The 69270-nt window shown below is 52.1% G+C and overlaps 3 protein-coding genes across 4 annotated transcripts in view; 2 read left to right on the plus strand and 1 right to left on the minus strand.

Annotated features, from left to right (window-relative positions):
• The first annotated feature begins 8208 nt into the window (after positions 1-8208).
• Positions 8209-13467, plus strand: NDUFB8 (NADH:ubiquinone oxidoreductase subunit B8). Of its 2 annotated transcripts, none has more exons than XM_065407901.1 (5): positions 8209-8305; positions 9038-9164; positions 10181-10280; positions 12237-12392; positions 12830-13467. In XM_065407901.1, exons 1-5 carry the CDS (start codon positions 8209-8211, stop codon positions 12920-12922), a joined length of 573 nt encoding a protein of 190 aa, XP_065263973.1. In that variant the 3' UTR covers positions 12923-13467. The 2 variants fall into 2 exon arrangements, with proteins under 2 accessions (XP_065263973.1, XP_065263974.1); XM_065407902.1 differs by lacking the exon at positions 8209-8305 and adding an exon at positions 8515-8561 and having other exon boundaries at positions 12237-12404.
• Positions 13468-16862: 3395 nt separating this feature from the next.
• Positions 16863-57090, plus strand: SEC31B (SEC31 homolog B, COPII coat complex component). The gene is made up of 27 exons (XM_065408721.1): positions 16863-16904; positions 21080-21166; positions 22939-23027; positions 24845-24968; positions 25990-26185; positions 27289-27384; positions 28747-28887; positions 30701-30843; positions 31086-31185; positions 32109-32270; positions 34528-34680; positions 35990-36220; positions 38094-38168; positions 39399-39488; positions 40046-40154; positions 40511-40689; positions 42717-42843; positions 43698-43843; positions 44966-45139; positions 46152-46340; positions 47342-47549; positions 47943-48242; positions 52224-52279; positions 53537-53683; positions 54057-54173; positions 54899-54970; positions 55557-57090. Exons 3-27 carry the CDS (start codon positions 22949-22951, stop codon positions 55734-55736), a joined length of 3594 nt encoding a protein of 1197 aa, XP_065264793.1. The 5' UTR covers positions 16863-16904; positions 21080-21166; positions 22939-22948; the 3' UTR covers positions 55737-57090.
• A 9656-nt stretch (positions 57091-66746) lies between these two features.
• Positions 66747-69270, minus strand: part of WNT8B (Wnt family member 8B) — a 12373-nt gene continuing 9849 nt past the window's right edge. The window contains exons 4-5 of the mRNA XM_065407714.1: positions 69102-69244; positions 66747-67304 (exon numbers count right to left, since the gene is read on the minus strand). Coding sequence (XP_065263786.1) covers positions 66747-67304; positions 69102-69244 — 701 coding nt within the window. The remainder of the gene's footprint in view (positions 67305-69101; positions 69245-69270) is intronic.

Here is a 69270-nt window from a genome sequence, read left to right on the forward strand (position 1 = left end):
GGCTAGTGCATCGGAGTTGAAAGTGCTGTCCAGAGCAGTCACATTGGAGCACTCTGGGATAGCTCCCGGAGGCCAATAACGTTGATTTGCATCCACACTACCCCAAAATCGACCCAGCAAGGTCGATTTTAGCGCTATTCCCCTAGCCAGGGAGGAGTACAGAAATCGATTTTAAGAGCTCTTTAGGTCGACGGACCGGGGTTGCTTGTGTAGACGCATTCATTATAAAATCAACCTAACGCGGCTAAATTCGACCTAACCCTGTAGTGTAGACCAGGGCTTAGTAACTTCACTGCATGTTTGTTTGTTAACTACAAAGCACTTGGCAGGGCTCAGCTACCAACATCTAAACAAGACAAGACATTTTGAAAAAAATGTACATAGGTTCAAATTCCAACCTCCCCACCCCCATCCACACACTTGCACTGTATTTCAGATACATCTACGCAGTTTATCACTGTCTTCATTAAATTAGTAGGTTTATAATTAATGTTGTTATTAGAACAAATGAGTTTAATGACAAATTATCTGTGATAAGTTTTGATCTGCAAAGGTTTATAATGTAGATCGTTATAGAGACATTTACCCATTATGGCTGATGTGAATAACTGAAGGAAAATGAGTTCAACTACCACCGAGTTTACATAATGAAGTAAACTGTAGAATCCGTTAATGTTAATATCGATCTTATCTACAATATTATATGGCCTACATTTGAAAAATAACATCAGTAAATTAACATACTGTTTCAGCTGTTCATATTTTCCTGGCTCTACCAAGATAAGACAATTACATTCCTGTATTAACTTTAATAATATTGATACTGATACAGAAAAGGCAATTTGCATAATGGAGCCAACTGCAGAATTGATCTTATTTAGTATTGATCCTATTTTTTCATAAGATGCTGCCCTCTATTCGAAAGATAATATCTGTAATAAATTCTCATTAACACATTTCAGATGATGACATCCAGAGAGAAATATCACATCCATGCCCTTTTCATGTATTAGCTTTTAAGTCAATATTATAATAACAATAGTTGATTAAATAATATTTTTAGTTGTGAGATTTTGCTTCTTGAGAGTAGGTTTTTGATGGGTAGGCACAAGCTGAAAAAGAAATTCTCTCAAGTTGCAAGAGTGTGTATGTTGCGTCCTTGAGTGACAGAATGTGCAGGTTTCCCCTGAGAAACAAAAGGGTTGACACCTAATTTCTTTCCCTTTGCTATACTTGTCAAATGAGAATCTAAGGCCAGGTTTATACTAGTCACTTTGCCAGCATTGCAATGTCAGTTAGATGTGTGATTTTTGTGTGTGTAATATTTCTATGCAGCAAAAGCCCTAGTGTATGTGCACTTATATAGGCATAAAAGGGCTCTTGCTGGGGCAGCTTATTTCACTCACCAAATCGATATGAGATATTCCAGCAAAACTTTGTAGCGTAGACTAGGGTCTAAGGCATTTCTATCCATTTGTGAGATTCACTATTAAAGGAAAGCAATTTTGGCATAAACTGATAACACTGATACAGACAACTATGAACTTTTGGGAGAAGCTCATGAACAAATCAAAACAAAAAAACAGTGTTGCCCAAACCCATTTCAGACTAAGGCCTGGTCTACACTAGGCGTTTATGTCGAATTTAGTGCCGTTACATCGAATTAACCCTGCACCCATCCACACCACGAGGCTATTTAGTTCGACATAGAGGTCTCTTAAATTCGACTTCTGTACTCCTCCCCAACGAGGGGAGTAGCGCTAAATTCGACATGGCCATATCGAATTAGGCTTGGTGTGGATGGAAATCGACGGTAATAGCTCCGGGAGCTATCCCACAGTGCACCACTCTGTTGACGCTCTGGACAGCAGTCCGAGCTCGGATGCTCTGACCAGCCACACAGGAAAAGCCCCGGGAAAATTTGAATTCCTTTTCCTGTCTGGGCAGTTTGAATCTCATTTCCTGTTTGGACATCGTGGCGAGCTCAGCAGCACTGGCAACGATGCAGAGCTCTCCAGCAGAGATGGCCGTGCAATCCCAAAATAGAAAGAGGGCCCCAGCATGGACTGATCGGGAAGTCTTGGATCTCATCGCTGTGTGGGGCGATGAGTCCGTGCTTTCCGAGCTGCGCTCCAAAAGACGGAATGCAAAGATCTATGAGAAGATCTCTAAAGCCATGGCAGAGAGAGGATACAGCCGGGATGCAACGCAGTGCCGCGTGAAAATCAAGGAGCTGAGACAAGGCTACCAGAAGACCAAAGAGGCAAACGGACGATCCGGATCCCAGCCCCACACATCCCGTTTCTACAAGGCACTGCATTCCATCCTAGGTGCGGCCGCCACCACTACCCCACCACTGACCGTGGACTCTGAGGATGGGATATTGTCCACGGCCGGTTCCTCGGACATGTTAGCGGACGGGGAAGATGAGGAAGGAGATGAGGACGAGGCAGTCGACAGCGCTTACCAAGCTGATTTCCCCGACAGCCAGGATCTCTTCATCACCCTTACAGAGATCCCCTACCAACCGTCCCCAGCATTTAACCCGGACACAGATTCAGGGGAAGGATCAAGCAGTAAGTGTTTTAAACATCTAAACATTTATTTTTAACAGAACTGGAATATTAACAATAAGAACAATGTGTTTTTCATGATTTGTTTGCCCTAGGCGCTTAACTATTCAGTCCCAACTATTTAAAAAAAATCTAACAGTGTCCGGTTGTGCATGATTCTGCTGCCCAAGCCGCTCCACTCTTTAGTCCCTGCCAGTGCAGCTATATTAAAATGCGGTCTATATGTCCGGGGATAGAGCTGAAATCCTCCAGGGACATCTCGAGGAAGCTCTCCTGGAGGTAATTGGAAAGCCTGTTCATCAGGTTCCTGGGGAGAGCGGCCTTATTGGGTCCTCCGAAGTAGGAGACGTTTCCGCGCCAGGAGATCCTCAAGTACTCCAGGATCATAGCCTTGCACAGCATGGCGGCATACGGCCCTGGTCTTTGCAGGCTTTCCCGAAGCATCCTTTCTTTATCGCTGTCTGAGATCCTCATGATTGTGATGTCGCTCATGATGACCTGCTTTGAATTAGGTAGGGGACTGTTAGTATTGGGACTGCTTGCCCGTTCCTTTACAGAACTGTAACCGCCGGTTTACAGCCACGCGGTGGAGGCGGGAGGGGGGCAGCATACAGGGATCTTTCCCTGGGACAGCCGCGAGGGGGTGGGACAGGGGCAGAGTTCATGCTTGGCCGATTGCTGGCAGCAGAGACTGGCATTGCTTTCAATGTGAAAGGAGGCCAGTGCTACTATTAAAGTTTTAAGCAGCCACAAGTCTACGGCTTACCATGTCTGCCTGCTACAGAAATTCCGGTGTCCTGCCCCGCTTCCCAGATCGGCAGTGCAAGACCCCAGGCACTGAAGGCGAGGTCCGAAAATTCGACCTTGTCCTGAGTGCGCATGTGATAGGTGCAGTGCATGGTCTTGTTCACAGAGAAAGACTATGTTCTTTGTTCACAACTATATTTATCTTTCGGAGGAATTCACTACCTTTTTCTCTTTCCCACAGCCACATCTGCGACTGTCTCCCAACCCAGCCTGGCATCACACTCCCAGAGGCTAGCGCACATTAGGCGGAGGAAGAAGAAGACGCGAGAGGACATGTTCTCAGAACTAATGGGCTGCTCCCGAGCCCAGGCAGCACAGCAGAACCAGTGGAGGGAGAATTTGTCCCAAATGCACCGGACACACATGGAACGTGAGGAGAGGTGGCGGCTGGAAGACCAGCAGGCGACTCAAACGCTGCTTGGACTTATGAGGGAGCAAACGGACACGCTCCGGCGCCTTGTTGATGTTCTGCAGGAACGGAAGCAGGAGGACAGAGCCCCGCTGCAGTCTTATCAGTAACCGCCCTCCCCCGCCACCAAGTCCCATACCCCCCTCGCCCAAAGTCCAAAGAAGGAGGGGCGGCAGAGTCCGTGAAAACTCTCACTCCACCCCTGCAGACTGCTCAAGCACCAGAAGGCTGTCATTCCTCAAAATTTGAAAAGTCCTTTCCTTCCCGCCTCACCCAAGCCTCTGTCCAAGTTTCACCCCCCAGTTTCATGTGTGGTTGTTAATAAAAAATACGTTTCTGTTCATTACTGTTTCAGTCAGGCTCTTTTGAGGGAGAGTCTGTCTGAAGGGGGGGAAGAGGCTTGGTAATTGGACAGGACAGTCACCTTTAGCAGGGTACAGAGGCGGGGGCAGGTCCAGCAGGAGGGCACATACACAGTGCAGTGACTAGTTACCCTGGTCATTCTGGGAGGTGGTTTTCATGTTATGGGGGAGGGGGGGGTTGCTCTGTGACTTTGTGGCGGGGGAGGGCAGTTACAGATCTTATGCAGCGGTCCTTTTCCTGGATCACAGAGCCACGCAGCAGGGGATCTGTAACCCTCCTCCCCCTGCCATAAAGTCACATAGCCCCCACATACACGCAGTCCCGCTCAGGAGGGCTGGCAGGCTCCGTTGAAACAACCAGTCCACCACTGCGAATCCTGTCATTCCTGGAGTTTAGAAGCATCATTTGCATCAGTACACTACACCCGCTCTCCACCACAGTCTGAGTCCCAGGTTTAAAACATTCCCGCGAAAACAGTAATAAAGACAACGGTGTTCATTAAGAAAATAAAACTGATTTTATTTTTTTGGAAGGGGGTGAAGGGGGTATGTAACTGGAGAGGATAGTCAACATTAACTGGGTAAAGAAACAGGGGCAGGTTCAGCTTCTCTGTACACAAACTGAAAAGTCACTGGTTACCCTGCTCACTGTGGAACCTGGCTTTCAAAGCCTCCCGGATGCACAGCGCGTCCCGCTGGGCTCTTCTAATCGCCCGGCTGTCTGGCTGGGCGTAATCAGAAGCCAGGCTATTTGCCTCAACCTCCCACCCCGCCATAAAGGTCTCCCCCTTGCTCTCACAGAGATTGTGGAGCACACAGCAAGCTGCTATAACAATGGGGATATTGGTTTCGCTGAAATCACAGCGAGTCAGTAAGCTTCTCCATCTCCCCTTGAGACGGCCAAAAGCACACTCCACCACCATTCTGCACTTGCTCAGCCGGTAGTTGAACAGTTCTTTTTCAGAGTCCAGGGCGACAGTATAGGGCTTCATGAGCCAGGGCATTAGCGGGTAGGCTGGGTCCCCAAGGATCACTGTAGGCATCTCCACATCCCCAAGAGTTATTTTGTGGTCCGGGAAGTAAATACCTTCCTGCAGCCGTCTAAACAGACCAGAGTTCCTGAAGACGCGAGCGTCATGAACCTTGCCCGGCCATCCGACGTTGATGTTGGTAAAACGTCCCCTGTGGTCCACCAGTGCTTGCAGCACCATTGAAAAGTAGCCCTTTCGGTTGATGTACTGGCTGGCCTGGTGCTCCGGTCCCAGGATAGGGATGTGAGTTCCATCTATAGCCCCACCGCAGTTTGAGACTCCCATCGCGGCGAAGCCATCTATGATGACCTCCACGTTTCCCAGGGTCACTACCTTTGAGAGCAGTACCTTAACGATTGCGTTGGCTACTTGCATCACAACAACCCCCACGGTAGATTTGCCCACGCCAAAGTGGTTCGCGACTGACCGGTAGCTGTCTGGCGTTGCAAGCTTCCAGAGGGCTATGGCCACTCGCTTCTGGACAGTCAGGGCTGCTCGCATCCGGGTGTCATTGCGCTTCAGGGCAGGGGACAGCAACTCACAAAGTTCAAGGAAAGTCCCCTTCCGCATGCGAAAGTTTCGCAGCCACTGGGATTCATCCCAGACCTGCAGCACTATGCGGTCCCACCAGTCCGTGCTTGTTTCCCGTGCCCAGAATCGCCGTTCCACAACATCCACATGACCCATTGTCACCGTGATGTCCTCGGCGCTGGGTCCCGTGCTTTCTGACAGGCCTGTGCTACTCTCAGACTTCAGGCCCTCACCGCGGTGCCGTAGCCTCCTCGCCTGGTTTATCTGCATCTGCCTCTGGTAAAGGTGGATGATAAGCTGCGAGGCATTGACAACGGCCACAACTGCAGCGATGGTCGCAGCGGGATCCATGCTCGCAGTGCTGTGGCGTCCGCGCTGTCACTGACCAGAAAAGTGCGCGAACTGATTTCCTGCCGGCGCTTTCAGGGAGGGAGGGAGGGCGGTAGTGACGGACGGATGACGACAATTACCCAAAAGCACCCTCGACACATTTTTTTTACCCAGAAGGCATTGGCGGCTCGACCCAGAATTCCAATGGGCAGCGGGGACTGCGGGAACTGTGGGATAGCTGCCCACACTGCACCGCTTCCAATGTCGACGCTTTCCCCGTTAGTGTGGACTCACAAAGTCGAATTACTGTCCTTAGTGTGGACACACACGTTCGACTTTGCAATATCGATTCCACATATTCGATTTAAGTGAAATCGAACTACCCTCGTAGTGTAGACATACCCTAAGGCTCTGATCCCACAAAGACTTACACATGTGAACCATTCCACTGAACCAGAAGCCTGGTCTAACCAGCAGCAGCATGTGAGCAGACTCAGTGGGTGCTGACCAATGCACAATTCATTGTGGATTGAAGCCTAAGCTCTTATCAGTACCACAGGCCCAATCCATGGCTGCATTGTACCTGACATAGTCACCTCTGGGCAAAGCGAGTGTGGAGTGCTACCAAATCAGACTGATAACATTACTATGTTTTTGTCTAGGTACTTGGCTTCCCTTCCCTAACAAGATAATGGTAGGTGAACTCTTGTAATGACCGGTTGCAGCTCTGAGCCAAGGGGATGGAAGAAAGAGAAAGCAGGGGAAGTCCTGTAAAGTAGCTGGATAAGTATGAGCTGGAGAGCATGGCAAAGGGGAAATGGGAAAACAGGAAAGCTCCTGTAATGCTATGGTGGGGAGCTGGTGCAACTAGAGGAATGAGAAAGCATCTTATAATACTGCAACATGGATGTGAGACAGGGAATGAGAACACAGAAGAGAGGTAAGAAAGCATGGCCGCTCCTGTAATGCTGCAGGACAGGGCTGTACCAGGAAAGCAGGGAAGGTTTTTGCAGTTTGCATTGTGGAAGAGCTATCCCAAAACTGGCAGTAATCCAGGTAACCACACTGGTTAGGGCTGGTCTAGTTTTCCATATTACCTGCCTGGAAACAAGTGCCTTTCATTGGTACGATTCTCTCTCTGGCTCTGTAGAGCTGCCAATAAAATAGCCCGTCCCCTATACTACACAGGATTAGGTTTGTAGAGTGCCGTTTGGGAGAGCAACTGGACAATGAAGTGCTCCAGCCCCTGGAGAAGGGCAAAAGGAGAGGGAGAGGCATCACTACCAGGCTAGGGGGACAGAGCTGCAAGATGCCTGCCAACCAGGAACAGCCCAGGGCAGGAAAGGGCTGCAGTGCAGCCAGCACCCCAAGAGCCATCAGTTCATCCAGGCCGCTTTAATCCCCTCTCTGAGGCCCCCACCTCTTTAACCCCTCACCTAAATCCCCATCTCGCCTCAAATCACCTGAGTTTCCTGCCCCACCCCACCACCTCTCTAACCTAACCCATCCCTTCCATTGGGCCCCTGACCTCCCACATGCCTAACCCATCCTGTCCCCCAAACCCCACTAGCCCCACCATCCTAACGCTGCTAACCCGCCACCTCTCCAAACCCCTCCAACTTCCCTCCCCAAACCTCTCTGAGCCCCCCATCTTCCCAAACCGATCTAACTCCTCCACCTCTCCAAACCCATCACCTACCTCTTATCCCCCACCTCCCCAAACCCCTCTAACCTCCCTGAGCCCCCCACCTCTCCAAACCCCTCAACCCCCACCTCCCAAACCCCTAACCTCCCTGAACCCCCCCACCTCTCCAACCCCACCTCTCCAAACCCCTCAACCCCCACCTCCCAAACCCCTAACCTCCCTGAACCCCCCCACCTCTCCAACCCCACCTCCCCAAACCCCTAACCTCCCTGAGCCCCCCACCTCCCTGAGCCTTGTAAACCCCTCTAACTCTCCCACCTCTCCAAATGCCTCTCACCCCCCTAAGCCCCCCTTCCCAACCCCCTCTACTCCCCCCCCCCCCCCCCCGGCCCGTCCTGTCTTGTAACTCCGAGTCCGCCCCTCCGCTCTATTGACTCTGCCCGGCCGCCGTCCTTTTAGCGCCTGCGCAGTGTGGCCGCCGTCCTTTTAGCGCCTGCGCAGTGTGGGCGGAGGGGAGCTGATGGCGGTGGTGGGGGTGCGCGGTGCCCGCTGGCTGCGGGCGGCGACCCTGCTACGCGCGGCGGGGGGGCGGGCAGCCCCGCTGGGGGCCCGAGCAGGTCAGCGAGCGTGCGGCGTCCTGCGCCGCGGATGACGGGGCAGCGCAGCCCCGGGGCGGGGCAGGCCTGGGGGGACCGTGTCCTTGGGTGTCTGCGGCGCCGGCCTCAGTGGAGCGGGGGCGGCTTGGGGCTCTTGGGTGCCCTTGGGGGAGGGGGTTGGGGGGTAATTGGGGGAGGGGGCTGGGCGCCCTTTAGTGGGGGAAGTCTCCTGTGTATCCCTGGATCCTTGGCGGTGATTCAGTAATTGCCTAATCAGGTGAGGAGGAGCTGCCTTCCCTCGCCCCCCCCCCCCCCCCCCCCGACCTGGATTCTTGTGTCTGATGCCCCCAATGCAAGTAATTTTCCCCCTAACCTGGGGGTGGGGGGATCCTGTGAAGCAGTCCCTCCTTTCACTGTCTACTATGTTTTGGGGTGCAACCATCATCGGCTGCTACTGGCTGTGCCTCTGCCCTGAACATAAGAACGGCCACACTGGGTCAGACCAAAGGTCCATCTAGCCCAGTATCCTGTCTTCCAACAGTGGCCAATGCCAGGTGCCCCAGAGGGAATGAATAGAACAGGTAATCACCAAGTGATCCATCCCCTGTCACCCGTTCCCAACTTCTGGCAAACAGGCTAGGGACACCATCCCTGCCAGTCCTGGCTAATAGCCATTGATGGACCTATCCTCCATGAACTTACCTGTTATGATGAGACTCCCAAAGAGCTCTGACTTGTGTTTTCTGCCTTCAGCTTCAGGCTTGCCCAAGCACTTGATGCCTGGACCTTACCCCAAGACCCCAGAGGAAAGGGCAGCTGCTGCTAAGAAATACAACATGAGGGTGGAGGACTATGAGCCATATGCGGATGATGGCATGGGGTGAGCTATATTAAAGCACTGAGATCATTAGATCCTTGAAGAAAGGCAAGATCAGGTATCAGCTGGTACCAGGCTTCAGGGAAGATCTATTTAATAGTATATAAAACACTTACAACTGAAGTGCTTGAGGTACCCTGCTGCAATATTAAAACACTAATGTACCCCTCAACACTCCAAAAAGGCAGTGTTCTCTAAAAGGTTAAATAAAAACAAGTCACTGGAGCAACGCATTATGGAGGGTGGAGAAAGTAATGTTGGGATGGTTGTATAGGCACTGGACTGGGACGCAGAAGATCTGGGTTCAATTCCAGGCTTTGCCACAGACTGTATGACCTTGAGCAAGACCGACTGTATGACCTTGAGCAAGTCATTCTCCATGCCTTAGTTCCCTGTCTGTGAAATGGGGATAATATGTCCCTTCTTCACAGGGGTCTTGTGTGGCTAAATTAACATTTGTGAGGTGCTCAGTTTCTATGACAATGGGGACACAAATACCTGGAATATGGTGTTAATGGTGATCCAACTGCAAAATACCTTTCAAGTTAAATGCTTTAAATGTGGGGAGGGATGGCTTGAGATAGTCACAAGGAGAGAGGAGGAGAAGCTGTGCATATTCCAGTAGCACTTGCAATTTGTATAAAGACAAAATAAATAAACCAGGGGAAGAGGATACACCATATAAGCAAGGTTTCAGAGTAGCAGCCGTGTTAGTCTGTATCCGCAAAAAGAACAGGAGTACTTGTGGCACCTTAGAGACTAACAAATTTATTTGAGCATAAGCTACAGCCCACTTCTTCTTAGTAAGCAAAGTCATCAGTATGAAGGCAAGCAATGCCACGTTAGTTAACGTGTTTTTAAAATGTATTTACAAAATACTGTAGGTTCAAGAGCTACTATAGCTAATAATTTTCTTGCTCTGCTATTCCATTTTAATAGATTTTCCTAATGAGCTGTACCATACAATGGATATAAATCATTTCTTTTTTATTTGTATTTTATTTATATGTTTCCAATAGGTATGGTGATTATCCCAAACTTCCTGACCGATCTTATCAGGAGAGAGACCCCTGGTATCAGTGGGACTACCCCAGTCTGAGACAAAACTGGGGAGAGCCGGTAGGGATGGTGGATCTTTTTGCCTCTAACTTGCTAAATTAGTGCAGTTTCTACTGAGCATTAATGTTCAACTAGAATAATATTTATGTAATACTTTAGCATCTCACACCAATGTTTGGAAAGGAAATTTTAGGCTAAGAAAGTCAGGGTAAATCCCTATTCTGCCCTCCCTCCTCCCCCCCCCCCCCATCAATCCCAAAAAAGGTCAAAGGATTTTCAGTGTCCATGCAGATGAGACAGGGCCTCTGTATCTTAGTAAGGTGAAGGGCTGAGTCAACCATACTGGGATTTGAACATGTATCAAAGAGTCTTAACTGCTTCAGATCTGATGTCTGCATCACTAAACCATCCTTTCTGCTAGATCACAGAAGTTCATGCCCTTTCAGCCCAGTGGGTCCTGCCACTTCTACTGGTTCTGGGGTTGCTTTTCAATGGATTAGGTGCTGGGTGGCCTTTTCCCTAGAAACTTCCTTTCTGACACTAGAAAAGGAGACTTAAGAAGAGCCCACTCCCAATGATTAGTAACTCTTGCTGGTAAGGGAATGTGGGGTTTCTGTAGGTGGTTGAAACTGAACCATAATTATTTCACTTGGTTGATGACATGAGCTGTCCCTAAGCAATAGAACTAGAGGGAAAACAAGCTTTTGTGTGTGTACTGGGGATTCCAAAGTGCTTGGTTGAAAAAATTGATTATAGTGGAGGGATGACTAAAAGTAACTCAAGGCAATGTTTTTGCCCTGTAGCAATGCTGCGACTTGAATTTACGTTGAGTAGTTATCTAATCTCTCTCAGTACATTCTCTCATGTAGTGAGGATCATAGGTGCAGTATGGAAAGGCTTGGGAATTGTCAGCTTGGATATTGAGCTTTTAAAAGCAATGGTGCATGAGAAGTGTTGCAGTGATTCAAGATACCTATGTGCTTTGGCTCTCTCTAATGCTGAGAAGGCTTTGTATTGATATTTGCTGTCCCTGGGGCGATTTGGGATTGTAGTAATTTCCCATTGCACATACTGTCTCTTGGTCACAGTGGAGCACAAGTGCTTTCAGTGAGAAGTGTTGGAAATAGTAAAAACTGCCCTCTTACTTGTAAGAGATGGTTTTGTTTGTAATGGTGAGAGTCTGGCTCCCCTGGTGTTAGATCAGACAACTATGCAGTCAAGCCCACCATCAGCCACCATCTGAAGTAATGAACTAGGAAAGTGAAGACAGTATGTGATCAGAAACATTGAGTTGTCTGCATTCTGGTTGTGTTCTGCTTAGCCGCTCATGTTTAAGATGCTTGACTTTTAGCTTCTAGGGTGAAAGTCCCTCTTGAATGAGAAGCTTAAATGTGCATCTGTTCAAGCAATTGTATTCAACCTGTGGAGGTCATAGGATAACTCCCATCCCATCCTTAATCTGTTAGAGCTAAATAATGGTGCCTGGTGCATTATAGACAAGTATGTAGATAAGGAACCTGTTCTAAAGTAGCAGGAAATCACTTGTGATTTTTTTGCTGTTCTAACTCCACTCAGCAATATACATCTGTGGGGTCCTCAAATGCCAGGAACTCCCCACAAACTATTGTACCAATTCCTGCTGTGCCTTTTTGTGAAGTACCATGAGAACAAAAGAGGTTCTGAGCCACAGTTGAAGTGGTTGTGGGTGGATAAATGTGGGTTCATGATATTTTTTTGAAAACTGAAGTAATAGTGTCTAATTGTTTGAGCAGAAAGCTGGAACTCAGGGTTCCTGAGTTCTGTCCTTGACCACCATCAACTCACCCTGACCTTGGACAAGTCACTTAGTTTCTCTGTGACTGTATCCCCATCTGTAAAATGAGGGTAAAATTTTCCTTCTGGTAGCGTTGTGATTTCTAATGTCTGTAAACTGCATTATGTTTCTCGGATGAAGAGCCAGAGACTTGTAGAGTACTATTGGAATAATATAACCGAGCCTCTCCCTGTATTGTTTAGATGCACTGGCACTTTGACATGTTTCTCCGGACCCGTGTTGACACGTCCCCCACTGTGGTACCCTGGCACACCATGCGCAATCACTTCCTCCTCTTTATTGGCTTCATGCTGTTTATATTCTGGGTTGGAGAAATGTACCCATCCTACATGCCTGTGGTGAGTAATGAGGTGAGACAGGGGGAAGAGGTCTCCTAAGAACCGTTGCTGCATGCCACTGCCAGATGCCCAGAGCAGTGTCCTATTGAGGTTGAATATCTTGGGGATACGAAGGCCCCGCTGCACCAGCGGTGTGGCTTTGGACAAGTCACTTAGGCCCAAGTCCTCAGAGGTACTTAGGCATGTAACTCCTGTAGAAGTCAATAGGAATTAGATGCTAAAATACCTTTCAGGCTGTTGGCCTTAGTGTCTCAGTGCCCCACTGTCCCCATCTGTAATAGTGAGAGAACATTTGCTTCAGAGTGGTGCTGTGAGGGTTGCACGATGCATCAAAGAGACGAAACACTCTGTGAGCATGAAGTATTTGCCCGCAGGTTTTCTAAGTTGCCTGTTTGAATGTGCTGAGTTTGCTGCTTCACAGCTATGTTCCTCTGCAGGGACCGAAGCAGTATCCTTACAATAACCTGTACCTGGAGCGAGGAGGCGATCCAAGCAAAGAGCCCCCAGAGGTGAAGAACTATGAAATCTGAAAGATGCATGGAAATGTAGCTCTTCTCCTGGGATATTTACATGGGGGTCCTCCAGAGTGTTCACTGCAGGATGCACTAACCAATTGTTCTCTTAGACATTTACTCTTAATGAAATATATTGTGAAAACTCTTGTGGTGGATTTCTTTTCTTTGAAGAGGTTATAAAGTGGGCAGTGAAGTTACAGTGACTCCACCATTGTCTCGGAGCAGGGGTAGAATTCCCTTGTGTACAGGATGGTGCTTCAGGAAGAAGTCCAGAGGTATTGATCCTTATGAATCTGTGTGTAAGATGGACACTGGAATTCTTTAGATAAGTCTGCTTCCAGTGCCAGCTACCAAGGTCGTCCTTGCAGCTGTTGGAAGGAGAAGAAAGTAAAACAGAATTCAATTAAATGTTCAAAGATGGACACAACTCCTTTGGATTATTCAACTCTGCCATGATGCCAGTTATACTATGAATAATTGTACTTCCTCATTGGGTTGGCTCTTTTCTCTCGGCCCTCCTCAGGCAGCAACCGCAATAAAAGTTTGAGTTGCCTTATGTACTGGTGGATTAGGATCACAGAAGAACCTAGCCTTTGAAGCGATACACCTCACTAGATAAACCTTCCATCCCTCACACAGGGCAAAATCTCCCTCTAATCTTATACCCATTTTGAGCAGTACTGCTGCTTACCACAGTCTGCCACTTTAGTGTAGGAGTGACCTATTGCTGTGTCTTATGACCTTGGCTGTTGAGGGCATGGTTGGTCTTCTGAACTCAGTTATTCCCCAATGTTTTAGAGAGTTTAAGGAGTGTATGTAGTAGCATTGTATTTTATTTTCCTTAAATAATTTCAGTGTGTTGCCTTTTGCCTGGAAGTAAACAAAAGCATTTTCTAAAGTTCTTAGACCTCCAAGCTGTGGTAAATGTTCAGCGGGTGTTTGAAACTATAGTAAAGAACAGAACTATTAGACACAGATTAATACAATATGTGTGGGAATAGTCAACATAGCATTTGTAAAGGGAAATCATGCCTCACTAATCTATTAGAATTCTTTAAGGATGTCTACAAGCACATAGACAAGGGTGATCCAGTTGATTTAGAGTACTTGGACTTTTAGAAAGCTTTTGACAAGGTCCCACACCAAAGGCTGTTAAGCAAACTAAGCAGTCATGGGATAAGAGGGAAGGTCCTGTCCTGGATCAGTAACTGGTTTAAAAAATAGGGAACAAAGGGAAGAATAAATGGTCAGTTTTCACAGTGGAGAGAGGTAAATAGAGGAGTCCTCCCAAGGATCTGTACGGGGATCTGTGCTGATCAACATATTCATAGATGATCTGGAAAAGGGGTGAAACAGTGAGGTGGCAAAGTTTGTAGACAATACATAATTACTCAAAATAGTTAAGTCCAAAGCAGACTGCAAAGACGGGGATCTCCCTAAATTAGGTAACAAAATGGCAGATGAAATTGAACGTTGATAAATGCAAAGTAATGCACACTGGAAAACACAATCCCAATTATACACACAAAATAATGGAGTTTAAATTAGCTGTTACCACTCAAGAAAGAGATCTTGGAGTCATTGTGAATAGGTTTCTGAAAACATCTGTTCAAGGTGCAGTAGCAGTCAAAAAAGGCTAACAGAAAGTTAGGATCCATTAGGAAAGGGAAAGATAAGACAGAAAATATAGTGCTATTATATAAATTCATGGTATACTTACACCTTCAATACTGCATACAGTTCTGGTCACCCCATCTCAAGAAAGATATATTGGAATTGGAAAACATACAGAGAAGGACAACAAAAATGGTTAGGGGTATGGAACAGCTTCCATATGAAGAGAGATTAAAAAGACTGGGACTGTTCATCTTAGAAGAGAGATGACAGAGGGATATGACAGAGGTCTGTGAAATGATGACTGGTGGGGAGAAAGTGAATAAGGAAGTGTTTTTACCCCTCTGCATAACACAAGAACCAGGACTCACCCAATAAAGTTAATAGGCAGCAGGTTTAAAACAAATATAAGGAAGTACTTCTTCATTTAACATACAATCAACCTGTGGAACTTGTTGCCAGGGGATGTTATGAAGGCCAAAACTATATCTAAGTTCAAAAAAGAAGTAGATAAGTTCATAGAGGATAGATAGTCAATGGCTATTGGCCAAGATGGTCAGGATCACATTCTCATGTTCCAGGTGTCCATAAACCTCTGAGCACTAGAAGCTGGGAGTGGGTGACGGAATTGATCGCTCAATAATTGTCCTGCTCTGTTCATTCACTCTAAAGCATCTGGCACTGGCACTGTTGGAAGACAGGATACTGGGCTGGATCAGTGGTTCTCAACCTATTTATGCAGCCTACATTGTGTTATGTGGGCCACATCCAAAACTATATGGCCCAGAGGATGTCACAGGGGCCGCAGCTGTGTGCTGACTGGGCCGCAGGTTGAGAATCACTGTGCTAGTATGGACATTCTTATGTGCGGGGTTTGTAAGAAATGGAGGAGGTATGTCCAAAGATACGTTGCTTCACTCAATACTGATATGCAGCCAGGTCTTGGGTGGAACATTACACCTATTCTGTGCTAATGATGCAACAGAACATTTTAAGAGAGAAAGTGGCAAATAAAATGGTAGGAGCTGTTGAGGCAAAATTATAGGAACTAAAAGTGAAATTGCCAGAAAAGGGGGTAATATCTCTACTCTTATAGTTACAAGATTTGCACTGAATGTAAGTGAAGGTGGTCTGGGCTTTGCATCTCAGCCAAAAGACTGCAAAGCTCTAAGCATTGTGTTCCATCGCCTCATGGTTTTGGCACTGGGTCTTAGGCTGCGGTCTCTGTTACTGAATCACCAAAACCACTTTTCCCAGGCTGCATTTTCAGGAGAGGTTTCTCATCCCTGTATTTTCAAGGGACACTTCTGCTTGGGTGATGAGTTTTTACATGATCATGGACTCCAGCTGCAATATCACAAAACACTTTATTTTAATAGATTAAGAACAAATACAAATAGGTTTTTACGGGCAGTGATAAAGACTGAACAGAATGACAAAATTTGCCTGCTCTGTGGATCACAGCTATGTCCTGTTCTGTAATGGATACAGTGGAATGACACTGAAAAGCTCTGTTTGCTCTAATGCAGGAAAAGGGGCAGTGAAAATAACAAAACTCAGCAGTTTCTGGGCTTGGGTTCCAAGGTGCCTCCTAAACCACCGTCATACATTACCTAAAGTATTACCTAGCTATTTGAAAAACAAAATTAAAAACCCCAAAAGTTAATTCCATGATCTTAGATAGGGCTCGCCAGGCCTGAGTCCAGCCTGACTTGACTAAATGGTGCTGGGATATCAGCTCTTCTGTGCTGTTAGATGCTGTCAGATGTAACTGATCACCAGAGTAGTCCCATTGGGATCAATGTTACTATATGGGTTAATTTTGCTAGTGTGAGCAAAGGTGTTGCATTCTGGGCCCTAATAACAACATGACAGTAGTGCTCACAGGCCCCAGAGGGGATCTGAGTCCTCATGGTGCTAGGTGCTTTACAAACAGGAAGAACATCCCTTCTTGAAGTGCTTACAACCTCTATGGAGATTATAGTTCAAATAAAATAGGGCTGGATTCTCTGTTAAAGTTAAGGGTGCGGTGCGGTGCTGGAGGGAGCAAGTGGGGGCGGGGCCTCAGGGAAGGGGCGGGGTAGGGGTGTTCCCTTTTGTACAATTAGAAAGTTGGAAACCGTAGGCCCTGGGGGTTGATGCTCCAGGGCAGGGGTCTTGACTTTGGCCCTACGTGGTAGATACGGGGGCGAGGGGTTTGATGCCTCTGTTCGGGGCGGGGTTAGTGTGTGTCTGAGGGGAGGAGTCACACATACACTGATAGGCAGGAGACGCTTGGCGGGCGGAGCTCTTCGGGCTGTTGGCGGCCACCATAGTGCAGGCTCCGCTAGCTGTCTGAGCAGGGAGTCTCGGCCGGGCTGGGTCAGGAGTCGCGGTAGGGAAGGTACCGAAGCCGGTAAGGGCCGCTCCGCCGGCCCCTCCTACCCCCAGCTCTGACCCCGGCGCAGGCCCTTCCCACCCAGGCCCGGCCCCCGCCCGCCGATCCCCCCACGCAGGTGCGGGCCTGGCCCTGGCGCGACCACTGACAGGGAGCCCGCCCCGAGCGCTCCAGTCCCGTGCCCCCGACTCCCCCCCGCAGCGCTCCGCTCCCGGCTCAAGTGGAGAGGCTGCCACGAGATTGCCAGGGGGTCTGAGTTCTGCCGCCCCACGGACGGGTTGGAGATCTGTGGCGTGGGCGCTCTGGGCCCCTACCTGCGGGCTGGTTTCACGCGTGGGTCGTCGCACAGTTGTCTGCTGGTGGCGATTTCTGCGGCCCTCTTAGCCCCTCCGGCTTGAGAGTTTCAGTAGTTCTCTGTATTACAGTAGCACCCAGAGGCCCAGCCGCGCTCGGTGCTGTACGGACATAGTTGACATAGTGAGAGACAGTCCCTGCACCACGGAGCTTAGTGTCGCCAGGCGACACAGGTAAAGGGTGGAGGAATAGGAGTGTGGTTTTTCTTTGTGAGATTGTGTAAGGGTACGTGGGAAGTGAGTGGCAGAGCTGGGATTGTGATCCAGTTTCCTGTGTCCCAGGAGCCGTCCATTGTGTGTACAGTATTAGCTCTGTATTCTTGAGGGAAGGTAGGAAGTCCCTTTGTAGGTTGCAGTGTGTTCTACTGTGTCCTGCCTTCCAAAAAACCCCTCATTGCAAGCGGCAGTGGCTTTGCAACTGGGATTAGAGCCGTCCCAGTGTCTCCCCTCTGGGTTCCTACTGCCTGATGACAGGTTTCAGAGTAGCAGCCGTGTTAGTCTGTATCCGCAAAAAGAACAGGAGTACTTGTGGCACCTTAGAGACTAACAAATTTATTAGAGCATAAGCTTTCGTGGGCTACAACCCACTTCTTCGGATGCAGTGGGTTGTAGCCCACGAAAGCTTTTGCTCTAATAAATTTGTTAGTCTCTAAGGTGCCACAAGTACTCCTGTTCTTTTTACTGCCTGATGTTTACTTTTATTTATTAGAATAGGCTCAGTCTAGGGCAGTGAGAATCAGGGGAGAGGGAGATCAGGGAATCTGAATGGAGGAGCATGTAGTATAGCTAGGGCTTCTGATTTTCAGTGTTAACTGATAAGCGCCAATAAAACACGATTAAAAAAAAATCTGTGTTTATCCAGTCAGCACTGGAAATGATTACTCAATTCATTTCCAATGCAGTTTCCCAGTGCAGCTTGTTTATACAAGCGATGCTCCCTGGTTTGTAGCTAAGCACTTGTCTACACAGAGCTGTAATGTGGACTGCAAGGGTGTGATTTCTGAAGTGCAATAATTGCACATTAATAGGTCCGTGTAGACCCTACTGGTGCACACTAAAGGTTCCCTAGTGCACTGTGCAGTGCAGTTTGAAACAGTATTATGTGTATGTACAAAGAGAGAGCTCCAGAAAACCCTGATTTTTTGACATCTATCTGGAAGTCAAAAATTGCTAAAAATAAATTCTGAAACATGAAATTAATAAGCCCAGAAAAACAGAAGCCCTAAGTATAACCTAGTGCGTGTGGCACTGGACTAGCACTCAGGAGACCTGGGCTTAATTTCCAGTTCTGCCGTTGGCTTCCCTCTCTGTGCCTCCTTTTCCCTTCCGTAACATTGAGCTAAGGGTACTGACCTCTGTAGTAAAGCGCTTAGAGATCTAAAGACAAAAAGTACTATATAAGAGCTAGATATTGTTTATTCCCTGAGGAAGTTTTGAGATTTGGGTTGGGTGGGGAGGTCTGTAGGAAGGGATTTCAGGTTGGGATTGTAAAAGAGGGAGTTGAGCTTATTAAAGGGGGATTGGGAATGCTGTTATCAGGCCAATTGTGGGGTTCTTGTTGCTGTTACTACAGTATCAGTTGTAGCTATTTATAATGCCTCCATCACTACAGTAGCTGGGCACCTGTGTTTCCTGTGTAGATGACCGATTGCTGCCTCCTTCAGTAGTGTCTGTATGATCCATCAACCGTCGAGAAGATGAGAATGTTTTAATTTTGACAGCTGGGTATCTCAATACAATACCTTCTCTTCCCTCATGTCCCTGGTGGAAGGGACTTGTCTGACCTGCTAGACCTAGCTTCCCCCATTGCCAGAGTACTGTTTCCTTCCTTAAGGACACTTGGCAACAGATCGTGGCTAAGAGAGGCTTCTGGGAGTGCTGAGACTCTGTCAATAGTGGCTGAGACTTGGCACTACCTGGGATCTGTCAACTGCTCCCCTCCTGCAGATAGTGTAGGAATTGGTATGACTAATGAAAGAGCTCTTGAGAGAAGCCTGAACTTTCTCAATGACCTGAGATGTTACTTCTAGAATCTAGATAGAACGCCAGATGATGCACTCTCCTTGTGAATCCTGATGATTTAATCACTTCACAGCTCTCTGGCTCTTCTTACAGCAGCCAGAAGAGGTTGCTAGAAGACTGTTTCCTTACTTTGAGGGTCATTAATCCTGTCCTGGACAGAGAGAGAAACAATGTGCAGAAACACCATGAAATTCTGAAGGCTCTTGGTTACTGACTATCCTTGATCTTGTCCATCAGTGTAGGGCTCAGAGCTGCAGTTTTGCCTTCAAGGCTGAGACAGTAGATTGGCGTCCTGAAAACCCCTCCTATTGCGGAGTGAGACACTATTGTCCTCAAAAGGCCCCCAGTGCCAGTTCAATTGAATTGAATCGATCTCTCAGCCAAAGTAAATGGAAGGTGCCTGGAAGGCCTGTGAGATTGTAACCTCTTGACTGGATCACTCTAATCCACTTTATTTGGGCCTTCCTTTGTTCTGCTGACACCAAATGTGGTAGCATAACTACTCCACTGGCCTAAGAACCAGGGATGCCCATGCTCTGAATTGGCAGCCTCTTCAACAATGCGGTCCAGGGTCTCTCTCTTAGTATTGCTAATATCTGGCTAGTCCAAGTGACACACTCTCCGTTATTATTACTTATGTTACCGTAGCATCTAGGAGTCCAGATGTGGACTTCATTTTGCAATCTATATAAACACAGAACGGTCCTTGCCCCAAGGAGTTGATATCCAAGTATAACACAAGAGCTAACAGGTGGATACAGACAGATGGGGGAGTACAAGTAAACCGTGAGAACACTGACCAGCATCTTGGGTCAAGTGTTTTGTAGGCATCATGGCAAAGGAGCGTTCTGAGGAGGGATCTGAAGTTGGATTATGCATTGGTTTTGTGGCTGTTTATGCAGCGAACCTCCCAAGCATGGGGGCAGCGGGAGAGAAAGCACAAAGGTTTTTTGAAAATGTAACAAGTGGGCAGTGGATACTGGCATCAGGGACCGATCGAAGGCGAACACCGACAACTCGGTAGCGAATGAGAGCTGATAGGCAGGGTAGGGATTGACGGTGAAGGGCCTTGAAAGTGAATGTCAGCAGCTTACGTTTGCTGCCCTGCAGAAGGGGGAGCCACTGGAGGATTCACAGAGAGGAATGACATAGGATAATGATCTTTGCAGCAGCATTGCCAATATAGAGTTAGGCTAACCAATGCACTCTTCGGTGTGCTGTGTCCTGCTGAGGTAGCTGAGATCAGCAGGGTTGGGACTAGCGACTGTCCTAGGTATTGGGTGCAGTCTCTAGGGAACTTGGATGCAAGACCTTCCCATGACATGCTCTGGGGTACATGTGATGTCCACCCTGGCCAGGCTCAAGACAATAGATTCTTTTATAGTTTATTTGCACTTCATTGCTCTAATTTAGATTGTAAGCCCCTCCTAGCAGGGGCTTTCTTTGTTTTTTGCCTGTTAAATTCCAGGCAACAGCAATCAACACGGGGCAGGGAAGACCTTGAAAAATGTTATCCAAGTGCCACTCACCCCAGCTGCTTCCCTGATGGTGGCCCACAGCCCTTTTCTTCTCTCGCCTGATGATTGCTGTTCCCTTCCCCGTATTCCAGTGATTTGGAGGGAAGAGGCCTCCTGGCTGCTTTGGGGTGGTTTTTCTTGGTCACTAAAGGGGCTGTTGCTCCTTTACTAGGCAAGAGACAGGGAGCGCATCCGAAGAAGTGGGTTGTAGCCCACGAAAGCTTATGCTCTAATAAATTTGTTAGTCTCTAAGGTGCCACAAGTACTCCTGTTATTTTTGCGGATACAGACTAACACGGCTGCTACTCTGAAACCAGGTGTACAGTTTGCTCCTGTGTTGATTGCACTGAGGAAGCAGGAGACAGCAGGGAGCCAGGTAAGGAAGCTTCAAAGAAGCCCGCAGCTGCTGTCCCAATCTCTAACATCAGTGTGGTCCACAAGTGCTCAGCGTACTGGGGGCGTTGGCAACTCTACCTGCCTCCAGCAAGTGCCTGCTGCTTCCCTCTCCCTCATGTGCCAGAAGTAGGCAAAACTGATCTGTCAGTTTCACTCCCCCTGACTAGTATGGGGAGCTGACCATGAGGGTTTTTCTGAAGCTGTGCTAGAGATAGGTGCCTGACAGAGAGTCTGATAAAGCCCACAAGGGAAGGGAGCAGAGCATGCACTTCAGGGCATGAGAACAAACATATAGCTCTCCGTCTTCCATGAGCCGCTTTGCCTGCTGCTGCTGAAGGAGAATCTTTCCACCCCAGAGTCCTAGGATGCCTAGGGAAATGATCATGTGATCTGTGCTATATAGCCTCTGTTCAGATCCCCCTGGGCCTCTGATAAATTAGGGTGAGCTTAGCATGAGAATGGCAGCAGGTAACATGAGCTTCAGTAGATTCCACAACAGATTAACACTAACAGCATTAAAGAAATTCTGATCAAGCGGCCTGCCCTGTAATGAGAGGGGAAGGCCTTTGGTGGGGGAGAGGGACAAGAAGGGTGTCAGACCTACCGCTTGCTAGCTCCAGGTACACTGGGAATGCCTACCAGACTCCCCCTCTGCACACACTTCAGCTAATCAGTGGCCCTGGTTACATGTAGGCCAAATTAAGGCTGGAAGCGGTTTCAAATCTGATGTCTAATACACTTTGACTGGCCTTTGGGGTTGGCCCCCTGAAATCAGAGAACGCATCCATGTCAGAGAACTGTGCTAGGAATAACCATTCCAATTCCTGCATAGAAAGGGCAAACTATCAAATGCAGATACTCCCTATGTCTGGCCTATGCTAATGAGTGTTACTGTGTCTATTAAATAGAAACTTGTAACGCAGATCAGATTCTAGAAGCCTAAAGCTCAGTCCTAACTGTGTTCCAATAGCCAGTGGACTACGGGTGAGTTTGGAATATTACTGTGTTATGCGTATTGCAATAGTGTCTAATCCCATTTCCCAGGAATTAGGGAAGCTCTTTTCCCATTTTGCAAGCAGGGGCAACTCCTGTACTGAAACACTGCGTGAATTGCCTGGGGTCGCTGAGGGAGTCATTGTCAGAATGGGAATAGAACTCAGCACTTCATGATTTTGAACCACTAGACCACTTATTTCACTGTTCACAAACTGAAGCAGAATTCCAAGTAAATTTCCTTTTGGGCCTTTGAATGATATGGGAGTGAGAATAACGTGCATTAGCTAAATCAGATAATGTAGCAGTTTCCCTTGTTCTGTGTTACCACATCTCTTTTGAGTTTTGACTTTTCCCTGCTCATTTTCTCTGTGTATGTACTGGCATCAGTATGTTCAGTGAGCTTACAACCCTGTGAGTAGCTTAGCTTGAATGCCCTTCTGTAGCTAAATGAAACCAAACCCAGACTGAAGACTTAAATATGTAATTTAGACCCCTTTCCTGTAACTGAGGGTCCTCTATAATGAGAGTATGGGAAGAGCTCAAGCCACAAAGTAGAGTCACATACTGGAACCTGGGTTAAGTTGGGGTTTTTAATGAATTCCCAAACACCCCAACTCAGCCCTGCTAAATGCTATTCACCCATCAGGATTTATTTTATCATTTTACAGGTAGGCAAGTAGATTTTTGTGGCAGGGTTGGTGAATTTCCATACTGACATTGCAAGACTGTGCTAACCCCGGTATAAATCTCTTCTAGAGTCCAGAAAATGAAGCTAAAGGAAATTGAGCGAACAGCTGTTCAGGTGTGGAGTCCAGCAAGCAATCACCCCATCTACCTAGCAACAGGTACAGCTCCCCCTAGCCAGGGGATTCACGTGAGAATGAAACTGTGAACCACACAGGTGGTGTAACCATCCATTATGTGCATTGCACAGAGACAGGACCATCTTATATTCCGTCAAGAACCACTTGAATTCTTTCTGGAGCTGATTAAAGTGATACTGGCAAGATAAATATCAGGACCTATTTTTTTTTTTAAAAGTGATTAGTGACTTTTGGATGCCCAGCTTGAGACCTTGAAGGAGACTGCTTTTCAGAGGGTAAATTCTCAGACCTTTCTAATCTAACGTCTAAACAAGCCCGTGTAAAGCGTAAAGGCACCTGGCATTGGTCACTGTCAGAAGACAGAATACTGGGCTAGATGGTCCATTAGTCTGACCCAGTATGGCCGTTCTTATGTATAAATTTGGACAACTGATCACTTTTTAAAAATTTAGTGCCACATATTTTAAAATGACTCTGCGCTTTATTTGACTATATAAACACCTCCAATTATTCAACATGATAGGACCTTACAAATCAGGCGCTTGCTTTTCACCATGTATTTCTTCTCACTTCACTCAGTTTGAACTCTGGACCACAGACTAATGTTCTCTTTCAGTATGGTCAGTTTCACTTCCTGGTCTTCAGACGCTATTGCTTTTGGGTTCCCAACACTGCAGAGTGAACAATCAATATGAAGTTATTAGCAATGGAATTCCAAGCTGTTTCTATTTGCATTGTTCAGTCCCCAAACTTTAGGTTTTATTTAAACACTTAGCAATGTCCCTTTCATATCGGATTTGCAGAGTTTGCAAATTCCTTGGATTGGCAGCGGTACAGGCTGGTGTAAATGAGGAGCTGATGACCTGACATTACTACAGTGTGACAACAAGCAAGCTGTGTCTCCTGTCTAGGGCAGTTCTGGGCTCCCATCTTGTCTTACTTTTTGCCTATTCACTCTCACAAACTTTCTTCAGTTCTGGCTATCAGGGCCTCTTTACACTACAGACACAAGCATGTCCGGGCAACTAGCTAAAGTGCAGTTGATTATAAGTATGGTTCCAATTTGCAATCTAGACTGATCCTTAATTGTGTTTTGTAACCAGGCTACATCCATAGTCAGCCCAGAAGCACTGGCTGCAGTCCCTCTAGATCAGGAGCTGCACAATTTCAAAGTTTGGATCACTTTTTGATAGGGTATGTCTCCTGGGCACCTCCTTTCCCATCGGCAATCGAATAACATCCCTGTGGTAACTACAACACTTGCTTGCATGGGAAAGCTACTTTAGGAAATTACTCAATGTCTCTTTAGCTGCTTTTATTTTAATGTAGCAGCCAGAAACAAGGAAGAGAACCAGCACCACATTAGCAGCCAACTCTCCATGGACCATCAGCAAATGCTTGAGAAGCCCCAGTTAAAGAACCTCTGATGTGAATTAGATCTGGAAGGTCTGACCAAGACTTTATGAACACAATTAAGGTTCAGTCTACAATACAAATTGGAACCATAATTGTAACCAGGGTCACTGAAATAGCTGCATTAGTATTGAAGACAGGGCCTTTGTGGGGCGAGGGTGGAAGTATTGAGGGAGAGGGCACGGGGACTTTATTTCTGTTGTTCAAAGGGAAAGGGACATTTAATTAAAATTCTCAGGATCAGAATTTCTTGAGGAAGATCTGATCTCTTTTTAAAGCCTGTGTCTTAACATGTGGCTCTCTGAGCTGTACATGCAGGCAGAACGCTCACACAGGGCCATGGTACTACTGACCGTGTTTAAAGAATTGGCTTATTTTGCTGTGCAAAAGCCTCATCTGTCCCCTCTCCATGTACCTTTGCCTAGGAACATCTGCTCAGCAGCTGGATGCCTCCTTCAGTACAAATGCCACCCTGGAAATCTTTGAGATTGACTTCAGGGACCCTTCCCTGGACATGAAGTGCAGAGGAATCCTTCCTGCTTCCAACAGGTACTGGCGCTTCCTGCTAACATGTTGGTACAATGGCTGGATCTGAGTAATGACCAATGCAGGGTGAGATGGGGGAAGGGAGGGTAGAGGGGAGTGAGTTCAAATCTTCAGGGTTAAGCTGATCACATGTCAGGGCCTGGAAAGAATCCTGCCCAGGACCCGTCCTCCAATGCGTGCGCATTGCACAGCTTGGCAAGGTGGAAAGAGTTGGGCAACTCGTCTGTTCAGATGGAGGACCTTGGTACATCCACATTGAACAGTGGGGAAATCTGAAGGTGCCATAGGGTAGTAAGGGGTGGGTGAATGGTGACTATTGGCCCACATCCCATGTAATATCTTGATGAGGATATGAAATTAAAAGGCCATGAGATGGAGTAGTGAAACTGGGCATGGAGGGGCTCATGGTGAACCTATTCACCAGGCAATTTATTAATAGGAGGTAGAGTCCTCGGGTTCAGGGATATTTACACCACAGAGCTACAGCAGTGCAGACGCTCAGTGTAGATGCACTCCACTGGTATAAAGCAGAGTTTGCAATGGTGCAACATACCCTGGTTTCCACCCAGGATGTGTGTCACCATTTTCACAGATTTCAAGGCCACAAGGAGCAATTATGACCCTCTAATCTGACCTCCTGTATAACACAGGCCAGAGAATTTCACCTTCTGATTCCCACATCCAGGCAGGGCAGTGTATTTAAACTGGGTGTTTAGATCAGTGCAAAACTCCCTAATGTAGCTGTGCTCATACTGGGCTGACCTTTGCAATTCTCCACCTTCGAAGGTGTTGGGGGGAGGCACAGCTCTTGGGTGATGAGGACCCATTGCCCTCTGAGAAAGGGAGTTGCCCTTTGAGATGGAGAGAGATGGGATGTTTGATGGGTGTGAGCCGGGAGCAACGTCCCCTGGTGCTGGGATTCTTAGCAAAGGTGTCTGTGCGTGAGTTAGCGTGAACTGACTCGTGTCAGGTGCTGTTGCTGTGCCCTGACTTTACTCTGGCCAGGTTTCTTTTCTCTCCTTAGGTTTCACAAGCTGATCTGGGGCAGCTTTGGAAATGGGTCGTCTGATTCCTCCGGGGTGATTGCTGGTGGAGGGGATAATGGAGTGCTAACGCTGTTCAGTGCAACCCAGATTCTGACGTCCGGGACAGAGTCTGTGATCGGACGGCGGGAGAAGCACACTGGCCCCGTTCGAGCTCTTGACTTTAATCCTTTCCAGGTGCACAGCCAGTGAAATGTTACAGCTGTCTTCTACCATGACCTTGCACAGCCATCCTGGCTTCCACACTGACTAGCTCCCATGTTCAGAGGGATTAAGTCTTGAGTGGACAGCCTGTAAACTGGAGCAAAGAAGGGGCACTCAGTTGGGACTCAGGAGATCTAGGTTCAGTGCTACGGAGTCCCTGTCATCTCTGTGATGAAGTACTAATACTCCCTTTGTCTTGTCTAGCTACAGTTAGTTCTTTGGGGCAGGGACACTCTTAGTATGTGTTTTACAGTGCCTAGCACAGTGAGGCTTTGGTCATAGTTGGAGAATCTAGGCACTATTGTAAGACAAAAATATCATCGTTGTCTGAATGCTGGGGCGTCTGATGGTCACAGAGCCCTAGATGCCAATTCAGGGCTTGCCGCAGCCCTTGTGGAGGCTCTGCACAGAGCTTGGAATGCCTTCGGCTCTCGGCCGTTGAGCTGTGTTTAGTGGGACTGGGAAGCTGTGGCATTCTGCCCCTTGGCAGGGTGTGCCGGGGGAGTCAGGCTGTACACGTGTTCTGAACATGCAGCTTACTAGGCAAAAAAAAGCAGATGTGATCCACAACCATGACTAGTCATAACCTGGATAATTCCTCTCTGCTCCCCAACACTCCCCCTGCAGACCCAGTGGAGTACAGGCGTCATTTCTAACCCCAACCTGTTGTCACTGTGCACTATTAAATAGCTGCCTTTTCCCGCCTTATAGATGGCTGCATTTCAGAGATCCCTGTTTGTGGTCAATCTGCCCAATCTGCTCAGTATTTTAGGATCCATTGGGGTAGCAGGTGCCAGAGATATAAAATAATTGCAGTGCTCTTCTCCTCCCTCACCCCAGTCCTTGAGGTCCACTTGGGGTTCCGTCTCCCTTCCCCTTTGTACTGTGGGCACGTTCTCTGGTGAGGGCCCACCGCCCCAGCAGGGGTGCATTCTGTGCTGGGCCGTACCTGTGATGTATTCCACGTAGCTCACACCTCCTATTGTTTTGTTGTTTTCTTTGATTGTGGTTAGTCTAAGGAAGTCCGTTCTCTTCCCCCGAGCGGAGAGATAACCGTGCTTTTGCTTTTCCTGCAGTGTAACCTCCTGGCCTCTGGGGCCAATGATTCTGAAATTTACATCTGGGACTTGAATAACTTCAGCGTGCCAATGACGCCAGGGGCTAAATCTCAGGTAAAGGGGCTTCTCTGTGGTCTGGGTCCTTGCTCACTAGAAGTGCTGCATCCCTGGACAGATACTTGGGACTGGAGGGAGGGGGGGAGTGATCCACTCCAGTAACAGCCTGGGATCCATCTGATAGATGGGGCATGGAACTGACCCAATCAGTTGCTGGGGAAATAGATCAGAACCTAAGAGCGGGCCTCTTTTCCGGGAGATGGCAGAGGTGGTCCATGTGGCGGGGGGAGGTTGTGCAGTGTTGGCGGGTGCGCTGCTGGGCTGGGATGGAGACTTTGCACTAGGTGGATTTGAACAAGATAACCAACCAGTGTGTTACATTCTCTAGCTGAGTGGGTCAGGCTCTCTGTAATACCCTTATCAGGCCTTTCTGGGGAAATAAGGGATCTGCTAGCGATCTTGTGAGATACCAGAGGCTTCAATTAACGTAATACCACAGCGCAGCCAATGAGTGATCGGAAGGGGGGGGTGGGGCGGCTAGTCTGTCACTCCTGGATGAAAAAATAACAGGAGTACTTGTGGCACCTTAGAGACTAACAAATTTATTAGAGCATAAGCTTTCGTGGGCTACAACCCACGAAAGCTTATGCTCTAATAAATTTGTTAGTCTCTAAGGTGCCACAAGTACTCCTGTTATTTTTGCGGATACAGACTAACACGGCTGCTACTCTGACTCCTGGATGGTGTCCCTTGGCTTTAAAGGGGAAGCAGCCCTTTCCAATAGTGATTTACGAGTGAGCTCCCCCCTTGTGAGCAACACAATCAGCTGTCGTTCACTCAGTGAAAAGACTGCTGAGCCTCTCCTGGGACAGAACACCCTCCTTGCCTGCCTCCTGCATTATGATAGGGCGAGGGGAGTTAGCCCTTGATTCTGTGCATTCCTGAGATGCTGCAACACGTCCTCTTCCCATGTGTGTTCTCTCACTGAGGTCTCTAGTCTGCAGCCTAATCTCCATATATCCCAGGCTGCTGAGCCGTTCAGCCCTGTCTGATTGCGTTGCTTCACACTGGCAATGGTTCGTGACGCACGTGGCTGATACAGACTGTGGCATGGAATTCAGTATATGCTTCCTAAACTTCATGGCCTTTCCTAGGGGATGTTCCCATCCAGAATGACGTTTTCCATAGTGTTCTCCACCTAAAGGTTTCCCCGGCCCTAACTGGTTGCCATCGGTGCTGCTGAAGTTTCCTACCTGATCAGCAACTCAGTCTATCAGTGATTGTGGCACAGAATTTATAAATCCTCTGGGAATGCGTTTGAGCCCTTAGTGCACTCTGAGACAAGCCAGTGATGGGGACCCAGTGCTGGCGTTCCCCCGCACGGGTATAATGAATCTGTGGCTTCTCTTACCTCGTCAGCCTCAGGAAGACATCAGCGCAGTGTCCTGGAATCGTCAGGTGCAGCACATCCTGTCCTCTGCTCACCCCAGTGGGAAGGCCGTCGTGTGGGACCTCAGGAAGAACGAGCCCATCATCAAAATCGGCGACCACAGCAACAGAGTGAGTGGGGGAAGGACTGTGGGCTGGCCTCCCAGGGCTGGACTCTCAGTTGTCCTACAGCCCACCAGTGCAAAGGGGCTGTAAGGCAGCTGCATGGGACCCTGGGGGAATAGCCCTGGAGCAAGAGGCCTTCTGTGCAAATGGCAGGGATGACTCTGCAGTACCCACCCCTCCCATGGGAGGCACCTTTGTGCGGGGCATCTGGTGTGCAAGAGAGCCTGGCCGGGACATTCTTACATCTTAGGGATTCTGTGCCACTATGGTGGCCCGGAGTGTCCTGTTGTTTGTCCCTCTTAGCACGCTGAGGAGAGAGGCCAAGGATCAAATGGGCCATGGGAACAAACTACCTGCCTGCTCCTTAGCGTGCTCCCTCCAGATCAGTTTTGAGGTGCACAGGCATGTGGGAGGTGTGTGGGGAATTAATGCTGTTGCTGTGCTGTACATGGGGTGAACACAGGGCAGCACTCTCCTGGGCTGGGAATCTGCACCTTCCACTAGCACCAGGTTCACGTTAAAGCAGCGAAGGAAAGAAATAAAGGCACCAATCTGTCAGAGAGCAGAGGAGCTGCAGCCAAATGTCTGATGTTTCCATATGTCCCATTGCTGTTACAAATGTTTCTCTGGGGTGGGGAAAGCCAGATTCTTGTGTGTCTGGGCCAGCAGTGAGGTGAACATGTGACCTTGCCGGGGTGAGATGTGTGCTACAGAGGCAAGTCTGGGATCTCCATCTCCAAGGCAGATGGGGAAAACTGTTCCTTGGGCAAGGATTGCGTTAGAAGCTCCATGGCTGGTGAAAGAAAAGAAAAAGTCCCTGCACACTAACCAAGTGAGAAATGAGACCCTTTGCTATCCCTTTGCCTAGGGTGCACTTGCCCTGGAATTCTGGCTTGTTCCTCAGAGGAGTGTTGTCTAGTGGACAGATCAGGGTACTTGTGAGTTTTAATCCTGGCTCTGCTACTGATTTCCTGTGTGGCCCTGAGCCAGCCCCTACATCTGTCTGCTTAGTTTCCCCCATCTGTGTAATTGGTGCACCAATGTTTACCTTCCACATGGGGGTGTTATGAAACTTAGCTGGTCTCTAGTGCTCTGGAGAGTTAAGTACTAAGTGTTATGTCTCTGGGTCACTGAGGGCATGTCTACACTACAATCTTAAATTGACCTATGTTAGATCAACTTACACACTACCATCCTTCTGTTGGCGATGTGCGTCCTCACCAGGAGCACTCTCACCAACTGAAGAGGGGGCAGTATTGGAGGCCAGCTCCACGCAGCTCACCCTCTGGGAGCCCAGCTGCTCTCTGGGCTTCTCGCCTCCAGCGGGGAGATCCACGCCTGGAGTCCGGTCGGTTGCCGTGCTCTCAGAGGGGAATGGGGGCAGGGGGGCAGCAGCCAGGCTCCCAGCCAGGAGCATGGAGCCAGGACCCCAGGCAGCAGCCCAAGCCAGGAGCCTGGGTGGCAGCCTGGCTTGGAGCAGAGACCTGGCAGCAGCCTGGTTGGGGACCCAGGCGTTGGGCTTTCTTGTCAATTTCACAGCTCCAGCGGAGCCCTGAAATTGACAAGACAGCTAACAGCCTGTTCAGACACTGCATCGCCCTAAATACACCAACATAAGCGCTACGCCTCTTGTGGAGATAGAGTTATGTCGTTGTAGTAGGGCACTTATATGGGTGGAACAAGGCTGTAATGTGGACACTGACATAATTAGGTCGAGGTGAGCTGCCTTACGTTGACCTAACTGATTAGTGTAAACCAGGCCTTCGTTTGTTGCCAGTCAGCTCTGCAGTGTTGTCAGCCTGTGCTGTTGTGTCTCCAGATGCACTGCTCGGGAATGGCCTGGCACCCAGAAGTTGCTACCCAGCTGGTCCTTTCCTCTGAGGACGACCGCATGCCGGTGATCCAGATATGGGACCTACGCTTTGCCACCTCTCCTTTGAGCCAGCTGGAGGGTCACACGAGGTAGGAGCCTGGCTGTTGCTTTGCCTCTCGGCGGATTCCCATCTTTCAGGGTCAGGCTGTCTGGCTTTAGAACTGAGGAGCAGAGATGTCTGAGTTTTATTCTAGTCTGACTGAGGCAGAGAAGTGATCTAGAATGCTACTGCTGTGATAAAGTGTCCACATAAGCTGCTACAGTATGACTGGAATAGGGAGTGGGACCTTCTTGCTTTCATGGAGTGACTGTTATGTCTGGTCTGTTTCAGGGGAGTCCTTTCTATCTCTTGGTGCCAGGCTGACCCTGAGCTCCTTCTCAGTAGTGCCAAAGACAACCGGATCTTGTGCTGGAACCCCTGCATTGGTGAGGTGCGTGGCAGGTTTGATTCTATGGCAGTAAGTACACGCTTCCTGCTTGGTATGTATTTGTATGCTGTGCCAAGTGTGTGTCATTTAACATCCCACTTCAGTGCATTCTCCACACCATTCTGATGCCCACTCTCTGGAGAGAGCGAGAATGCACTCTGTCCATCCTACCCCAGGACTTTTCTTTTGTTGGTTTATTTCTCCCTTTTTGTTGCTATTTGTCTTCTGGGTGAGGGTCTCCTTCCCTTGACAGCAGGTGCTACTATATTAGAGTGCTGGGGGCAGAAGCACTTTAAGTACATCTACACTTGTGGTGGTGTGTAGCGTACGGACGCTTGCACACCCCGCTAGCATGGGTAAAAATAGCAGTGTGGATGGAGAGGTGCAGCTTATTCTAGTAGAGTAGAATGCCCTATACCTGTACCCCTAGGTATTATACCCTGTATGGGCTCTCTGTGTACCCAAGGCATGCCTCCCACATCTGCACTGGTTTTGCAGCGTAGTGTCCCTCTGCCTCCCTGCTGCCAGAGCCTCCCCCTGCTACTGGAGGCTTCCGTTGTGGTGTGTAGCTGCAGGTGTGGTGCCTGCAGGACACATGCCACGCCAAGGCTAGTCATAGCCTTTGAAAACAGAGTGAAACTGACTAGGGTTACACATTCCAAATCAATTTCACTCTGCAGCCCAAACCCTTCTGCTCTAAGGCACTGCAGCTCTCTGGGGCCTCCTGGTGTTGGTGCTAGTTATTTTGAAATATTGCAGCTGCACTGTGTCCTAGCTGGTGGACTACCAGGAAGTGATCATGATCAGGGTGCATTATGCATGGTGAGATGTCAGGAATGTGTGGCAGACCTGCCATGCGTAAGTGGCTTGGGGGAAAACAAGTGACTGTTCCTTATAACATTCTGCCTCCTCCCCATCCATGTTAGGTGATTTATGAGCTGCCCACTCAGAGCCAGTGGTGCTTTGATGTCCAGTGGTGCCCTCGGAATCCATCAGTCTTCTCCACTGCCTCTTTCGATGGGTGGATCAACGTTTATTCTGTTATGGGTGGGAGCCTAGCAGCTCAGCAGAAGACTCAGGCTGACAAGGTAGAGTCCCATGGAACAGAGAACGGGCGTGCTGGCTGGGCGTGATGGCGTGGCGGTTGGTGCTTGGGTTCAGGGGGCACTGGAAGGTAGAGTGTTGTTTCACTGTGGCCACAGGTGCTGCAGTGAGCACACCTGTGCAAGGGTGTGCGTGGGTCTCAGGTCCACATGGTGTTTGTGAAAACCAAAGATTAATTGTGGGGAGGTGGTCCTGCTTTAGCCAGCCAACCTAATGTCCAGCCAGAGCCTCAAGGATTCTGGACCCACGTTACTGAGTCAGATTTCTGTCAATCAGCATCTTTTTATCAATTTTATTAAAGCTATTAAAATTAAGTAAACATATCACCAAAGATAAGCTACTACTAAACCAAACTACAATTAAGATAATACAATGTTCAAATCGCCAAGGTAGTCTGTATTGAATTGGAATTAAATGCTAAAATTAGTTAAATTATCAGATCAATACAACAAATAATCAATCCTTATAACTGCTGAGAAGGGATTTAGGGAGATGGCTGTCCATTTGGTTCTAAACCCCGACTAAAGAATTTTACCCAAGCCATTCTAATCTATAGCTTGGAGCAGGTTAAATATTTTGATACACTTCTACCCCGATATAAAGCTGTCCTTGGGAGCCAAAAAATCTTACCACGTTATAGGTGAAACCGCATTATATCGAACTTGCTTTGATCTGCTGGAGTTCACAGCCCCCCCCCCCCAGTACTGCTTTACCGCGTTATATCCGAATTCATGTTCTATCGGGTCGTGTTATATTGAGGTAGAGGTGTATTAAAACTAAATTGTCAACTAATGTCAGGAACACAGCCTCTAAGCCAATTACAACGTTTCCTTCTTAGTTTTCAATTCTCCCTTCCTCCAACAGAAATATTACAATATAGGCCTTAGCAGAATATTCTGATAAGCCAAAGTTTGTCAACTCTTGTTTGGCAGACAGCTTGGAGTTTCTTAGGACTCTCGAAAGACAGGACATGCTTTAATGGGTATCTTTATGGTGCTGTTTAGAGTTGATTAAACCCAGTGAACTTTCTGGCACTTTCCCTGTGTAGACGTCACTGGTGCATATACACATAAATGTGCAACCAACCACACTAATCTTAGAGAATGAAACAATCTGGGATGCCTTCCTCTTAATACAAGCAAAGGGCACAAATAGAAAAAGGGAAAATAAAGTAACAGGCAGATCACAGACTCCTCAGCTCTTGTGGTGTTCTGGACTGTTCTGAGATAAGAGCTAGAACTGCAGTCAAGGAGTTAGCTGGTCCTATGGCTGACCCAATGCTGCTCATCAGCAGGCTTTTTCTGGGTGTAGGGAGACTGGTCCAGGGTTGGCATAGCCTGTATGGTGGTGTGATGACTGCCTCCCCCTGAGGTGATCAATTTTGGGGTTCTGGAAGATCAATCTTCCCTTAGCTGCCTTGTTGACCTAAAAAGTGAGGCTTCTCAGCCTTACCCTGGGTTCTTATTATTTGTCATCTTCGCTCACTCTGGCTTCCCTGCCTCCCTCCAGGGTCTTCGGACAACTCCGGTGTGAGGCCTATCTTGGAATCACGCAATTTGGTCCTGTTAGATTCAAGTTGGGTCATGCATAGCGAACTTCAGTTCTGGGGAAGGACCTGCTTAAGCCAGCAATTAAAAAAAAAATTGTTAATGTTTGCATGCCACAAGGGCTGCATGTGTGTGATCTCCCAGAAATATTGTAAAAATACAGCTCAGAACACTTTTGAGGAAGCTGCCATGGTGTCCTCTGGGCGAAAATGTCTTGAGATGTCGTTATAGCGCCAGTTCACAGAAAGTTCAACACAAAATCCTATAAAAATAACTGGTTTAAAAGACCCTCGCAACAAACAGCCACTCAACAGTCCCCCATCAGCAAAATTAAAAACAAGTCAGACAAGTTATGACCAGTTGTTTGCCTTGTTTGTGGGAGACAATGACATTCAGTAATCTTTTTATTTAGGAGTGGGGTGGTGGGACAGACAGCTTCCCTTTGGAAGTCTTCATGTTAATAGAGAGAAGTAACTTCTCAAGATGAACCCATTTAAGAACTAAAACTAATTAAGGTTTGTATAAGGTCTGTATCCCAGATATGCTATGTCTCTCATAAGGATGTGGTGGCACTGTCCCAGGAACATGCTAATGTCCTGTTTCTTCACCACCGAGGGTAACTAACAACTGGGCTAGGCTGAATGATCTTATTGCCTAGAGAGTGAGATGTAACTTTTTTAATTTCCCTTCTCAGATCTCCTCCTCCTTTAACAACCTGGACCCCTTCGGCACGGGACAGACCCTTCCTCCTCTTCAGGTGCCAGAGCAGGTGGCTCAAACCACCTTGATCCCTCCACTGAAAAAGCCCCCCAAGTGGATTCGCAGGCCGGTGGGGGTCTCGTTTGCAGTAAGTGTGCGGAGCATCCTTGCCTGGAAAGGAGAGTGGTTATGGCCCCCCCGGGGGGCTCAGAGGGGATCTGGTTCCCATGTTGGAGACCGTTGTGGTTTTCATGGTGCAGTCAGTTTTGGTAGAGGGTTGTGTGGCTCCGTTGGCAGGGAATCCTTTGCTGTGGTGTTCAGAGGCCTCGCCAACAACATCTGTCCCTATAGCAGTGATGGGGACTTGCTCTGACGGGAGGGAGCTGCTTTTTGACTCCCATGTCTTTCCCATTGGATAGTTAATGAAACTAGCCCAGTCTCAGAAACTAGCCCAGTCTTGTAGGCAAGGTCTGTTCTCTCCTGCCTTTCCTCCCAGTCCATTGTCTGTCTTTCCCCTTTCCCTATTCCCTCTTCTCCCCCATATCCTTATTCTCTCCCTCTCCTCTTCTGCCACCCTGCTTTTCTCCCAGATTGTGCTGCTGCCCTGCTTTCTTATCCTCTGCCCTGGCCCGTGCCATTTCAGAGTAGTATTGTAGCCAGTTAATTCCTTCTGTCATCCATTTAGCATTGTTTTATGTGCCATTATGGTCAGTTCATATGCTATTTCAGCTATAACAGGGGTCGGCAACGTTTGGAACGCGGCTCGCCAGGGTAAGCACCCTGGCGGGCGGGGCCAGTTTATTTACCTGCTGACGCAGCAGGTTCGGCCGATCGCGGCCCCCACTGGTATGTTACTAGGCCGTAGGCTTAAGAACGCTTGACATGAGTGGGTGACCTAGGAATAACCCTATGCAAGTAAGGTCATTGTGTCTGTGGTCACTGTCTTTGGACTTTGTGTGCTCCTAGAGTCTCCATATTTGAGAAAAGCACCAGCTGTGATTTTCACTCTGTTGAGCTTGAAACTGTAGCAGCAGGAGGTGAACCCACAGTGGCCTAATGCAAAATTACTAAATTCAATAAATAAAGGCTCCCATATATTCCATTAGTTTGATGATCTCTGTTGCAATCGGCCCCTCTGTTGCAGAGCAAAATCATTCCAAACAGCAGCTGGTCCTCTATGCTGTTGATGTTTGCAGTGAGCTACATATGACTGCACACACACAGACTGTGGGTGTCACTGAGAATTGTGGTTCTGATGCTGCAGGTCCTGGGTTTGATCCCTGCAGAAGACAGCAGCATCTTGTATGTGTGCAGCTGTGGTCTACCTTGGGTTCCTCGTGATTGCCCTGTTCAGGGCCATTGGTGTCTGCCGAGGCCCCTTCAGCTCCCGAGAGCTGAGTGTGCTGGTTTTACCTTCATGTGTATGGACACTTACTTTTTCCCTCTCTCCTTCTCAGTTTGGGGGGAAATTAATCACTTTTGGCCTCACCAAGGCCCCAGCACAACAAATGCAGCAGATTCCCCCGCGCCAGGTGTTCATCAGCCAAGTCGTTACTGAGACAGAGTTCCTGGCCCGATCCAGAGAGCTGCAGATGGCCCTGCAGTCGGGAAACCTCCTGGACTATTGCCAGAGCAAGATCCGGGCAGCCCAGCTGCAGTTTGAAGAGAACCTCTGGAACTTCCTGAAGGTAGGACAGCCCTGGTGAAGGCCAGAGACCTCATTGCAACGCCTTTGCATTCCTGGCATGGGTTTTGCATGTGCTCATCACACTTGTCCCTGGCCTCATGTATCCCCAGCTCTTCAAGGGACAGCAATAAACAGAACAGACTGACTGGGAGTTAAGCCATAAACACACCCCATAATCACGTGCTTGGGGAAAGCCTTGGTTAAAGGCTAAATGCAGAGGGCTGGAGGCCTGCTCTCCTTTTCATAGGTACGGTGTTGGCATCAGACTGTGTTGGGCTCTCCGTCAGGATACTTGCATCTGAAGAAGTGAGGTTCTTACCCACGAAAGCTTATGCTCCCAATACTTCTGTTAGTCTTAAAGGTGCCACAGGACCCTCTGTTGCTTTAGTCAGGATACTGTACACAGCAGAGCCAGGCAGACACTCAGCCTCCTCTAGTCCTGTAGTGATCTCAGTGGAGCGCACTCCCTCGTTCCCCAGGCAAAAGCCCTAATGGGCTGAGATCAGCCTGGAAGGGTTGAGGCAGCTGTGATGCCAGCAGGATTGTTTGCTCCCTCCCTCAACCCCGTTGCCATGTAGACCATCCAGAAGGTGATTGAGCGCTTTGCCTCTATCTTTCGTGGCAGACTCTGAGGTCCTTAAGGCCCATCAATTTAAGATCCTGCCTAGTGTTTAACTGAGGCCCAGGGAACCTTGCTGCTCCCTCCAAATACAGCCAAAGAGAGGTGCTCTAGCCAAGAGTGCTTCGCTTTCCAGCCAGGGCCTGCAAGAACTAGATCAGCTTCTGTCTAGCTTGGACATAATTGGGCTAAATCCTCTGTCCGCACTTGGTCAGAACTCCCGACAACGTCACTGGGAGCTTTGACTTCAGACGGGCTGAGGGCTGGAATCTGATCCCCTTCCTCAAATGGAACAGTACCTTACTCCACAAGTAGTCCCATTGACTTAAATGAGACTGGCTGGAGGAATAAGGTCCTACTCAACACGAGTAAACATGAGAGAATCTGGCCCTGAGTAAACTGCTTGATTTAGCCCCTTCTTATATTGGGTGATCACCTTCAAATCCCACCCAACGTCTCACCCATTGGGACCAAAACGACTCTGTGTTCCATGTACCACTGTCGGCCACAGACTACAATTGGAGATAGCAGCCTGCTCCATTCACTGGTCCAGTCCAGTTTTCTCTCTAGTAGACAGTGTTGCCTTCTCAAACTGTGGCCTGGGGATTGCAAGCAGGCCGTGTTGTGAGAGAGGAAATCAGTAACACACGTCCGTGAGCTGTGATAGTACTTAGTGCTTATACAGAATTCTCCATGCCTAGATCTCAGAGAGCTTTACAGAAGTCCCATTTGCCACTTGGAGAAACCGAGGCACAGAGAGACGTGACTTGCCCATAGTGACACAGATCTCCTGACTCCCTGCCCAGTGCTCTGTCCACTGGCCTGTGCTGCCTGACGAGTGCTATAGGCATCTCTTCTCACATAACAGCAGTACTTTCAAGGACCGTTCCAAAGCACTGCAGCTTACAGGAGTGATCCTGCAGTGTGGGGATCGTTACCGTAGCGTAGCTGGCTAAAGCAAGTGTAGTGTAGTGTGTTAAAGCAAGCAATACCCCTGTTAGTTAATCAGTGTCTGCGCGCAATGTGTTTGACAGAATGCGATAACCAGGTTTTATTGCATTGCTGGGGTAGACAAGGTCAGCAAAGTCTCAGCCTTCATCTTCCAAAGGACAGCTTATTCCAGGTCCCAAGGAGCACCCAGGGTCCCCTGGTGCTAATCTGTAAACTGAGCACTACGCTTGGCAGCTGGGTGTTGTCTCTGTGCAGACGCCCGGTTTTACACACCTCTTTGTCTCCGATCCCCTTTGGGGCCCAGGTGAACATGGAGCCAGAATCCAGGACTAAACTCCTGAAGCTGCTGGGCTATAGTAAAGAGGAGCTGCAGAAGAAGGTAAGTGGCCTTCTTGCTAAGCAATGTCTTTATTTAACAGAGGGTCCTTTTACGGTAGTGGCATGTGAATTAGGGGACGGGTGAAGAACCGATTCAGGGAGTGCAGGAAAGAGGTATCTGCCGCACTATGTATTTTATAAGCAATTCCTCCCATAAGGTTTCACTTGGAGGTGTAGCTTGAACATCTTTGCACCTGAACTAGGACTGGTCCTGTGGACTTAGAAAGTGCATGCTTGATTTGCTTCATTTGTGACCATGTGACTAGTGCTGCAATGTGCTGGCTAGGGCAGGGCATAGTTCAGGCTTCAATCCCTCCCTTCAGCTCTCCCAGTGCACCTTGATCCTGACTTCCATCTCACCTGGGCAGCTCCTGCAGCACATCTAGATGTGGCCTGCAGGACGCTCTGGCAGGCTCTGCCTAGGTCGGATGCTGGCTAATTGTGTGGCAGGTCGGTGATGCGCACATGGGAGCTATCATGAGACCACTACTTGTGATCTAAGCTGAGACTTGAATCCTGGTCTCCAGAGGTGAAAGGTTAATACACTTAACCCACTGAGCTGCTGGGTGGGAGCAACAGGGAGGGTGGAATCAGGGAGTGTTCCTCCTTTCTCTTCTAATCTCTCCTGATCACTAGGCTTCTGCCCTACCCAGGGTAGCTTTACAAGGTGCCAGCCCCTAACTCAAACCTTCACTCATCTTATGAACGAGTCCCAAAGCAGGTGACTCTGAGGGAGTGTACAAGGAGCCTCTGGATATTTCAGGAGTTCAGCACAAACAGAGGTCCCATTAAAAGGAAAATTCTGCTGCAGCTTTAACTGATGCATCACGGCAATGCAGCTTTGTCCAAACTGTCTCTGCAAGCACCACGTGTTATTAACTCCCCTCCTAATACTTAGAGAGAAGAGAGAGATCTGGGTGAGGTGCGGAAAGTGGAGGAGGTGGTAAGTTACTGGAATACTGCTTCAGATAACACTGACAGAGCTGCAAAGGACCAGTGAGGGCAGTGTTATGGCAAGGGGCAGAGAGGTCTGTACTAACTGAGTAGTAAGGGGAGCCGGGAGAGGTGATGGGGTGGGGGGGTTAATACAGAGCGTGATTTTGAACCGGCTCTTAAAGTGCTTGGGGAAGCCAATGGAGCTGTTTCTGGCTTCGGGCGACTTGGCCTTTCTGCTGCCCACACGTTCAGCTTTGTGACAGAGGCTTGACTCCACGACTCCATTTCTTCACAGATCACGTCCTGTTTGGGGAATGGTATCCCAGAGAAGCAGCACTTTCCTGAGGCAGATGGCTTGGCTCAGGCTGCACAGCCGTCTGTTCAGGTAGGCCCTGGACTCTTCACTGGTCACTGAGAAGTGAGCGTCAGGGAGAGGAATGAACAAGAAGGACAAATTCCAAAAAGTTCTGGGGCTCAGTGCAGGACTCCCTGGGCGAGGATCTGTGGACTGGGTTATGCAGGAGGGGGGGCTGGATGGGCTAGGCAGTCACTGCAAGGGATGGTGACATGCAGGCTGTTGATGACACTACAGCAAGCCTTGTTCAAGGAGCGCTCAGTTCTTCAGTGCGAGGGTTAACCTTAACCCTATCTTAGCTCCATGGCACAGCTTCCGGGTGTCCTCTTGGCACCTTCTGGGGCGGGCTGGCACTCCTGTCATTGCTACACCGGTAGAGCTGCACTAGTGCAGTGGCAGGAGATATGAAGGAAGCGGCCTGTGAGCTTCTGTGCTGAAATTAGCTATAGAAAGAAACTCCCAGCCAGGTAGAACAGCTGCAAACCACCCTCACCCAGCTCTGTAATCCATTGAAATTGTCTTGGTCAGGCTTGTTCTTCTGGGTGTGGCTCACATCAACATACACTCTCCCTGCTTTCTTTGCACAGGGCTCAAGACGCTCCGTGACCGAAGTGGGTGCTGCTTCCTCCTCTTCAGGGTTCTTTGACAGCCTCGTCCCTCAGGACATGAGCACATTGGAGATCCCGGTCACAACAGGTATTGCATGGCCCGCATTATGTGAAGGGAGCCGCTGTCCTATAAAGTGACGCAGCCTGGCCCATTGACGCGCTGTGCAGTGTACCTCAACCTACGTCCTCTCTCCGTGCCATCGGCATTGACCAGTGCACTTGCGGTGGAAGGCCCACAGAGGACAGAAGCCCTAACACTGGATGAGGATCCACTTTCAGCACACGTGGTTTCTGGAGTGAAAGGCCTGGAGATGGGTTGCAGTTGTTGCAGAGCTGCCTTTTCACTAGTGTCCACAGTTCATTGCAGCCAGGGTGGTGGGTGGCCCCCAGATGAACTGTTCAGTTGCTCACCATAGTGCTGTGCGTTCCTTTCCCCCTCTCCAGACACGGACGGGCTGATCAGCCAGGCGCTCCTGGTGGGGAACTTTGCCGGCGCTGTGGAGCTGTGCGTGAGGGCTGACCGTTTTGCTGATGCCATCATTCTGGCTATCGCCGGGGGGGAGACGCTACTGCGGGAGACCCAGATGCAGTACTTTGCCAAACGGAAAACAAAGATTTCTCAGGTGAGTGCCCAGCAGTGTATATCCAGGCAGAGATGGGGGGGGCGGGGCAGAAGAGAACAGACTGAGGTGGATGGGGCCCGGGCAGGTGTGCTTGCCTGCGTATACGCGGGTGGCTGTGAATGCCCCTGAGAGTGCGTTGGCAGGGGTGAAATGCTGAACTGAGGGCTCTGTCCATCTCATTTCCAGCTCTGTCTAGGTATTTACACTGTGCTCATGATACCTTTATATAACTTGCTCTCATCCAACAAGCGATCTGCCTGCAGAGCCAGGATTTCCGCCCTTCTCTTCAGCTTGTGTCCAGCTTCTGGTATCTTCTGCCTCAGGAGGTTGCAGTTTAAATTATCCAACCCTTTTAGAAACCCATCGACATTACCTGAGCCTTAATGACACTTCTCTTATGTAGCTACAGAGCTGGTCGAATCCCATGCTTTATGGCATAAACCGACCATTGTAAGGACCAGGAAAGAATTTTCTTCCTCTGTCTACAGCATTGCATTACTAGACAGGGGCATGGGTGGCTTTTCACCTTTGGAAGCACTAAGTGCCAGTTACCGCTGGAGGCACAGTGGTGGACCATGGGGGCAAATTCTATATCATCCCAGCCGCATGTGAGCAGCCGTGATGTGGACACTGCATGCAAGTGTGGCGTCTTGCTCAGACCACCTAGAGCTGAGAGCCACTGTTACCGCTCTGCCATAGCAAGGGTGAGAGATCTGCTGCTGCGAAGCTGTGCATTGCTTCCCTGGCTGCCTGGCCAGCACACTCGTCAAGATTCTGCCTGTCTAAACCTTGCCTTGCAGGAAACAGTCAGTGAACCCAGCGCCCGAGTTCCCCAGAGACGTGTCTCTGCCGCATCCCATCCCTCACCTTGGGCACTCACAGCTGGTATTATGTTTGCTGCCTCCAAAGAGACAGAGCACACACCAGCCTGTTAGCTTAGCAAGCATGCTGTGTTTTGTTTGTACCCAGGCCTGTCCCTTTCTCTGGCTTAGTATCACTTAAATCCTGGTTCTTTAAGAAAGTTATTCTAGTTTTATGACTAAAATTTAATCTTAGCAAGTTACAATCTTTGTCTAAGCAGTTTTCTTAGGCCTGGTCTACACTAGGAAGTTAGGTTGGTATAACTACATTGCTCAGGGGTGTGAAAAATCCACACCCCTGAATGGCGTAGTTAAGCCAACCTAACCATCAGCGTAGAGAGCACTAGCTCAATGAGAAAATTCTCCCGTCACCCTAGCTCCCGCCTCTCAGGCTGGTGGAGTGCCCATGTTGACAGAAGACCCCCTCCTGTTGGCGTATGTAGAGTCTTCATTGACTCACTGCAGTGGCGCAGCTGCACTGCTGCAGCGTTTTAAGTGTAGACAAGCCCTTGCTCACCTCAAGTTACCAGCATCTCTAGCCCTCTGGACCCAACATTCACTGAATCAAACAGTGCTGTTCCTAAGTGATGGGTAACTAAAAGGTCTTTTCGCTCCCAAAGTCTATTGTCTCTTTCTCTGCCTCAAGAGCCAGGAAGGCTTGCTGGGGTGCAGACTCCGTCCCCGGCATGATCGTTAAGCAGTCTTCTCCCCAGCTTGTTTAGCCTGATGGCTTTGTTTACCTTCTATGTAAATGTACTTTCATTGTACTCTGCCTGTAGCCAAGCTGGTCAGACAGGTAAAGGCATGTTCCTCTGTCTAGGGCAGGCTGAACAAGTTTTAAGCACACATACAGAACAATTTGTAAACACCCTGTACATACATCACAATGATTTTTCAGGACCAGCTTGTCACCAGTTTACATACGATACCTTACCGGACACCTTTGAGGTACATATTCTGACAGCAGTGTGTTGAGGGAATGAGTATGTCAGGCCTGATGTGAGTTACAGTATGGGGGGCCCTCTGCCAGGTGGCACCAAGGGTTCTCCCAGGGTCACACTGTTAACCCAAGTGCAAGGTAGATCTCTGTGTGAGCATGTATGGACCTCCATAGCTGCATCTGAGGTTTGAACCTGTGGACTGATGGGCCATTTGCTTCTCCTGCAGCTTCTTTCCTCTATCGTGCAGCAGAACTGGCGAGATGTAATCTGCACATGTGACCTGCAGAGCTGGAAGGAGGCACTGGCCATCTTGTTAACGTACTCCAAGCAGGAGGAATATGCCCAGCTCTGTGGTAGGTGGGACGCTTCATTTGGTGCAGAGTGCCTCTGGGCTGTCTACAGAGAGAGGTGGATGGATCTTGGGAGGAAATACTTCCAAAATGGGCTAAGGGCGTTCCAGACAAGACAAATGAGAGCGTGACCCATCTGCGGGCTAAGGCAGGAAGAACAGAATCAGTGGAAGTGGGCTATATGAACGGTAAGGCAGGGCAGAGTCTCATGGTATGGGACAAGGATGTGCCAATATCTCCTTCAGCCTGCATCCATGGCTTGGGAAGAGCTATGGGCAGTGACTTTTGCTGCTGCCCAGGCCAAGGCCCTGAGAAAGGTGTGTATATGTACAGGGCTTATTTGGGAAGGGGCCGGAGCTCCTGGGGAGAGGGAAGGCAGGAGGGGTGCACCCCACCTGCAAGTGTTCTTCCTACTGCATGCAGTCCTCGCACACTTGCAAGCCTGGGAACTGGCTGAGAGCCACTTGGTGAGGGCTCAGTAGTTTTCCTCTTAGAGCCTGTTTAGGGCTAGGACTGGGCTGGCCCTTGTGGGAAATGTGGCTGGCCAGGAATAAGCTAGCGATCGGGGTATAAAAGCTCTGGAGGCCATTAGCTGGGAACCAGTCGGTGAACGGTAGCTGACTGACAGGGGTTTGCTGTATTGTTTCCTTCCCTATTTAGCTTTAGCCAGGCTCTTGACTATGGATTCATTGGTGACACCAGCCTCTGCACCATGGCCTGTTAACTCTCTGCATGTGGCTCCTAAGTTGCCAGTGTGTAAAGCTATCGCACGATTTCTGAGAGCTGGGCAGGGGGAGGAGGAGCTGGCCAGATGGGAGCAAATAAGTGGAAACTGCCCCTTTTCCTCCTCCCTTTAGATATGCTGGGGGCCCGTCTGGAGTCAGAAGGCAAGGGGGTGCTGTCCAGTGAAGCCTGCCTATGTTACATCTCATCCGGCAATGTGGAGAGGTTGGCGAAATGCTGGGTAAAAAACCACGAGACCTCATCGCCCCTAGCTCTGCAGGTACAGGTGCTTTGATGTGAGCATGAAACCTCCATAGGCTAGGATCTGTGTGCAGGGTCCCAAAAGACACAGATTGGAGCCTGAGCTCCAGCTTCTCCAGTCCTGCAACTTCCAGCTGTAGTAGTTGGGTCTCCTCCTAGCCTAGATTCTGGCTAAAGGAGCCTTGTGTTAAGTTGCAAGTTGTCTGTTGACACGAGAGGGCCTGGATCAGCATGTGCTCAGCGGCAGGATGGACTGCTGTGCAATGGACAGGGCGTGGTGCTGATCGGTCTGTCTAGGAACATAGATGTCACTTTCCAGCATGGTCTCTGAGCACCTCTGCCTATCATCCTCTCAACCCCCTGAGAGGCGGGGCCATGCTATCCCCGTTTCCCCGGGGTGGGGGGAACTGGACGTCTGTGACTGAGCTGGAAATGGAACCCAGTCTCCCGAGTCCCAGCCCAGCACCCCTGTCCACTATACCGCCCTTCCTACCTGGGCAACCCTCAATGTCTTTGGGCCATCCAGTGAGTCACCCCTGGACACCCCTCTGCCACAGAGACCCTCAGCCCTGTTGCCCTGTGCCCAAGAAATAGGGTAATGGGGTTTGTGTCTTCAGTGCCTCGTCTGGTTCTGTTCAGAGCTGGCCTTTCCCCTCCTGAACTGGGAGCCAGGGACACCCCTTCACAACCCAGGAAGGGCCAGCTAATAATCACCATAGCTAGCTCTGCTGCTGTGTCCTGTAGCCCTGGAGAGCCCTTCTCAGGACAATGTTTAACCCTTTCCCTCCCAAGGTGGGATTTTCTGTCTCATGTAGGCTCCCTGAGGAAAGCCCATTAAAGAGAAGCTGGCAGGTGCTGTTTGGTTCCTTACCAGGAAACTAGCCCCGTCAGTTTCCCATCCCAGATCTCACACCCCAGCAGTGCTGCTGCTCTTGTGTTCCTGGCTCTGAAATAGGTGGTGCTGCATGAAATTCATTCCTGTTCCGGGACTGTTCAATGAGACCTTTCTTCTCTCCCTTGGGCTGACTTCTGGCCCTACACAACCTCACGGTGTGTGTCCGAATGAGATGGATAGTAAAGCCAGGCTCACCCTCAATGGAGAACTTACGGCTTGTGTTGTGTCTTCATCCCGCCCTGTCAGGACCTAGTGGAGAAAGTGATGGTGCTGAGCAGGTCCATTGAGATGCTCCGAGGCTCCGCGGGGCCAGCTTTGGGCCCTGTCTTGGCAGAGCGGGTCACCCAATATGCCAGCCTCTTGGCATCGCAGGGGTGTTTGGCGGCGGCAATGAGCTATCTACCCCGCAGTTCTGATAAGGTAGGTGAAAAATAGATAGGCAGAGAAGGTGCTGGAGAGACTTGGAAGTTGCAGTGTAGAGAGCCAGCATGCAACAGGAAGCTGTAGATTCTGATTAAGGTGGAATCTGTCCCTTGGGGCAGGGGTGAAAGTAACTCAGGACACTTACCAGTACCGTGGCCGGCTCCGGCCCCCAGAAGGGGCGGGGCCTCGGGCGGAAAGGCCGGGGCTCGGGGTCAGCATCCCCCAGACAGCCCTTCCAGGCCGCCTGGCCCGCCCTGCCCGGGGCTCCCATGGCGATTTAAAGGGCTCGGGGCTCCGGACGCCGCGGCAGTGGCATCCAGAGCCCCAGGCCCTTTTAAATCACCGACCCCGGGGCAGCTGCTCCCTTTGCCCCCCTCAGCCCATCAGTGGCCGAGGGGGGGCAAAAGGGGCAGGGACGTTAAAGTGCTGCCGCGGCAGAGCTTTAATGTGGGCTGGATACGGGCCAGTGCGGGTTCTTACTGGTATGCTGTACCGGCCCGTACCAGCTCACTTTCCCCCCTGCCTTGGGGTGGTTCTCTTTCTCTTTGGGAGCTTCATCTGCCTCAAAGAGTCTCCTCTGAGGCCTTGGAGGCCAGGGCAGGAGAGGGGATCTCCATGCTGCTCTTTGCAGTTCTTGGCAGCACTTAACCAAACGCAGTCACTCTGGTGGGGCAGGCATGGGTGGGAAGGTGCTTCTCAAGATCTGGTGATCCACTTTGGAGGAAGGAAAAAAATTGGGGACCCCCAAGTGGGAGAAAGCCCTGGAGGTTGGGGAGCCTCGGCATGGCATCAGAGAGCTCTCCCAATTGAGATCAGGGTGGTGTCTTGGACCCTGACGTTTGCAGCCTCTCATTAGGCCCCCAGGATTGGTTATCAGGTGCTGCATACTGATGAAGGCTTCATGCCGCTGCCAGTGTATTGCACCTAGTGGGCTAAGGAGTTATTCATAACCCTAGGGAGCCTTCCCTCCGTGGCTCCTGAAGCACTTCATTAAGTCTCATTTTTTCAGCTCCTGATCCAGCAGCTCCGAGACCGTCTCTTCCATGCTCAAGGGGAGAGCGTGGGCGATCAGCAGCCGCCTCCTTTCCCCTATGCTCGTGTGCATGTCGGGCCAGTTAGCCACCCATTGCCGGCAGCCAAGAGCAGCTCTGCTCCAGAAGGGTCAGCCCGCAGACCGGGTCCCAGGCATCCAGAGAAGGTAAGTCTCAAAGCCTGGTGCCTATGCCCAGGGCAGAGAAGCACTGGGGAGAGGGAAGGAGACAGCTAAAGGAAGCTGATGGGATTGTAGCTGCCCTCGGGCGGCTTGGTGCAGCTGACTATAGGGCACCCCCAGCTCCAATGGTACGAACTACGTTAGCTGAGGGCTCTTCCTAGTGATGATGGGCTGAAGCGAGTTTGGGGAAAGACTCGCCACTTCTGGGGCACACGGTTAACCAAAGAACAAGCCACTGGTCTCTACAGTGCACCCGCCCTCCTCTTCCTCGTGGAGTGTGGCCTGCACAGAGGACATACCCAGCATGCAATGGTCCATCTGGATCCCATTAGTCCAGACCTCTTGACTGAGACGGCACATTTCCTGCGGTGCCCTGTGGTCCTGCAGGCTGCACCTCTGTCTTGAAGATGTGGGGGGCTGCAGCTGGCTCCTTTGTGCTTTCAGTAGGATGGGTGCACCTGTCACGGACTGAAAATACCTCCTTCCACAGCAGCCAGGTCGCAGCAGGAGCCCAGCCTGAAAGAAGGGAATCAGCATCCCCGCGCCTGGCTAAGGGGGTTAATCTGGTCCCTCTCCCATGGGCTCGTAGGGTCCCGCCCTGCCCGTGGCTCGTGGGGTTACTCTGGTCCCTCTCCTGGGGGCTCGCAGCCTGACGGACGGGGATCTAACAGAGAGCGAAGGAGGAGTGTGGGGTGCCATCGCAGAGCTGGCCCTTCTGATGGGGAAAGAAAGCACCCAAGCCCTGCGCTGGCACAGCCAGCAGACATGGCGCTGGCAAAGTGGAGCCAAGCCAGGTGCCTGCTTCCCAACCAGGCTGAGCTGGGCAGCCGTTTTTGGAGTCTCCAGTGTGCCCTTTGTGGGCAGGGAAGGCGAGTGGCTGGCCACTGGTCACAGGATAGCAGGGGCAGCACCCGCAGTGGCCGCAGCTATTGTTCGAGCGGGACTGCCAGGTGGGGCTCACCGCAGTGTCTGTGTTTTCATTACAGCCCGTGTACCAGCCATCCTTCACCCCGCCGGTGTCAGTTCAGTCTTCAGTGCCTTCACTCTTCATGCCTCAGCCGGTGCCAGCGGTGCCCATGGCTCCTCCCCAGGCCAGCACTGCCCCCACTACCAGTATGTACTCCAGAGCAGGAGGCCGGCCCCCTTACTGCCAGTACGCCTCCGGCTTGGCACCAGCTACGGTTCCCGGGCCAGGTGAGTATGCGCCAGAGACGCAGCCTATAAAGCCATTGCGTCCATCAGGGCAGGGAATGCCAGGCGTGCACTTTGGGCCCACGTCAGACTCTGCTCCATATGTGCCATAGTGCTTGCAGCTTGGCTGGGGAGCAGGCTGCTCCGAGTTCCCATGCGCTGCCGATCCCACGGACCTCGCTGCAGCTTAGTCATGAGCCCTGGGAGAGGCCCCCAGTAAGCTGTGGGGTGGGATGAGGCTTGGGGATGGGCATGTGGGAGGAAGGCCGGGCATGTTTCTCAGGGCATGGCTTGGGAGAGGAGGATGCTTGCCAAAGCGGGAAGTGGGAGCCATGGGGATCACACTCCTCCTGGTAGGAGGGGGCTGCCAGCTGACACTGTTCTCCTTGGTTTCAGCATTGTCCCAGCCTCCGCCATTCAGCCTGCCAGGAGCCAGACTCACTGGACCAGCTGCCTTTCCCAATCAGCCTCCTATTTCAGGACAGCCTGGGCCCATTGCACCCCCTGGCGTTCCACCACCGGGATCAACCTTCTTCCCTCCAGCCTTGGTCCCTGCACAGCATCCTGCAGCCTGTCCTCTCCCCACAGCGGGGCAGCCCCCTATGCTTTTCCCTTCAGCTCCTTTCAGCTGCCCCCCAGGTGTGGGCTACCCTCAGGGGGGCCCTGGAGCTCCTAGCATCCCTCCCCCTCCCACCGGTGAGTATAGCTTGGGTGGCTTCGCCCGTGCCCATCCCAGATGGGATCTGGTAACGAGGGTCTGTCATACCAGGACGCTGGCAGCTGGAGCTCCCTGAATGGGCTAAGAGAACTTGTGTCATTAGGGCTGGGGTTGCTGAAGTGCTGAGACCCCCAGTTCTGGTGAAACACTGTTAAGAAGACTGGCTCAGGCAGGCTCCTCCGTGTTTCCATCCTGCTCCCCGCGACCTTGGGAGGAGCTGGCCCGGCAGGGTCCCAGTGTGCGCTCAGTGGCAGCTGCATTTCCATGGGGACACTCCGCACTCGCGCTCAGACCCTGGTGAAGGGTCATCACTCCACTGGCATCCCTGCTTAGCTAATCAGGCTGATGGGTGCCTTAGAAGTGCTGGGAGTGATGGGTTTTCTCTCTCCAAGGAAGAGATCCTTGCTCACCTGGCTGTGGGATAAAATGCTTCCTTCTGCTGCACTCCAGCTTCCGCCCCTCGCTCCCCATTTCCAATGGGCTCTCCACCTGTTTCAGATTCTCCTGGGCCTTGTGAGCATTGTTCATGGGTTCTGGTGCTGGAGCCGTTCCCCACCTGGTTGCTGGTTTGAATCCAGCCCAGCTGGAGAGTGATGTGAGGTCATTGCCACCTGCTGGCCCAGGAGAAACAAGCTGGTAGTCTTTGGCCAGTCCCTGGTGGACAGATGTTTGCATTGCCTGTGACACCATCACCCTGGGTTGCAGCCTCAGAGGAGAGGCTGATGAATGAAGGTCATGGAGACCATCCTAGAGGTGGTCCCTGCTGGACATGACTGCGGCATGTTGTTGGAGCCCAGGGGAAGGCTGCAGTGTTTGTGCCTGGGCTGTATCTCGTGTTGGGCTAGAGCCAGGAGCGTGGCCTCCAAGAGCTGTCAATCCAGCACTGCTCCTTGGAACCAAATTGACCCTGCAGCCGAAGGAGGGGTTCCATAGATCCCCTAACCTGGCATCCAGCCTCAGCCGAAAGGGAACAGGCCCAGAGTATGCGGCTAGATTCTTGCCCCCTTAGCTCAGGATGGATCGAGCTATCTGAAATGGTCACTGGGTGCTGTTGAGATGTTACTGATGAACTAGAAGCTTGATGGTGACTCTGACTCCAAAATCTGCCTTGATTTTCAGGTGTCTTCCCCTGGCTAGATCCCCACCCAGATCCTGTGGGCAGTACGAAGAGCAACCCCCTACCTCTGAGTGGGGGGAGGTGGTCCCGCTGCTTCCAGTGAGATGTGATGAGATTGCACACATGCGTGCTCTCTCGCTGTTCAGCGTCTGCCTCGCACGCCTGGGCAGTTGTACCAGTGGCTGTGCAGGAACCTAGGGTGTCAGTGTTGCGGCTGGGCACTGGAAAGCTGTGCCGAGGGGCCAGCTGGGAGTGTACGGCATGCGTTTGGGGGAGGTGCAGATGTAACTACGATGCTGCAGACCTAATGCAATTGGAGCCCAGGAATGTAAAGAGGGGCCCTTGGCCTCCAGCCCCAATATGGCTTCCCACCCAGCCCTGGAGGGATTGGAGCATGACTCCTGCGTCGCTCTCACCTACCCACCCTGGCGTTAGCTGGGCCGGGGAGCAGTTCCTCTTCCTCCTGCACAGCTGACAGCAGATACCACCCCAGCGGTGGTAGCTCACCCCTCATCTTCCATCCAGCCCAGCACTATGCATGTCAGGCTGCCCCGAGGCTCTTCCCAGGTGTGCTGAGGAGGCAGGTCCCTGCCATGCGTAGGGTAGCTCAGGGCTGTCAGGGAGGCATGGATGAGTTGGTTTCCCAGGGGAATTTGAAAGCCAGTTTAAAGCTGCTTGCAAGCTCCCCACCCTCCAGCGGCGGACAGGAGTGAGGGCTGGGCTGGGGGGCAATGGCAGGTCTAAGTCCCAGTCCCATGCCTGTCGCTGTTCCTAGGTACAATCTGCTGTGGAGCTGTCAGTCCCTGCTGCATTCCTGGGCATTGCTTTGCGGCTCTTGCTGTGGGGAGGGGGTCTTGTCCAGTCATCCCTAGTGGGGGTAATGCTAAGTGACCGCAGGAGCAATCTGCACAGAGGGGGCTGCGTGCCCAGAATCCCTTGGGCCAGTCTCTGGAGCTTAGCAGTGTGAGGCTTTGCCTGCCTGGGCATTGGGCTCTTGTGTGGTGGCCAGCACAGCATGTAGGACAGAACTGCAGGAACAAAGGGTCCCCACTATTGTCCCTGCGCCAGAGGCGCAAACAGCCCTGGGGTTCCGCACGAATAGGAACGCTGAGCTTGGCGTCGGGCCGTTTGAGACCCGCAGGCTGAGCCCCGGGATTTGGGCTGAGGATGAAGTGTGCGAGGTCTCGTGTCTCAGGGCACAGATGATTAGCTCCTGTTGGTGCTAATGGGGCTGGGGTGTACACAGATCGCGTACAAATACGCTTTTCTGATTTCTGGGGTCGGTGCCCCATTGCCTCCCCCTTCCCATTTTAAGGGCCGAAGACCCCAGTCTGATCATCCTGCCTGAGCTACTGTGTAACGCCGGCTGTAGCATTTCACCCAGCGATTCCTGCTGGCTAGGCTAGTGACGGGTGGCTGAACTAGATTTAGAGAGCGCCAGACGGTCGTCTGAGAAATCTCCATTGCTCTCAGAGCTCCTCAGCAACAGGGGGAGGGCTGCTCATGGCAAAGGAGAATCCCTGGACACCATCCTGGGCAAGTTTAGTCTTCCCAAGACCGCAGGAGACAAGTTGTTCAGGGTGCACCCAGAAAAGCCTGATTTGGTTACTAGTCTGCTGAGTTTATGCCTGATGCTGACTGTAAGTTGCCCAGAGTGAAGTAAAAGGCCGCTTGGTAAAGCAGAGTTCATGGAAGGGCTGAGAATCGGGTTGGTCTAAGGCCCTGGAGCAGTGCCAGAATGTGCTAGCCTCAAGTGTCCTTGTGGGCATGGCAGCATTTTAAGACACGGTCTCTTAGGAATCACCAGAGCTAGAAATAATTGCAGACTTAATTAAGCTACTGAGCCGAACTCCTCTGTGAGTGATCCCTGAAACCCGCTGGGAGGAATGGCTGCAGAAGTATTCTAATAATCATTCAACGCACTAAGTACCTTTGCATCTTTCCCAAGTGATTAACGAGCCACCTCCTGTGAGCAGATAGGGATCGGTGATGTACTAAGCTGGCATTTATTTCTAACTCCACTGACTCCTTCGATATTGTGCCTTAAAACGAGGCTGTGCCCACACCAGCTCTTCTCTTAGTAGGAGGGCTAATTGGCTTGTAATGCTGAAGGGTTCCAGTCAAGGCTCAGGGCCCCCTCGGGATAGCTACTGTACAATCACTGATCAAAAGAGACTGCCCCAGGAATGTACTACTGAGGTGAAATCGACTTTGCAGGTGGGAATGGGTAAACTTTCCCAAGGGCTGGTCCTGAGCCTGCTATCGGAAAAGGAAAATCTCTCTCCCCCACCTGCCTGCATTTCTGCCAGTGCTCCGGACTGCCCTGTGGGGTGTTCCTTTCACTGTCACTGTCGCCCACAGCACGGAGCTGTGTCCCTGGTACTGCGCAGGCCACGCTCTGGTTTTGTGGGAAGCCTGGAACTTGGCTCTGGACCTTGGAGCGCTTGAACCCTGCACACATGTTGGTTCGGTCTCGGTGGTAGAAGTTTGCAGCCAGGGCAGAGATTTAGAAGCTGCAGACAGTTGAAGTGTTTTTCTTGTGCCAGTGGCATGAGACATAGCACGGAAACGATCTGCAGCCCATACATGTGCCCCACTGCCTGAAGCCAGAATTAAGGGAATCCTCCGGGGAGGAGCGGGGAATCTCAGACTGTGGCCTGTGGACCCAGAGTTGACCACAAAGCCTTTTCATGAAACGTTCAGCAACCCAAACAGTGGGGGTGGAAGGGGAGGTGGGTCTATGCCCAGGCCCTTCCGCTTCCAGAGCAGTAAGAGATTGAGCCCCACCGCCTTGGAGTTCTCATCTAGTCTCACGCCTGTGTCTTGCTCTTTGTCCCCATAGATCAGGAATCTTGGAACAATCCCTCTGCTCTCAGGGGAGGCTTTCAGAAAAAAAAGGTAAGCCTTGGCCAAAGCATCTGCCAGACTGTACCTCCAGGGAGTGCAGAATGAACGAATGGCCCCTCCCCACGCCCCTGCGTCACTATTGCTGTCCCCACTGGGCAAATAGGGGAGTAGAGACAGAGTTGACTTGCTTGAGGTCATGCAGTGAATGGACCCAGGTCTCCCAGCTGCCCGTATTGTTCCTTTGCCAAGGTGCCAGCCGTCCTTGCTTGGTTTCCCAGGACAAGTGTTTTGCAGTGTGCATTTCCCTAGGCACCTCGAACACCGTCCTAGCTGCTGGCCTCTCCCTGCTGTGAGTGCCACTGTGCTACAGCACCTGGGGTGAAAGGTTCGGAGAGCAGCCAGGCTAGAAACCTGCTAGCACCGCCAGATTTAAACCTGGTGCTTGGCTGTGCCCCTACAGCACCTCCTGCTGGAGTAACCGTGAGCTCCCAGTCATGAGTGCTGCTATACTGCCTCCTGCGGGAGACCTCGGGCTGGAGTTGCTGGGAGCTCTCCCACAGCCAAGTGGCCCTTGCTGTGACTCCTTCAGGGGGATCTGTGAGCTGAGTTCCCCCACAGCAAATGCTCCTACACCATTTCCATCGCTGCCTCCTGCTGGCAGGTGCAATAAGCAGCCCTCTGGCACCCTCCTCCCCCCCCGCCCCCTTTTGTGCTGAGCAGACGCCGGGCGCTTTCTGGCAGCTTGGCTGGGAACCTGCTTCAGGCTGTGCTCACTACAACAGGATTAGCCTCTCGTTAAAGCCATCTCCTTTTGATCTAGCCTGGTTGGAGCGAATCTGTCCTGACTCCCTGGCTTTCTGGGGGTGGGGTGAAGTGTTTGCAGGAGACACTCACCCCCAGGTCCTGGGACTTTCCCCAACGCTTGTTCTGCCGGGCGCTCTGTGCAGCTAATCTCAGCATTCATGACTCGTGCCGTGGCAGAGCCGAGTCGGCTTTCTAGGGAGCGGCGGTGGCTGCTGTGGCACGTCCGTTTGATTGAATGATTTCAGAGAGCCCAAGGGGTTTCTCCCTGCAGCCCTGGTCACCGGCTGGGCATTGGGGGCCTCCCGCTCTCGTTCTGAGGGCCCTTGGGGTTTAGAGAGAGGTGCATATTGTGCCCTCATTTGGGATTGCTCTGCAGACTCCCAGGCTCTTGAGCTAGCAAAGATGATGAATTTGGCCTGGGAAAGTGCAGGCAACCCCCTGGTTCTCTGAAGTCATTCAGTGGCAGCACCGAGTGCTCTTTCGCTGTTTTCTGTTCCCTGGTAGTTGTCAGAGAAGTTCACCCCTCCAGCTCCAATCACAGCTCCAGTAATGAGCCTCCCTACAGAGCCGCGGGCCCTGCTGCCTCAGATTCCCAGATCCCAGGAACCTGGCCAGGCACCCCCGGGAGCACCCAAAGAAGGCAGCATGCAGGTAACCCAGGGGCATCACTCCCACCCCAGACTCCTCGCAGGTGTGAGGAGCAAGCTGGCTTGTAAGAGCTTTATCGTTTGGTGACACTGGGGCTTGGATCTGCTTCTTCCCCACTGTAGCATGGCCAGGACCCCAGGACTGCTCCCTGAGCCTTGTAGGAAATGACCACGTTCGGGCAGGGCAGGGGAGGAGGGAGTGACCCGTGTTGCATAAGCAAGTCAAGAGGACCCCAGAGGGCTGCAGGCTCTAAGGGAACAAGCTGCAAGTGCAGCCATGTGTTCCCCACAGTGGCAGGGGAGTGAGGTGTGGGGTGTGGAGTTCACCTGCCCTGGGCTCAGCACGCCGCCATTGGCTGCTTTTCATTTGGTGTCAGTTTCCCCAGCTGCCCACAGAGAGAATCGAGAGGAAGGAGCTGCCCCCGGAGCACCAGGGGCTGAAGACCACCTTCGAAGGGCTGGTGCAGCGCTGCAGTGCCATCGCCACCGACCCCGTGAGTCGCCTTTGCAGCTGCTTTTCCTCCCGGGTTGATCTCGTCGCTAAAGCACAGGGCTGGGAGCCAGGAGGAGTGGGGTCTTGTCCCAGCTCAGCCACTGACTTCTCTCCCTGCCTCACCCCGTCCCCTGGTGCTGCTTCTCTTCCCAGGGGATTTTCTCTTCCCTCCCAACCATGCTCTACAGTCTTTCTATGCCCGTCTCCTTTCCTGCAGAGCGGATACTTCTGCCCCTACTGGGCCTCTGCCACACCACCCCTTGTTTGTCTCCCCATGGGTCTCTAGAAGGGGAAGGTCTTGGGGGGAGAAGTGAGGCCAGGGCAGGATATTGCTGGGAGCAGCCGGGCAGAGGCTGCCTCTTTCCAGCCTTGCCGTCAGGCCTGCCAGACTGTTTCTCAAGCAGCCGCTGTGGCCTGCGTGCTGTGGAACAGGGTGGCTGGGCAGGGCTTGCAGTGCGGGGTCTGGGCTGCATCTCTGGAGAGGGTGGAATGTGCCAGGGTCATCGCAGGCATAGCATTGTTGGCAGGTGCAGTGGGGGGATGTTTCCTATGGGGCACAGCTAAGGGGTGCTGTGGCGGTGCTTGTTACGGTCCATGCCCTGAGTGTTTCAAGCTGAGCCAGGGGTGCAGCTGTTTGCAGAGCACCCTGGGAGCAGGTGGGAGCAGCCGTGGCATGGGAGGTTTTCCCCTGGCAGAGCCCATGCTGAGGATTTCTCTTCACTTCAGAAAACCAAAAGGAAACTGGAGGACGCGGCGCAGCGACTGGAGTGCTTGTACGAGAAGCTCCGGGAGCAGGCTGTAAGTGTGCGAACCCGTCCCCTGCCCCTCCGCTGGCTCCAGCGCCCTCCTGCATGCCCATGCCTTGGGCCCCTTTGCAAAGAGCTGTGCTCTGTGCGTGGCCCTCTAGAGATCAGTGACCTTTAACTCCTTCACCCCATCCCTGAAACCAGCTGAGCTCTCCTTCTTCCCCAGCTCCCCCACCGCGGTGCCAACTCTGGCCCGTGTGGGGTGCAGGAGCCCTGTGCGGCTGGGGTGTGGTGCAATGTGCTGCCGTTACAGCAGCAGGAGAGACTCATCGTGTGTATGTCAGACACCCACTGACCAGTCAGGCCACTGGCCTCTCTCCTCCCGTTGGGCAGGAAGCAAACGCCCTGACAGGTGACTCAGCAGAGACTTGGCTTTAGGCTGGGACTGGGGAGGGAGAGAGTCCAAAGAGTCTTGGTGAGGCTGAGGGGTGGGGATGGTCCTTCAGGCCCTGTCACTGAGCAACGCCTGCCCCAGCTGTAGGTGCCCATCTGGCGCTTGGCTGAGGGCGGGTCAGACAGTTGGCGTGGGGGGCTTATGGTAGAGGGTGAGGCTGAGGTGTCTGTGCTCCTTCCCACAGCTCTCCCCTCACATCCTGATGGGGCTGCATGAGATCGCTCGCTGCATGGAGGCCCGCAGCTACCAGCAGGGCCTGCTGGTCCACACCCAGGTGGTGGGCAGCAGCAGCTTCAGTGAGGTGTCTGGCTTCATGCCCATCCTGAAAGTCCTCATGACCATCGCCAGCAAGCTGAACGTCTAGCGCCTGGTGCGGAGGCGGGGGGCACAGTCACTGTGGAGACCGAGTGGGATGGCGAATCCAAGCGCTGGGCTGCAGGTTCCCTCCAGCTCCCGAGCAGCGTGTGGGAGCCAAGCCGTCCCCGTCCCCCTGCAGAGACCCCACCGGGGACTGACTCTTCCCTTCCCGCGGCTTGTCAGTGTTAGTACTGCCGGCTGGGTTGCACTGAGATCCTCCCAAACCAGCTGTGTGTCTGCTCCACCCCGGCCCCATACAGAGATGAGAGGAGACTCACTCCTTCCGGCTGCCACTTCAGCCGCTTTTCAAACTGAGGCTGTCCAGCGTGGCGGGCACCTGCACAAAGGCAAAGCAAGGGGCCTCCTTGGCTACCCCTGCGCCCCCCTCTGGGGATGGGGAGACCACCTGGCTACAGCAGAGCCTCCCTGTGAGCTGAGCTCTCCATGCTGCACACAGCCATAGGGACCTCCCTTCAGCCTCACCCCCTCGGCCCTCTCCCTGCCCCTTCGCCCTCTAGGCTGACGGTTCAGCAGGGGCGTGTGCTGGCCTCTGCTCTGCAGCTGCCTTCTCCTCGGCACCCTGCACCTGGCTCCCTTTTCTGTCCCCTCCCCCACTGCGCCCCTTGAGTGCCTCTCCCCACACCCAAACCCTTCCGCGTCCTGGCCCCTGTGCTCTCTGGCTCCCCTACTCCTCATGGGGAGCGCCAGGCTGCTCTCCGGGCTTCCTTGCAGCATGCAGCATTTGTTCTGAAAGCTGCACTGAGTGGCCCCCAGCCTCACGAGCACCTGTCCTGCTGCCAGCCAGTATTGTGTGAAAGCCCCTAGGCTGGGATTTCAGAGCTGGCTAGGGGATTTCGACACGTGGGAGATGTGCCAATCCCCTAGCCGGCTCTGAACACTTCACCCTTCATGGGGAGGGCCCCAAAGCTTGGGGGCACAGTCTGGGCCACATCCCCTTCATCCTGCAAGGCCCATTGGCACAGCAAAGGGGGGGCACTTGCTGTGGGGAATGGCGCTGTCTGAGCCGGAGGCCGTGCTGAGCCCTGGCTTGGCATTCGGCTGGCGTTGGCTCTAGTGAACCCGAGTGGTGATGGGGCCATGGAGTTGGCGCTTGGAGGGCGGAGGGTATTTCAGGGCATATGTAGCTCTCGTGCTGCCCAGCCCCCTGCTGATGATGCGCTCCCCTTGCCCTGTGACTTTCCATGCTGTTTGACACCCCTGCTATCCAGCACAGGGGCAGCCTCTCCCTCCCACACGTTGGATCCGGAGCACCCCCTGCTGAATCGGGGTGCTCTGCCGGGATCCTCAGGAAGGGGTTGTCTCTCCCTCGCTCTGTCAGCACAAAGTGCCTCAATAAAGCTGCTTTTTGTGAAATTGGCATCTCGCTCCTTGGCTCTGGGTCGCCCTCCCTCTGGTTATGAAGAGAGGTCCCTTTGGGCCAGCTGCCATTCTCAACAGGGCTTGGGGGTGATCTCTGCCTTCAGGAGCGAAAGGCAGAGCCTGGTTCTGGAGCTGGCTGTTGGTTTGGGACACTGCTGCAAACTGGATGCTTCCCCTGATGGTTTGTGCTTCAGCATTTTTTCAAGCATGCTGGGAGTCCAGGCTGCCTTGGTTACAAACCACTTAGAGCCATAGCACAGAGACAACATGTGTCCCCGAGTGCTCTCCTCCAGTATTAAACCATCTGTCCTCGCCAGCCTGGGGGGCCTGGGCTGCTTTGGGGCAGAGAGAGATCTTTGGGGTTTTGCACTAGTGAGCACCCCCAGGTATATTACTGTGCAAGCTTTGAGCTTGTGGCTGAGATCCTCAGCATTGCTTCATGGGAGTCGGTGGGGCTGCCCCAGGTCACACCAGCTGAGGATCTGGCCCCTTGTCTCCAGTGCAGTAGGCTCAAGTGCCTGCTCCAAATCAGGCGAAGTAGGGTTTTGACTCTGCTCCCGTGTCCCAGGGGAGTGTTTATCCACTGGGCAGAAGGGTGCTGGGGCAGGCTGTTTCATGGCACTTATTTTCATGCTGCAAAATAATTCCCCCCTATTCGATGGATTCCCCACCAGTCTCTCGCCTTACAGCCCTGTTTTAGTTTCCCTCAGTATTTTGAGTTTGAGTCACGATGGCAAACTGGCTTCTCCTTCCTGGGCGGTACCAAGCCCTCGAACCAAAGCTTGGCTGTACTGTGCGCTGGGTCAGACTCACCAGCTGGCTTTCCTACTTCCACCCCCCTGCAGAATCATACACCTGGCCTGCAGGCAGCAGATGGGTGCTACTCTCCCAAGTCTTCTCTCTCTCCCCACCCCCCGTCCAAGCTCCACTGTCCTGGTGCCAATAGAAGCTGCAGTTTGCCACAGACCAGGCAGCTCGTCAGGATAGGAGGGGGTGCACGCAGTTACTATCAATGGCAGCATTTGTTCCTGGCTGTTCCCAGATGCAGGCAGATGTCCCTGCGTTGGCTTACACCTGGGGCATGGCTGAGGGGCTTTCCCCAGCCCTGAGGGAGTGACCGACAGAGGAGCGCTCAGGTATATTTTTTGGAAGTTTAGAGTCCTGGCATGCAAAGCTGTTGCACCTGGCCCTGGGAGCAGATGGCATTCAGCCTACACTCTCCCAACTCTCACACTTGAGCATCAGGCCAGCTAGCTTTGGAGCAGTTCTGCATTGGTTGTTATGTGGTCCCTTCCAAAGCAGGCTGCTCACCAAAGCCAGCTGGCAGCCCCTACCAATAAGGGGAGCGATGGTAACTGCATTCTACAGGTGTCCCCCTGACCACTTGAGCTGAGTCTCATATTCTGGGAACTAGATTCTGCATATTGATCCTGAGCAGCAGAGTCAGGGGCGCTCAGCCTCAGCCCCGGGTCTTTTACTTGAGAGAGAGTTTGCTCTTCACATTCACTTTGCACGTGGGTTTCACAGAATTGCAAGGCACTGAACCAATTCAGGCACCTCAGGAAGGCTGGCGCGAGGGCTGTGGTTTCCGGTACCACTGGGCCTAACCAAAGCTGAAAGGAGCAGTCGGGGGGGGGAAAGGGAGGGAATAGTTTACAATCTGTATTTCCATTTTACTGGGGTTTTTTAATGCTGTTTGGGGGCTGATGTAACCCACACTCTCATCCCGCTAACAATAGAGAAAAGCACTGTACTGTGGGTAAGGCAGTGGATTGGCACCCAGGAGATCTAGGTTCCATGCCTGACTGCCACGGAGACTCCGTGTGACCCTGGGCAAGTCATTTAATCCCTGTGTGTCTCTGATCCCCATCCCTAAAAGAACCAGAATAAGCCTTCCTTTCTCCCAGCCTTTGGCTGGCTCAGCTAGCAAGCCTGGACACTCTTTGGAGCAGGCCCCTCTCCCATTGTGTATGTGAAGTCCAGCGCGACATGCGGCCGCATCTCAGTTGGTGCCTCTAGCTCCTACTTTCATGCAAATATTTCAGCTCCCAACTTGGCTCCCCCAGGCATTAAATAAGCCAGTGGAAAAGTGAACACAAAGGCCTGAACTACACATACTGGATCCTGGGACCAGCCCAGCTGTGAAAAGCGATGGCCAGGGCAGACCAGCCATGCCCTGGAGCCAGCATGGGGCGTTCCCTCCAGGCCACTTACTAAGGTGCTCTGAGCAGTCTGACCTATGGGGCTACAGTGATGGTCTTCCCTGGAGAAGCTCTTCCACAGCCCAGCACCCCTTGTTGTCAGCTTAATTTTTCCCTTTTTCCCATAGGTCCTAGAGTAAAGGCCAAGTCTCCCACGAACTAACCCCCTCCCTCCAAGCATTTGCAGGCTGGTCACAGCACTTAGTGCCTTTCCTTCTAAGTTAGGGTACCCATGTTTGTGCTAATAATCTACCTGGCTTTTTCCAGGTGGAGATCTCAAGGCATTTTCATCATTATCTCTGTTTACAGATGAGGAAAGTGAGGTAAAGAGCGGCAAAGTGACTTGCCCAAGGTCACCCAGCAGGCCAGTAATAGAACCCCAGTTTTTTGGAGTCCAAGTCTAGTGTTCTAGCCACTGGGCCACACTGCCTCTAATAAACTGTTTCCATTATGGTCTTCGTTGGCTGATGGCGTGGCAGGGGCCAAGGGTTTACAGGTGCCTAGCTGTGCATCTCCACTCGTGGGCCCCCACACCGCTGGCCGTACTGCAGCATCCCCGCACAGGGAGCGCGCGTTCCACTCCGAAAGAAGGGCGCCTGCCTTCCCAAAGAGTAGGGGGCCGCGTGTGAGCCCCAAAGGCCCAGAACACACTAATCCCGCTGTAGATCACATCATGTCTGCAGGCGAGGGTTGTGTGTGTGTGCACGGTGGAGGCGAGATTGTTAGGCAGTATTTGTTTGTAAAGCCACTTGCTCGCAGGATAATACTTGCACTAACTTCTATTGAAGGAGCAGTGTGAGTCCTTGCAAAGTCCTTTCCCAAAGTGTCTTTGAAGCCAAGAACCCATTGAAAGGAAGAAAGGCCTGGAGAGGGGATTAGTTTGTTCAGCAGCTGTGAATTTCAGTGGGAGGCTGATGAACTCCAAAGTCTTTGTTTAAATTTTTTGTAAGCAGCTCGGCTGGAGTGAGAGACCCACACAGAGGCCGCGGCCTAAGACAAGAAGGAATCCGAGCGGCGGGGAGTTGAAAACGCCCCACAAGGACTTTTCCCAAACACTTTCGGAAAAGGTGTTGTGTGGAGAACGGCGGGGATTAGCATGTGAAATGGGGTTTCCATTGACTCCGTGCAAGGGAGGGGAAAGGGGCTGGCTTGGGGAGTTATTAGCATTTGGTTCCCGTCTGTGCCTGCCCATTAAGAGGTTGGGCCTGGAAGGCAGCTGTTTGTGTGTCATCTGGGCAGAGGTGACCACCTGGGAAGCCGAATGTAAATATTTCTCCTCGAAGGAATGCACCTTCATTAAAACGCAATGAATACGGGGAAGCATCCAATACTGCGGCACAATGGCCTGCTGCCTTTGCCGCTGGGGCTTCTTGTGCCCGCCTCGCCCCTGGCCTGCTGCGTGGGTCAGTGCCCTGTGCAGCTGCTGGGCTGGCGTTTCGTTCCACAGAAAGGGGCAGGCGGAGGGGGCTGGACCCCCCGGCTGTGGCGCTCCCAGCAGGCCACCTGCTCGGCCTTGGCGGGGAGGGGGAGATGGAGCTGCCCCTCGCCAACAGGTGTCACTGTGCTGAATGGCAGTCGCTGGGGAAGGCCAGAGCCTGGAGGCACCAATTGTGTGGGGAATAATACGGCCAGTGAAAGAGGGGTCCAGTTCCCTGCGGACTTGGCCTTGGTGCATTCCAAGGCAAGGGGGGAGGGAGGAGCGTAGCAGCTCTCACAGCGCCCCGTTCTCCTCTCACTGGTGGAGCAGCAGAGGAAATGGAGAGCGAGCTCCTGGCCGGGGGGGGGAAGCAGCCCTCTGGGCTAGTCCTGAACCCTCCAGCTCCTTCGGGTGCACCTACGCAGACTTGGGCTCGCGGGGCTCGGACTCCCGTGTTCAAAATTGCTGTGTAGATGCTGCTGCCAGGCGTTCAGGCGCTGACCCCACCCTCCCCCAGGCCTGAGAGCCTGAGCCGCGCGGTCAGCATAGTTGGTTTAACACGGCAGCCCGAGTCTGTCGTCCCAGGCTCGGGGCCTCGCTGCCGTGGGCTGTGTGGCCATCCCCACAGGGGCCGGGAGAGTTCTGCAGGAGCACTGCCGCTAAGGAGAGTGGGGTTGGAGCATGGGCTGCTAATGCAGAGCAATGACGCTATGGCAAAGTGGGCAGGGGCCCTGCATATAAACGGGGCTGGGAAGGAGGTAGAAATATACTGGTGGTGCTGGGAGGAACCCAGGGCATTGTCTAAGGCTTTGGAATGGGAAATACACAGGCCCAGGTGCTCAGCTGGTGGCAGTGACCAGGGTTCATTGAGCTGAGTGGGATGCTGGCCACTGACACCAGCTCAGGGGCTGGCCCAAGGCATTTACTCTGTGAGCTAACACCCCGGTGTGGGAGGGGAGACATGGTGAGGAGGGCTGGAGGGTCCCAAGCCAGAAGGGCCCACTGTGATCCTCTAGTCTGGCCTCCTGTATGACGCCGGCCATAAATGGAGGCCCGGGGCGGTTGCTTTGTCACACAGGGAGTCTGGGGCAGAAACTGGACCTGCTCTCCTGGGTCTGCTGGCCAGGGTTCCAGTCCGGCCAGGGCCTAAACCAGTGACCACCCTTGTCTCTTGTCTCTTGGCTAGCAGAGGCCTGGGGTGGGGTTGAACCAGTGACTGGGCACTGAGGGTTACCACCTGACTGGTATTTGACTGGCTTGGCTGGTTTTTTATGGATTTGCCAGTGGCCAGAAAAATAATTTAATCTGCCAGGGGGATGGGGGTGTTACATGGGTCTAAAGATTTGCATTATTACCACAATACAGGGGGGTAGCTAATGGTAAAAGCTTCTGTGTCCAGCTAAAGATGCTGCCATGTTCCCACTGCCACCGTTTAAGTGATAACAGATCAAAACTGTTGAACATACAGCAGCTGTCTGCCCACGGGGACATAAGTGCACCGCGCATGTGAGAGAAAGGGTTTGAGTCTCAATCTTATCTATGTGTGTTCTCTGGCTAGACACTGTCAGTGGCTGTTGAAGAGAGGGTTGCGGAGTTGCCTTGTGGCTGGGGGTTGTGGTTGTGGTGGGCTTGCTTTAGCGAGGGGGCGGAGGGGTGACATTTTTTTGCATTTCAAAGGTGGTAACCCTAGGCACTGACCATCTGTATGCCCAGGAGTGGGGGGGGGGGGCGGGAGGGGGACATGGTGGAAGCCATTTGGATACCATAGTGAGGGGCATGCTATAAATCTGAAGATTAGGTCAGGCTTTGAGTGGGAGGGACCCTGCATGGTACTGGAGGGGAGTACATGGGGGCGTTTGCCCCTCTCTGTGAATGGGGCCGTCTGATGGAGTGAAAGCGGCTTCCTGGAGTGCTGCCTGCCTGGCGTGTGTAGGAGAGAGACAGGACAGGACTTCGCTGCCCCTGGCTCCCATGGCTCAGAGGCACTCTTGCTTCTTTGCATATTGGGCCTAAGCCCAAGGTCTTGCCACAGTGTGCTTATCGCTGCAGGGTGCTATTGACCTGGACGGGTGTTCCCTCCGGGTGTCTGAGAAATTATATTCTCCAGTTCCCTCCTCAGGACAATGCCTCGTGGGGCTGCTGTCGCGAGGTGGTTGCATTTGTGATGGCCGAGCGCTGCCCACGGCTAGTCAAGGACACCCCGGGGCCCCTCCCACCAAGAGGAGGCGCCTAACAAGCGAAGGCGGTGTTGCTAGTTCTGAAATGCATCTGTGCTGGGCTCCAGGGACAGGTCCGGGAGCAGAATGAACCCTCCTCCTCACCCAGCCAGCCCATCACACTCTACCTCGCTCTGCCCCCCTCGCCTCCTTCTCTGGGACGGGAACTAGACCTGGCAGTCTGGCTTGAAGAGCAGCAGGCCCAGGCTGTCGACGCCGAGGCCCTCCCACTGGAGCTGTTTTCGGGTGGGGGGGAGGGAAGGGTTCGAGCCACTTGAGCAGCCCTGCCTGCCCCTTGAACACATTGACTCTCCCTCGCTGTCAGCGGTGTGGGAGGCAGCTGCCCAATGGGACTGAATCCGAGGGACGCTTGCACATGCAGACACACCCACGCAAGCTCACTAACAATAGTGGTGAAGCTGCAGCAGCACAGGCAGTGGCATGCGCTAGACACCTGGGTCTGGGGCAGGCCTGTACGTTGGCGGCTAGCCTGTTGCGCTGCTCGTGCTGGGGCGGCTGCACCGCTAGTGTTATTCAAGCGAGCTGTACAAAGCTAACTCGGGTATGTGCACACACACTGCAGTCACACCGCGGATTGCTCTGTAGCCCCACCCTGAGAGATCACTGTGAGCAAAACCGCGCCAGTCTCCAGGTCTCAGGCCGGGTTGCCTGGGAGCCAGGAACGCCGGATATTGGCCAAGATGCATTGGCACAATCTTCTCAATGACCTTCCCTCAAAACAGTGAGTTGAGACAGGACCGTAGGGTGAGATCGTCCGTCTCACAGGTGGTTTCCTATGCCGAGGCCTGACCGTTGCTTGAAGAGAGGCTGTCCCCTGACATCCCGTCGCACAGCATTGGCAATCTCCTCCAATACCAGACCCAGTTCCTCTCTATTGGCCTTCCCCAGGCACTGAGGACATTGAGCCAATTCCCAGGCTGCAGCTCAAAGCTCCCTCAGCGTCTCCAGAGCTCAGCGCGTGAGCCCAGCTGCAACTCACACTGGGAAGACTCGGTGTTTGTTTGCCCCCCGCCGCCCCAGGGAACACTGCTGCCACGGAGGCAAAGCTTGATCTGGATCCAAGTGATCTCTTCCGAGGTCGCTTGGACACTCACAGCATGACCTGTAAGCAGCTGGAGGCAGCCTAGGTTGCTCACCCCTGGCAGGGTCTGTCCATTGCTGCTTGGCAGGTGCGAAATGGAGGCAAAGGACCCATTTTGTGCCTCCCGCTCAGCCATGTGCCCAGTTTTCAGTGTCTAAGCCACAGGTGGCACGGGAGCTCCCCTGCTCTCGCCACCTCCCACGGCAGCTGTCCCAGGCCATCTGTCTGCTGCGCTAGCGTGAGAGGCTGACGCCAGGGAAGAGGCTAATTAGGGACTGTCATAGGGCTACACAACAGGGAACGGTGACATCATCCAGGCAGCTGCACCATGATCTTCCCTGGCATCTTCCACAGCCCAGCCAGGGCTGCTGCCCTCAGAGGGTGGATGATAGAAGGGTATCCCAAGCGCCACCGGGAAACATATTCCTGGGCCTCCGCCTGGAGTCAGCCAGTTCCAGGCAGGGGTAACCCCCACCTGTCCATTGCCTAGCCCAGCCCCCGAACCTCATTCTGCACCTGGGCAGCTCTAGGAGCTGACCGTGACGGACGTGCGCTAGCAAGTTAGCCCCAAAGAATCCTCATCCGCACTCTCCTAGGTTTCCCAGCTCAGGGATTTGCGGGGGGGGGGGGGGGGTACCTGAAATAAGCTGGAGGGATTCAGTTGGTTTGTAAGTGTCCCTACCACAAGCCATGCCCATCAGCACTGGGCACTAATCCCCACCACCCATGCATACACACACACACGCAGTGCAGGAGAGCCTGGAACTGGAGACTGAACTAGAAGAGGACTGAGAGACACTGGCAGGGTAGTGAGGAAGTGTCTTTACTCTCAGACAGCTTCCCAATGGCCCCCACATGGGAAATGAGTTGTCAGGCCTCAGTCTGGATCCCAGTGTATCCACCTCGCAAATACCAGCAACATGTATGGCTTGCTGATAACAGAGGTCACGGCCTGACTTCTCACCCTCTCCGGGGCAGGGCTGAGGGACGGGGTGGAGCAGTACGGAGGAAGCTTGTCCACCTGCTGCTCATGTTATCCACTGAGCAGGGCCAGACAGGGGACTTTGCTCTCCAGAGCTCTAATCACCCAATTAACTATACAGCTGCTAGTGAAAGAAAAGAACCCAATGACTTAGACACAGCAGTATTTTGCAAGCACTTGGCTACTGATTTATTGCATTGACTATTGGTTTACAAACATGGCTACAGGAGAGGGCTACTGCCCAGTCATTTATCTAGGCTGGCTTCTGATCAGTCTACAAGAGATTTCAAACAGCGGCCACTGCAGCAGAACAGGCGACAAAGGCACAGCCCCGCGGGAAAGCGTTCAATTGCGGTGCCGGTGCAGTGAACTCCCACGTCCCGCAGCTGACACAGCGTATCTCACCCCCTGGCTAGGACCAGAGACATATCAGCCAACTCTTTACAATGAGCACTTCGCCCGCAGCATATATACAATCAGTGTCAAGGCAAATTGTTATGTATACATCACAGTCACTGTGCAATAAATTAAACATCAAAGTGCTCAACTGTCCTATTTACACCACCATTAAATAGTTACCACCGGTGTTCTCAGCCTAGGGGGAAGGGGTTAGTAGTTAGTGTGAGGCATAAGAGTGCTTGGCAAATGCGGGAGGAGGGGGGTGCTTGTCTGCTCAAACCCTCCTTTGAAGAGCCTTGGGAAGGCGCGGCGGGGCTGGAGAGCGGCAGTCGAGGAGCCTCCGTGGGGCAGCATGTGAGAGCCTTAGGGGGGAGGAACACCCCGGCATGGCGGGGAGCCCTGATGCAGTGTGAGCATGAGTGCGCGAATCATGGGATCCCTGGCTGGACGCAGCCAGACAGCAGCTGATTAGGCAGGTCAAATGGCATCCTGGAATCTCACCCCGCTAAGGCGCTTACTTACACTGCGGTGCACTGTAAGGAATGGCAGAGCTGAGCAAAGGGGGAGGGGCGGAGCAGGGGCTGGAAGCAGGGGCTCTCATCAGAGGGCTTTCTCACCCGGGGCTGGCTGCACCCCTTCTCTCTCCGTTCACCCCTCATGGGAGAGGCAGTGATTTTTTTTAAAATGCCTCTGACTGTTGAGAGTCATGCACAGGGAATATTAAACAAGGCCCACAGTTGCCGAGCTCTGATCTGCAGTTGCCGAGCCTGCAGTGCTGCTGTCCAAACCCAGCACTGGCGGCTTGATTGGCTCAAGGTTTGCAGGACTATTCCCCAGGCCCAGCTTTGATTGCCACTCTCTCTAGTCTAGTAGTCTGGTGCACATACCTGGCAAGCTTTGGGCACTAAGGTTCCCTGATGCCAACCCTGTGTTTGCCCCGGGACACAGACTGGAACAGCAGTGTTTCCATCTGGTGTTAACTAGCTAGTTCTTGGTGTTGCTAGTGTAAATCCAGAGTCACCCCCGCCACGCGGCAGGCCGGAGGGGTGTGGCTCTGGATTTAGGTGTGCAAATCCCAGCTGACTTTGTCTATGCTGGGGGTGTGGGCCACAGATTGCTGGAGGTGAGGGCCACTTCCCAGTGCAGGCAAGACCCTGCCGGCAGCAGCCTGTGGCCTGCCATAGTCACCAGAGGCACCGTTTCAAGCACCAGCTGGACAGTGCCCAAGAGCCGACGCCTTCCTTGGGGCTGTGCTGGGGAACAGAACAGAGCCAGGAGAGAATGCTGCCGGGGGGCAGGAGACGGGGCACCAGGATGGCGTTAGGGTTTCCTCTTGAGCTTGCGAGTGGCCCTGCCGCCCCCACTCCGTTCCCGCTTCTCCTTGCGGACACAGAAGTACTTGGTGACCCTCTTGCGGCACTGCTCGCACCGCACGGCGCAGCACCAGTGGAACTTGCAGTTGCAGCTGGATACCATCTCTGCCCGCCTCTCCTCCACCGCCAGCCCACAGTCCCCGCAAAGCCGCCGGCAGCTCCGCTTCTCCCACCGGCTCAGGGCCTTGCCCCGCTTGAGGCACTCCCGGCCCTCGGTCCCCAGCAGCCCCAAGGTCTTGTTCTCCAGGCAGTAGTCGGGGGAGTCTTCCAAGTGGACCAGCTCCTTCTTGGAGATGGAGCTGAAGGTCTCAGCAATGGCCCCCCGGCTGGCCGCACTGTTGCCCGCCCCTTGCAACAGATCTACTTTCAGGGCCTTGTGGTACTTCTCCTTCAGGTACGTGCCCACCTCCCGGAACTCGGGCAGCTGCAGCCAGCAGGTCTGGGTGGTGCAGCTGCCTGACACCCCATGGCACTTGCAGGTCCGCTTCATGGTCCCCTTCACCGCCTAGGAGACAGAGAGGATGTAACAGCCCGTCAGCCAGGACACTCTGGTGTGCTGGTGCATTACCGTCCCCGGAGCCACCGCGCTCAGAGGCAGCTGCCAGGAGAGCTCGCCATGGGCCCTTTTCTAGTGAAAGGGGCTTTGTCAAGATAAAATCATGGCATGAACCCCACACACACATTTACCCATGTCTCCACCCAGTGTCTGAATGGAGTGATTTGCAGTGCGCATGTACACACACGCGCAAACCCTCCAGACCCGGGCAGCAGATGATTAAGACCAAAAGGATTTGCAAAACCAAATGCAGAATGCAACTGTTGCTGTCGCTGCTGCACGTTTTATGGTGACAATTCAGCACTTTCTGCAGTGCGGCTGGTGAGGCTAGCCTGGGCCAGGTTCCCTCTACAGCTAGCAAGTGGGGTTTGCCTGCTAGCGCTGCACCAGGCTGCTGTGTTTGGGTTGCAAACATGACAGGGCAGATTTACATTTCAAAGAAAAGAGCCAAGCTGAATGGATCAGTGTTTGTAAACTCCCTTCTCTCTCCTCTGTTTAAAGACTGGACCTCAATTACTTGACAATCCCTTCTGAACCACAGAAGGGTTCCCTACATGTTGCTGCTGCTCCTACATGTTGCTGCTGCTTCCAGAAAGGAAGCTCCCCCTCCAGCTTTCCTCAGTAGAGCTTCTCCGGAGAAGGGGGCTATTTTCAGTGTCCGCAGCTACACTGGGCCCTAATCCTGTAACTTCATCCACTGACTACACCCTGGTGCCATGCAGACGAAGTGCCAGGATCAGGTCCCTAATCGGCACCCTTCTTCCCTTTCCCCCAGGGCTGTCAGCGCCTTGTCCCAATAGATGGTTGTGAGCCAGTTACTGAACTCTCTCACCCTCCAGGGAGCACCCGGAGGCTCCAGTGGGGAAACTCATCCTGTTAGAAAACGTGTTGCTAGGTGCATTTTAACCAGCCTGTTGCTAGCCACCTCGCAGCACCCAGTGTAGACACAGGCGAGTTGGGGTTAAAAACATGTTAGCCGGGTTGGGGGGGGGGGGAGCTGTCCTTGGGGTTCCCCACCAGCCTTCAACACCTTTTTGAAGCACGGCTGTCCTCCACCATATTAAGGGCCAAATCCTGGCTCACCTCACGTTAGTCGAGACGTGGTAGTGCCCCAATTCCTAACACAGCAAGTATAATCTGACCTGCCTGAAGCCAATGGGAAGTTTGCCATTGATGTCAGTGGGTCCAGGATTTCACGCAGTGTGTTTTCCCAGGAGAGACAAGGCCAGAGCAGGGAGAGAGACGCTGCCCAAGGGGGCTGGGAGTTGCCTAGGGAAGACTTGGGTTGTACTGGCACCTTCAGGGACAAAAGAGTGCAGTAACGTGGCTTAGTATATAACTCAGAGGCACACGAGCCACTCATCGGCCAGGGCGGACGTAGAGCCTTTGCTCCTGGGGAGACTGGCTCTTTAGACCTGCAGAATCATTGCACACGCCGACCCAGCAATCACCAGTAAGACTGAACTCCACTGGTGCAATGCCCCACGTGGCGTGGAAAAACACTAGAGCTCAACAGAGGTGCAGCTACCTTGAGCACTAGCGTCCGACCGCGGAGCAGGGGCTATTTCCAGCTGCACACCCAGGCCCCCCAAAGCTGCCATCCCACTTTGCCCTCCTGGCTCCTGCAATCCCTTCATCTGCCTTTCTCCAGTGCAGCTGATCACTATTACAGCAAGAGGCCGGGTACCAAAGAGCCCAGGAAAAACCCTTGCTTCCCAAGGGCCTGTTGGTGAGAAGAGGGCTCACCTTCCGGCCAGCTTCGTTGTTGTGCAGGTTCATGGCTGCTCTGGCATCCTGTCCCGTCTCCAGGGCATCCACAAACTGCTTGGAAATGGCCTCCCCAAAGCCCACATTGTCGCTGCAGCCGCCCCACAGCCAGCCTTGTCCCCCTGTGGAGAGACATGAGATGGGCAGT

The sequence above is a fragment of the Emys orbicularis genome, chromosome 7 (genome assembly GCF_028017835.1).
Source record: "Emys orbicularis isolate rEmyOrb1 chromosome 7, rEmyOrb1.hap1, whole genome shotgun sequence".
NCBI classification, from domain to species: Eukaryota; Metazoa; Chordata; order Testudines; family Emydidae; genus Emys; species Emys orbicularis.

Bases quoted from the DNA above. Each gene is read 5' to 3' on its own strand.
- NDUFB8 (XM_065407901.1), top strand. From the start codon at position 8,209: ATGGCGGTGGTGGGGGTGCGCGGTGCCCGCTGGCTGCGGGCGGCGACC. The intron at 8,306-9,037 runs GTCAGCGAGCGT...TTCTGCCTTCAG, and splicing joins CCCGCTGGGGGCCCGAGCAG to CTTCAGGCTTGCCCAAGCAC. The intron at 9,165-10,180 runs GTGAGCTATATT...TGTTTCCAATAG, and splicing joins TATGCGGATGATGGCATGGG to GTATGGTGATTATCCCAAAC.
- SEC31B (XM_065408721.1), top strand. From the start codon at position 22,949: ATGAAGCTAAAGGAAATTGAGCGAACAGCTGTTCAGGTGTGGAGTCCA. The intron at 39,489-40,045 runs GTAGGCCCTGGA...TTCTTTGCACAG, and splicing joins CTGCACAGCCGTCTGTTCAG to GGCTCAAGACGCTCCGTGAC. The intron at 43,844-44,965 runs GTACAGGTGCTT...CCGCCCTGTCAG, and splicing joins CATCGCCCCTAGCTCTGCAG to GACCTAGTGGAGAAAGTGAT.